Source organism: Bufo bufo, chromosome 2 (assembly GCF_905171765.1).
Source record: "Bufo bufo chromosome 2, aBufBuf1.1, whole genome shotgun sequence".
Taxonomy (NCBI): domain Eukaryota; kingdom Metazoa; phylum Chordata; class Amphibia; order Anura; family Bufonidae; genus Bufo; species Bufo bufo.
The window spans coordinates 14,862,123-14,934,211 of NC_053390.1; the positions used below are offsets into that span (position 1 = coordinate 14,862,123).

The 72,089-nt window shown below is 48.1% G+C and overlaps 1 protein-coding gene across 1 annotated transcript; it reads right to left on the reverse strand.

The window, feature by feature from the left end:
• Window positions 1-9,421: 9,421 nt before the first annotated feature.
• On the reverse strand, window positions 9,422-44,156 carry LOC120990624 (zinc finger protein 585A-like). Its single transcript, XM_040419543.1, has 4 exons — window positions 44,102-44,156; window positions 36,738-38,062; window positions 14,828-14,882; window positions 9,422-10,960 (listed from the first exon to the last, which is right to left on the reverse strand). The coding sequence occupies exons 2-4, from the start codon at window positions 38,028-38,030 to the stop codon at window positions 9,837-9,839; spliced, it is 2,472 nt and encodes an 823-aa protein (XP_040275477.1). The 5' UTR covers window positions 38,031-38,062; window positions 44,102-44,156; the 3' UTR covers window positions 9,422-9,836.
• Between the last annotated feature and the right edge of the window lie 27,933 nt (window positions 44,157-72,089).

Below are 72,089 nucleotides of genomic sequence, written 5' to 3' on the forward strand. Positions count from 1 at the left end.
GTTGCTTTACTTTAGGAAACAGTCCAACTTTATACAGACAGTTGCAGTAGGTGATAATGATGTAGTTCTTTATAGTACAAATGCACAGCAGGTTTACTTCACAGCACAGCAGGTTTCAATCTTGCAAGATACTTGGAGGGTATACAGTTAATGCTTTGCAGTACAATGCTGCTCTATCCCCTCAGCTATTCTAGCTGGCTGGATCCCAAGGCCCGGATGCCTAATTGCTGGCTTGAATCCTTGGTATATCAATTCCTTCCTCCAGTATTGGCACTTGCTTTAACTATTACAGTACCTTTGCTTATTAGCTGGATTCTCTGCTGGATTAGATAGGTGACTGCAGGTTTCTCCCAGGAGGTGCACTCCTACTACTGGGGTGTCTTCTGAGCTAACTGAGGCTCACTTTATCTACAGGCAGGCTAGAGTTCTTCACTAGCCTCCTGGTCATAGCTAGCAGCCAGGACTATCAAGCTGCATGTCAGGAGGAGGCCCTCAGCATATCCCTGGCTGGTGCCTTCTCACTTCTGTCTCCACAGACTCCTGACTACAGACCAACTCCTCCCTGTCTGGGCCTGAACATTTATACTAGGGGCTCTCTATCTCCCTCTAGTGTCTAGGATGCATAACTACACCCTAATAGGCCTGCTATGCATGACACAGGGGAAACATTGCATATAAAAGCACAAAAAAAATACATTAAAGTACATAGTTAAATATAATATTACTGTCCCTTGTGAGCAGAAGTAACACGTGAACCAATTGACCCTTGTGTAGTGCCCACGCCTACCTAGTGGGACACTACACCCGCATTGCAATTACATTTTTTAATTGTATGCAAAGGAGCCTCTAGGAGCAATGGAGCCGTTGCCCTTACTACTAGAGGCTCAGCTAGCTCTGCACTTTGATTGACAGGTCCAGGCAGGGAAAACATCAAGTGCAGAGGGCGCAGCAGTTGCAGAGAGAGCAGAGCCTATAAGTGTACTGGCAACACCCCAGTTGCTCCTAGAAGCTCATCTGCATATATTAAAACATCATCTTTCCTAGAAATGCGGGCACATATGAACATGGGACCAACACAGATGCCTTCAGCTGCAAAGCGCACATGTAACAGGTCAGCCAGTGTCATAGGTAAAAATCTGCTGACAGTCTTCACTCTATGGATGGTGGCTTCTTATCTCACCATCTCTCTAGATGGGCTTCCTTTTCTGTCTTTCTAGTTCCACGGCAATTGTAGTCCCTAATAAGGTTAGATCTTTTATCATTTCTGTCTATATATTTACCATTAGCTCTATTAGTATTAGCCCAGACTGGCTATTTATCTTCTTCCGTGTTTATCTGTCCTCTCCTTTAGCCACTCATCCATGAATCTGCTCAGACAAGCTAAATAAAATTTCTGCATCTCTGGGACCCCACGTTCTCCTTTTTTAGTTCTTTGCTACTTTTTTAAAGATATTCTGGGTACTTTGGGGCACTTCTATTTTAGACATTTTTTTAATAAGCACTTGCGCTGGATCCAACAGAGTTATGTAGAGGCACCGGCTTCTCCATAACTTCGGCGCATCCAGCACTAGTTCTAAAAACGTAAGACAGCTTCCGGACTGTCTTACATTTAGAGACTTTTTTCCTACAACTAAACCAGCCATAGAAAATGGTGAATGAGACGTGCCTCCCGCTTCGTCCTTTTTTTTAGATCCTGGCATCAGAGGGAAAGTCATTTGCGCCAGATGTATGACAAAAAAGTGCTATATATCTGGCCATAAATGATCCCCTTTATTTCTCCACATACAGTGCCTTGCAAAAGTATTCCCCCCCTTGACTTTTTTCGTGTTTTGGTGCCTCACAACCTGGAATAAACATGGATTGTTTGAGGATTTGCATAATTTAATTTACAGAACATGCCCACAACTTTAAAGATGTTTTTTTTTTTTTATTGTGAAGCAAACAAATAGGACAAAATAACAGAAAATGTCAATGTGCATAACTATTCACACCCTTAAAGTCAATACTTTGTAGAGCCACCTTTTGCGGCAATCACAGCTCCAAGTCACTTTGGATAAGTCTCTATGAGCTTGCCACATCTTACCACTGGGATTTTTGCCCATTCCTCCTTGCAAAACTGCTCCTCCAGCTCCTTCAGGTTGGATTTTTGCACTTGTGAACAGCAATCTTTAAGTCTGACCACAGATTTTTTTATTGGATTGAGATCTGGGCTTTGACTAGGCCATTCCAACACATTTAGATGTTTCCCCTTAAACCACTCAAGTGTTGCTTTAGCAGTATGTTTAGGGTCGTTGTCCTCCTGGAAGGTGAACCTCCATCCTAGCCTCAAATCACGCACAGAGTGGTACAGGTTTTGCTCAAGAATATCCCAGTATTTAGCACCATCCATCTTTCCCTCAACTCTGACCAGTTTCCCAGTCCCATCCCCCAGTATGATGCTGCCACCACCATGTCTCACTGTGGGGATGGTGTTCTTTGGGTGATGTGATGTGTTGGGTTTGCGCCAGACATAGCATTTTCTTTGATGGCCAAAAAGTATAATTTTAGTCTTATCAGACCAGAGCACCTTCCTCCATACATTTTGGGAGTCTCCCACAGGCTTTTTCTCAAACTTACAACATGCTTTTTTGTTTTTAGATGAAAGTAATGGCTTTCTTCTGGCCACTCTACCATAAAGACCAACTCTATGGAGTCTTATTGTCGTCCTATGTACAGATACTCCAGTCTCTGCTGTGGAACTCTGCAGCTCCTCCAGGGTTACCTTAGGTCTCTGTGCTGCCTCTCTGATTAATTCCCTCCTTGCCCGGTCCATGAGTTTTGGTGGGCGTCCGTCTCTTGGCAGGTTTGCTGTTGTGCCATGTTCTTTCCATTTGGTTATGATAGATTTGATGGTGCTCCTGGGGATCATCAAAGATTTGGATATTTTTTTATACCCTAACCCTGACTTGTACTTCTCAACAACATTGTGCCTTACTTGTTTGGAGAGTTCCTTGGTCTTCATGGCAGTGTTTGGTTAGTGATGCCTCTTGTTAGGTGTTGCAGCCTCTGGGGCTTTTCAAAAAAGGTGTCTATGGAGGCTCCAGTATGAATGAGGCTTTATTCATTTGGATTTCTTTCCCACACATCAATAAAGGCAAGCTCTGCATTGGATACAGGATTCTGGCCCAAGCTTACCATCTGTAGAAGATAACAGCGGCCGGACAGTGTAAATGGGAGTTCTCTCCATCTATCCTAATACTATTTCTGCACCTCTACATATACTGATCCCTAAATAATTCAGCCTTCTAGTTTCTATTATTACACCCATTTTTTCCAACTTCCATCTTCTTTCCCATTTAGCCTAAATACTGTATTTTTCTTTCAATAAGATGCACCTAGGTTTTAGAGGAGGAAATTATATATATATATATATATATATATATGTATTTTTTTTTATTTCATCAGACCTGACATGAGACAAAAAAAAAAGAAGTAAAACAACTTACCTCTCCTGCTACGGACATACCGCCACCGGAAAGTGCAGTGTGCGCTTCCTGCTGTGCTACGCCATGACCATTGCACAGCATCAGGTTGAATTCCTGATAACTTAGGACCAAATGGTCAGGGCATGAATGCCCTGAAGGGACTTGCTTCTCTTTCAGAAGAGTTAAAGAGAAATTCTGAGGTGGATAGTTCATGGGAAAATTGGTTCGAAAACTGGATTAAGAATTGGAAGCAGACCTTGTTACAAATTGGAATGGTTATAATCATGGTGTTATTGATCCTTGCAGTAATTGTTTGTTGTGTCATCCCCTGCATTAGGAGGCTTCTGCTCAAAGCTGTAGCTGAGGCTACCACGAAGATGATCATGAGAGAATTCCATAAGTATGGGAGACAAAGTCCACTCAGCTCTGTTGGTTCCCCCCCTACTTACGATGCCACCTGGAGATCATCGACCATAGGGACTGACATCTGACTCCCATGCTGTCCAGTGTCATGGGAGTCTATACACTAGGCTAGGTTATCATGAAAGCTGGCGAAGAGGATTTCATAGTATGGGGACTAGGCTTTCGTTATGGAAAGAATGAGGTCCAAGGGGGCACTGATAGAGATGTGGACTACATTCTTTGATTTAGCTAAGAAAGCTCCCACATACTTTAGCTCTCTTTAGTATTTGTTACTCTAAATCACTGACCTTTTGTCTGTTTCTCTGACGTGACATTCTGGTATTTGACTCTGTTTGCTATTTGACAGTGCTTGCAATTGGACACAGTTTGGTAAAAGACTCTGCTAGTTTGTGACCTCGCCTTTGCCTGGTGACCTTGTCTCTGATGTTATCTCCTGGTTTAACTCTGTTGTGTAGATGACTTTGGATTCTGATCAGGGTCCTGGTTTTGCCAGTCTGGTATTGACCTCTTCCTCTATTACCCCTTCAGGTTTAGGCTCCAAAACTTAGTCAAGTCAGGGACCATCAGCAAGTTGTAAGCCACCATTTAGAGCAGATTTTACAAGTAGGTAGGGGCATATATGGAAAAGACATATATGGAATAGCACAATCCAATCAAAATAAATTGACAAATGAATCCCCTTTATTGTAAAAAAAATAAAGGATAAAAATATTACAGTCTATGACAATACATAGTGGTTTGTTACAGAGAAGCTCAGTGACCTCTAAATTCCTCTTGGAACACAGCTTCAAGCTCAACAGGTTCAATATAAGTAAAACTGCAAAGCTGCTTAAAGGAATATTCCCATCTCAGACATTTATGGCACATTCAGCTATCTGTAGAAAATGGGGTCTCTGAGGCCATCCCGCTGGCCACTGTATCCAGACTTTGAGTGAGGCTTTGATAACCTCTACAAGTCTGTGGATATGCCATACATGTCTAAGAAAACACCTATAACTGAAAAACTTAAAATATAAGTCAAAGAAACTACCAGTACATATCTTCCTATACAGGAATTGTCAGATGTTTTCAAGGAGCCGTCGTGTGGCGTCAATGGACGTTTGAAATATAAAAATACAACCTGAGACAAAACTACCTGAGTCACCCTGAAAGATATTGGCCCAGATTTACTAATTGTAAAGATGGCGGAAGCTTAGATCGGCTTCTAGATCTGCACCAGATTCATCAACGGGGCTCTAGCTGGAGGATAAATCACTTTTCTCTCACTCTGTAGCATACTTTGAGACAGATTTTGACACCAGAATTGTGCCACACTTTTGGTGCAGAGTGGTGCATCATAGGCCCTACTCCCTTTCAAACAAAGCTCCAATTCCTTTCCACTAAGCCCCCGACCCAAAGTCGAGCACATTGAGAAAAAAAAGTGTAGAAACTATAGATGCACCAAATTGTGCCACTTTGTAGACAGGTTGTTTTTGCAGACACATTAGTAAATCTGGGCCATTGTTTAGATATATCGCGAGTATATTGCTGTACAACTGTGTTGCGTTTGTCACATTGATATGATTTATTATACTTTTATTATTCCCCACAACCGGGTTACAGTGAGTGGGCGACCTACCAGCCAGTACTTATCAGAGACATACAGATTACTAATAATTCATCATCATGTCTCCATTCATGATCTGCAGGTTATAATGAAGGAGGAGGATACATATAAAACACATATATGAGCATCACTTGGTCACTGAATTCTTGTTGGCATTATTCAGAGGTTAATTAAAGGGGTTCTCCGGGAAAGATAAAAATGAAAATACTGAAAAAACATGTTCTTTTAAATAAAACTCTTCAATGTCTTTAATTATTTAAAATGGCTCCTTTAGTCTAGGGAACAAATCAGTCAAGTAGCTAAAATGTCGGCTCTTGGATTTATGATCATAAAATCCGTCCTTCATGTGACACTGCAGGACGGCCGGTGTTAAAGCAGAGCACAGCGCCCTATGTAAAGTCTGCCGGTCTCAGCACTGTGAAGCTGTATATTGTGTGCAGATGACAGCGGAGATAACTGCTCTGCTGTGTCCCTGTGCTTCAGAAAGGAGTTTACCTCATCCCGTATTTGGAGACTGAAGGGTAGGAATAAGGACCAGACGTGCTGCTGTGGGGTAGGAGCGTCATTAGAAAACATTTCAGCCTGCGAGTATGAGGTGAGGTAAACTCCTTTCTGAAGCACAGGGACACAGCGGAGCAGTTATCTCAGCTGTCATCTGCACATAATATACAGCTTCACAGTGCTGAGACCAGCAGACTTTGCATAGGGCGCTGTGCTCTGCTTTCTCACACCGGCCGTCCTGCAGTGTCACGTGAAGGACGGATTTTATGATCATAAATATAAGAGCCACCATTTTAGCTACTTGACTGATTGTTCCCTAGACTAAAGGTGCCATTATAAATAAACACATTTAAGAGTTTATTTATAAGAACATGTCTTTTCATTTTTATCTTTCCCAGAGAACCCCTTTAACAGATGTGACATCACCAGCGATTCCCACCACCGATATATCACTCAGACTCAGCTCCAGTATCTAGATAGGTTTACCATTACACCGCAGGAATATACGCATGGGGTTATTTATTACAGATCATCCGGTCAGAAAAATCAGTGATATGGTCATCAAGCCACCAATATCACTGTCTCCGCACAGGAGGGTTAGTCTGTAGGAGCAATGAAGGTCACAGCGTGAGGAGAAAGTATAATATGAGCCAAAAAGAAAATTTCTGTCAGTGACAATGGTGACGCTGTCGTGGAGCAAATAGAATAGTTTATTTTATCTGCAAATACTGTTTGGATGAAGATGAAATATAAATATGTCCGGTGAGGAATATGGATCATTATTTACTGGCAGCCATGATTTTCATCTGATTCACCTTTGTCAGTGTACATGCAAAATAAGTTCTCACTTCAACCCTCTGCTTGTCAGATAGCGGAGGTAGTGAACTCCACAGGGGTTCTGGCTTCAAGGAGGCCACATGCGTACGAATTCACACCTCAACCAGTCAACAAGGACCCGCCTGGGTTCTGGCTACAATTAGAGTCCAAGCATGGTACCGTTATTGGGTTTCTGTGGGGAGATATGTATATCTCCTTTCCCTGGCACCCGACCTCCAACTTATGACCATGGGCATGTTCATCGTGGCCACCGGGACACAGGCGCAAACCGGATACATATTTGTGTCCCGGTGGCCACGATGAACATGCCCATGGTCATAGGTTGGAGGTCGGGTGCCAGGGAAGGGAGATTTACATATCTCCCCACAGAAACCCAATAACGGTACCATGTTTGGACTCTAATTGTAGCCAGAACCCAAGACCTCCTGGTCTGGAGTTATGGGCCCTAATGAGTTTTGTGGGTCCTTGGCTGCCAGCCCAGAAGAGGAGGAGGGGATTCTTCCCAGAGGCGGGGAGGGGAGGGACCGGCTACAGGTCAAAAGCCCATGCAAGCCAGCGGGCGGGGTCTTTCTCTGAAAGGGGTCACATTGTGCCATGTGTTTAGAGGGACCTGTAACCAGTTGACATCACTGCCCTCCATGTGACTACAGCAAAGGACTAATCATAACCCAAAGGAAAATTTATCTACCCGGTAACTGACTTGTACTCTGTGTAATCCTGTTTGTACCATAATACCTGTATTCGTAACCTCAGACCACTGTATATATTCTTTGTCTATAGTGTGTTATCTAGTATGCCCTTAAGGCGATTAAATATATAATTTAATCTTGTGCTGTCTTCTATCTCGATCACGAATCCCCATGTCCGTGTTTCGGCCTAGTTATAAGCTACCGTGGGTTGGTTTCTCACCCTATATAATCCCGTTAGCGGACCAGGCTTATATCTAACGAGAAGCTGGTGGCAGTATACCCTGGCTAAGAAAGCGCTGTTTCACTGGGGCAGTGAAAATGCTCTCTCAGCTTGTTGCCTCTCTGTGCCCGCGTGGACAGGAGGTGTCTGTGTAAACTGCACCAAGCTAACCTTACATGCTCCTCCGGGAGGGCGTAACGTCACGTCTTGATAACCAGTGACCATACCACGTCTCGTGAGCTCGACGTAGTTGACGTCAAGCAGGCACGAGGGGTGGTATCCCTCACATATTGGTGGCAGCAAAGTGGGATCAAGATACTAGTGTGTGTGAGACCCATACTCCCAGACACTAAAGACTACCAGCAGTAGTTTTGCCACTGGAGTCTTAAGATCAGCTCAACACTAGACAGTCTGAGTGCAAATACAATAAGGTGTGTGTGTGTGTGTGTGTGTGTGTAACATCCCAGAGTTATGTTATGAAACTCTTTTACCCCGCTACAACCTGTTATAGGCATTTACATTGTCATCTTGTGTAATTTCATGTAATTTCCTCACAAATGTGCATTCTAAGCCTTGTTAAATATGTATTGCTGTAATTTCTATGTTCACCAGCAGGTGGCAGCAATGTGTTAGCAGGGACTTAGCTACAGTTTAGTGTTTCTGAACTGGAATAGTTCATTCCAGTTCAGCTTCCCCCTCTGTGAGCAGAGTGCATTATTCCATATTCTGCCTCATGGGGAGGGAAGGAAGTTAGAGTTAGTGTGCCAGCCAGTCCGGCTAGGGATCCAAGCCAGGATCTTGTCTCGGCTGAGACAATTGATCATCACCCCCAGCAAGAGCCTTGCAGCCTCAGCTGATAGAAGCAAGCAGCCACCTCCAGTATTCCAGGAAGAAGCATACCCTGTGAAGTTAACTGTGAGTAACGTCCAGACCCCAGGAGAAGCAAAATTCCTCTTCAGCTAGTCAGTCCCCAAGACAGCAGATGATAGATAGTGCAGAAGATAAATTCCTGCCACATTACAGAGCTACTAAGCAGAGTGCAGAAGATAAATTCCTGCCACATTACAGAGCTACTAAGCAGACGTCCCTTTCCTGCAAAAGCTCCAGGCACATGATAGAACAGAAGATAGATTCCTGCCACACATTGCCAATACCTGCTGGGACTTCAGACTAATGCTGTATCTCACTTGGATGAAAACTGCATCTAGTAAAGACAAGTTTGAACTTTATTCAAAGTCTGGATCTCAATTACTGCTGCAAGTTCATCAATTACTCCTACTAGCACAACACTAATTTTATTGCAAGTGAGCCAGGATCCAGGAGTCCAGCCGTACCAAGGTAGGAGACACCGTTTACACTATTGCCATTACCACACAGAGACATTACACCACTCTGGCATTGGTACGTGAGTTACAACACCTTAAAGGGCCCTGCGACAGTACCCTGCACACGCTGCAATTGGCGTCACAAATAAAACTATAAGCTATTACCTACACCTGACCCAGCCATTGCATATGTTAGAGTCAGAGTGCATACCCCGGTCCAGCTTACCGCATGTGTGCATCAGGTTGCAGCCTGTGTCAGTGATCATCAGTTGCAATGGTAGCCAGTATCACATGTCCGCATACATTATAAAACTATTACATGGAGCGTTGTAACTTCTCCCCATGTCACTCTGGACTCTCCCGCAGTCTGGGTGGAGGTGTGAATACAGTGTTAAGAAGAAAGGTTCATGGGGACAATACATCCTCACTGCTCTCATTCCACCCAATAAAAAACCCTTTTATTTGCTGTTTAAGGTCCATAAATAACCTAATTAGAGATGAGTGAATTGATTCTAAAATTTGAAAGTGTGACTTGAATTTTCCCCAAAAAATCCTGATTCTAGCAGATTTGAAATTTGTGTGATTTGATTTGGAACAATGAAGGAGAAGATATACAATGAAAAGACTTTTCCAGGAAATTACAGCAATTTAGTATTGGGTAGAATTTATTTGGACCCAAATCTAATCATATGGGCGATGTGGGCAAATCAGACCCAAAATTGATTTTGAGAAATTTGCTTATCTGTAAACCCAATATGTTAAAAAAAAATGTTAAAATGGCTTCTCACTTTTGGGTATTCTCTCATGTTTAACAAGTTTTAATTCTGAACATGAATGAGGCCTCTCCCCTGTGTAAAGTGTTTGATGTTTAATTAGATATGATTTCCGTGTAAAACATTTCCCACATTGAGAACATGAATATGGTTTCTCTCCTGTGTGACTTCTCTTATGTTTTACAAAATTTGATTTATCTGTAAAACATTTTCCACATTCTGAACATGAATATGGTTTCTCTCCTGTGTGACTTCTTTCATGTGCAACAAGAATCAATTTCCCTGCAAAACATTTCCCACATTCTGAACATGAATATGGTTTCACTCCTGTGTGCCTTCTCTCGTGTATAGCAAGTTGAGAGTTATACGTAAAGCATTTCCCACATTCTGAACATGAATACGGTTTCTCTCCTGTGTGACATCTCTGATGTCTAATAAGATTTGTTCTTTGTTTAAAACACTTCCCACATTCTGAACATGAATATGGCTTCTCTCCTGTGTGAATTCTCTGATGTTCAACAAGGTTGTATTTTTGTGCAAAACATTTCCCACATTCTGAACATGAATATGGTCTCTCTCCTGTGTGAAATCTCTGATGCCGAATAAGATTTGTTCTTTGCTTAAAACAATTCCCACATTCTGAACATGAATATGGCTTCTCTCCTGTGTGACTTCTCTCATGTTCAACAAGATAAGATTTATGTGTAAAACATCTCCCACATTGTGAACATGAATATGGCTTCTCTCCTGTGTGACTTCTCTCATGTCTAACAAGATGTGATTTACCTGTAAAACATTTCTTACATTGTGAACAGGAGTATGGTTTCTCTCCTATATGAATTACTCTGTGTGTAGAAAGACCTGAGCTTTGTGCGAACTCTTTACCACAATTAAAACTTTCACACCCTTTCTGAGCTGTACTTGTGGTAACAATTTGTGATTGGTCAGGAAAAAGTTGCTCATGATTAGGAGGATTATATGATAGATCTGTACTGTGAAGTCCTGGATGTACTATGAGGGTAATGAAGTTTTCTCCTGAAGAGCGCTGCATGATATCTTCATCTTCTACTTTATAATTTAGTGATAACATGAAGTTTCCCTCAGAATTCTTACTAGGACTTTCTGTAAAGACAAAAATTGAAATTTGTGTTTTTTTTCTTCAAAACTACAGAGTAGACAAACTTATGACATTCCCATTAGGCTGGAAGTGGAACCGGCAGGATGGAGGAGAAAAGCCATTAATTATGAATCCAAGCTGCACCAAAAACTGCATGTGTGATTCCAGCTTATACATCTTTCTGGATTCATAACTTAGTCCAGGATTCTGGTCTGTGCATGTTTACGACTTAATATACAATAAATCATGACTTAATAAAACTCAAAAATTTGGAAAGCCTGACCAAGTCTGGTAACCTGCCCTATCAAGTTTTACTGATTTTGAGATTTAATACAAAGGAAGAAAGAACATGTCTGGCATTAATGTAGGGGTGTTGATATGCATGGTAGAAGAGTAGCCCACAGAAAGACAACCCCTTCTCGCTGTTTGGGCCTACTGCAACTTAGAGCAACAAAATATTACTAAAGAAAGACACAGACACTCCACAAAGGGGGGAAGGGCACAAGGCGTGAGGATATTGTAGCTGAGATACAGAAAAGGGAGCAGCAATCAAGTATCTTCTATTAGGTTTAAGCCTTATGAGACCAGGAAAACATCTCTAATGTTTAGCATTCAACCAAATATGGAACCAGGGAGAAGCCCTAAAATCAGCCCAGGGGGCCATAGGGAGCAGAGGAGTGAATATTTAACTGTTTCAGCTGTTATCATGTCTTATAGCCTCATTATTTTGTGTAGTTCTTCAGCCCAATGAACACGAGAAGGAAGAACATCTGAATTCCAGAATACAGAGATAACCATTCTCATAGCAACAACCACATATCTAAAAACTAATTTTGACCCAGGTAACTGTTGCTGATCTGGACTTTTGACCAATTGCCACAACAGTTATTTCCTTTTTTCTCATTTCTTTAACTTATTTGCTTTTTCTAGTAGGTGTTATTTTTTAAGATGTTTGATTGGATAGGGAATGTAGCCAGTCTGCTCCTCTCTGGTTGCTACTTTTCCCCCGTAGACTGAGACTATCACTCGGGACTGTTTTGTTACTAGTGATTGTCTCCTGCTTTTTTTTTCTTTTTTCTTTCTCTTTCTTCTTTCTCTCAGTAATTTCATTTCTTCCCTTTTTCTTTACTTAGATTTTTTCTTCTATTTCTTCTTCTTTCCCTTACCCTCCATTTCTTGGACTCCTCTCTACTCATGATGTCCCTCAAGATAGCGCCCTTCAACGCGAAATGGCCTCAACACACCCGAAAAAAAACGCAGGTACTTCATCACTTCCACTGCAAGAAGGTACACATTATTTGTTTCCAGGAAACACACTTTAAGGAAGGTGGTGCCCCTGACATTCGGCACCGGCACTACACGACCTGGTATTATGCGAACAACCCAGTGAATAAAACTAAAGGGGTTGCTATAGCAATCCATAATACCTACCTCACCAAGTGCTGGGCTGCACTGTCGATGCCGATGTCTGGTACCTTTCTTTGTCGATTGGCGGAGGCAAATTCACCTTCCTCAACGTTTATGCCCCTAATCAGAACCAGGTTTCTTTTCTTTTAGACCTTGTTGATAAAGCCTTGCCCATAGTTCGTGGTGCGGTTGTCCTTTGTAGTGATCTTAACCTCACCCTTGATCCCACACTTGACAACTCTACTAGTCGCGCTTCTCTCCTATTTGGCCATTAAAAAGGTCAGGAAAGCGTTCCTTCAGTTGCAGTTATGCGATTCATGGCGTATTCAGCACCCTACAGACAAAGATTACACTTTCTCCTCCCCTCCACACTCTTCCTATAGCCGAATGGATTACATCCTGCTTCACCAACATGCTCTTTCCTGCCTTGACTCCACACATGTTGCCAATGACTCCAAACCGGACCACTCCCTGGTTTACTGCTCTTTACATCTTCATTTTCTTTACTAAACAGGAATGGACATGGCGATTGCATGAGTCTCTCTTTCTTGACTCGCTACGGATCTTACACGAGCTGTAGAGAATTTTCTCACTGATCATTGTACAGACTCCACTTCTCGTTGATTACAATGGGAAGCTCTGAAGTGTGTCCAAAACACTTGTATGGACGCTGAGCGCCTTTTGGAGTTGTCCTATAAGCATATGCTTCAACTTTGCCGTAGAAAATTCTTCGAATATGGCAACAAGAGTGGGCGTTTGTTAGCCAGGGCTCTTAGAGGAAAAATAATTGCGTCTCATATCCCTGCCATCAAAAACTCCACTGGCCGTGTGGTCTATACCTCCACTGACATTGCCTCCTCCTTTCATTCTTTTTACTCTGACCTTTATAATCTACCTTGCCCTACTGTGGGCCAGTTAGGGCCTGGGCCTAGAGTTAGATCCTACAAGCTTAGATACCCCTTTAGCGGATTCTGAATTGCAGGTTGTTCTCAAGTCACTACCTGGAGGTAAGATCCTGGGCCCGACAGGTTCACGGCTAGGTTTTACAAAACTTTCTCTACGTCTCTTTCCCCCTTTTTGCTTCAGGTCTTTAACGCGGTGTCTCCTGAGCTCCACTTTCCAGTCCAAGCCACAGAGAACCGTAATGCTGTTATTACTAAACCGGGTAAAGACCCAGAAGCATGTGCAAGCTATCGACTTATTATTGTCCTAAATGTGGACCTCAAAATGTATGCTAAGCTATTAACTAACAGACTGACCACCTTTCTGCCCTCAGTTATTCATCCTGAACAACGAAGGGTTTGTGCCAGGACGGGAGGCTCGCTAAAAAACACTGAAGACACTTGATATCACCCATCATGCTAAAACAAAAAGTATCCCTCTCATGTTCTTGTCCTTAGATGCAGAAAAGGCCTTCGATCGCATTTCTTGGTCCTCACTCCGCACTATCCTGTTCCACATAGGCCTTGGTTCAGGGTTTTTATCAAAGATTCTCATTCTATATCAACAGCCTTCAGCACGGGTTATAATCAATGGTGACCTCTCTGCCTCCTTTTCTGTTTACAATGGCACACATCAGGGAAGCCCACTGTCCCCATCGCTTTGTGTTTTGGTCAAGGAACATCTTATATCTTCCATTCGTAATAATCCGGATATTGGAGGTCATAAATACAAATGTGAGGCTTTCATGGAGGATATTTTGCTCTATATAACCAATCCCCGCATTTCTCTGCTATCCTTGCTCCATGAAATCTCTTTCTTTGGAGAATGGACAAGTTTTAAGATCAACATGACCAAATCTGAAGCCTTAAATGTCTCCCTGCCTGGGTCCTTAGTCTTCTGGCTTAAAACCTCTTTTCCTTTTGCTTGGCCAACAAATGGGATAACTTATTTGGGTATCAGGATCGCTGCTGACCTGTCCAACATTTTTAGATGGGAAGGGAAATCTCGCTCCAAGGAGGCGGGAGGGGTTGGTCTCCCGGACTTGTGTCATGAGATCTTGTGTGTTGTCAGATGTCTCCTCAGTTCTTGCCCCCAGCCTCATGTATGAAATATAGAAGTAAGATGAGGAGCTTTCTTCTCCGCTGTTATTATTGGGGGATTCTTCACTAATTTATTTGATTTAACCATTTACAAAGGAAATCACCAAAATGTCAGGATTTACTGTAACGTCTACTGATGAGCCCAAAACGATGCTTAACCCTTTCCTGCACAGACACAAAAGCTGCATTCGCATAGTCCCCAGTGGGTGTGTGGATGTGACTGACCCTCATGTCCTGCAGGAACAGCCGGGATCAGAGAAGAATCTGATCAGAGATCTCCGTCAGCTGGATAAGGGGAACACTCCATGATGTGATGGGGACATCTCCAATCAGAGAGCAGCAGCCGGTGATCAGATTCTCCTCCTGCCCTGAAGGCACCAAGGACAGAACCTGAAGTCACTTTCTCCATTCATGATTCCATACCTGTGGTGACATCTCCTGGAATGTCCTCCTCCACCTCACTCTTACACGGGGGATCGCCCATCATCCACTCTTCTTCATCCTCCACTTTAATATCAGTCAGATCTTCCCCCTGATTTGTCATCTGTAACAATTCAGTACAATACAGCAGACAGGTGGGAAATCTAACAGATCCACAGAAGAGACCCCCACAATCTATGACCCCTCTATGACTGCAGGACCCCCCTATATAGATGTGTACAGGGCTCAGCTCCATCTACCTGAGGGTTCTCTGGGACCTTCTCCTCTGAACAGTCCTGGGAATACAGAGGACGGGGACATCTCTCTGGTGGATTTCTCCTCCTGGATCCATCTGTGGAGACACAAGGACACAGTGACTGAATACATGGCCTCCTGTAGATCTGTCTATAGATCAGACTCTTCTCTCAGCTCCTTCACTTCTAGGTTTAGTGATCGGAGGAGATAACACTGGAGGGTTTCCTGATATCTCCCTCTGACAGAAGCTCCGACGTCAGGCTCTATACAGTCACAAAGGGGCGGACATTGCCCAGAAGCTCCATGTATCATCTACAATGTATACGCTGCGGAACACGGATTTCACAGGACGCCTCTGATAGAGCAGTGTAGTCTACTATACCGGCCCGATGGAGGCCAGAAGGACACGCTCCCATCATGTGACTGGAGACCTATGGACATGTCACTGCACACACGTGTACACACTGCACATGACGGGTCTTACCTTGTGATATAAGAGGCTGGTGCTCCTCCATTACATGTCACTGCACACACGTGTATACACTGCACATGACGGCTCTTACCTTGTGATATAAGAGGCTGGTGCTCCTCCATTACATGTCACTGCACACACGTGTATACACTGCACATGACGGCTCTTACCTTGTGATATAAGAGGCTGGGGCTCCTCCATTACATGTCACTGCACACACGTGTACACACTGCACATGACGGCTCTTACCTTGTGATATAAGAGGCTGGTGCTCCTCCATTACATGTCACTGCACACACGTGTATACACTGCACATGACGGCTCTTACCTTGTGATATAAGAGGCTGGTGCTCCTCCATTACATCTCACTGCACACACGTGTATACACTGCACATGACGGCTCTTACCTTGTGATATAAGAGGCTGGTGCTCCTCCATTCCATGTCACTGCACACACGTGTATACACTGCACATGACGGCTCTTACCTTGTGATATAAGAGGCTGGTGCTCCTCCATTACATGTCACTGCACACACGTGTATACACTGCACATGACGGCTCTTACCTTGTGATATAAGAGGTAGGTGCTCCTCCATTACATGTCACTGCACACACATGTATACACTGCACATGACGGCTCTTACCCTGTGATATAAGAGGCTGGTGCTCCTCCATTACATGTCACTGCACACACGTGTATACACTGCACATGACGGCTCTTACCTTGTGATATAAGAGGCTGGTGATCCTCCATTACATGTCACTGCACACACGTGTATACACTGCACATGACAACTCTTACCTTGTGATATAAGAGGTTGGTGCTCCTCCATTACAAGTCACTGCACACACGTGTATACACTGCACATGACGGCTCTTACCTTGTGATATAAGAGGCTGGTGCTCCTCCATTACATGTCACTGCACACACGTGTATACACTGCACATGACGGGTCTTACCTTGTGATATAAGAGGCTGGTGCTCCTCTATTACATGTCACTGCACACCCGTGTATACACTGCACATGACGGCTCTTACCTTGTGATATAAGAGGCTGGTGCTCCTCCATTACATGTCACTGCACACACGTGTATACACTGCACATGACGGCTCTTACCTTGTGATATAAGAGGTAGGAGCTCCTCCATTACATGTCACTGCACACACGTGTATACACTGCACATGACGCCTCTTACCTTGTGATATAAGAGGCTGGTGCTCCTCCATTACATGTCACTGCACACACGTGTATACACTGCACATGACGGCTCTTACCCTGTGATATAAGAGGTAGGTGCTCCTCCATTACATGTCACTGCACACACGTGTATACACTGCACATGACGGCTCTTACCCTGTGATATAAGAGGCTGGTGCTCCTCCATTACATGTCACTGCACACACGTGTATACACTGCACATGACGGCTCTTACCTTGTGATATAAGAGGCTGGTGATCCTCCATTACATGTCACTGCACACACGTGTATACACTGCACATGACAACTCTTACCTTGTGATATAAGAGGTTGGTGCTCCTCCATTACAAGTCACTGCACACACGTGTATACACTGCACATGACGGCTCTTACCTTGTGATATAAGAGGCTGGTGCTCCTCCATTACATGTCACTGCACACACGTGTATACACTGCACATGACGGGTCTTACCTTGTGATATAAGAGGCTGGTGCTCCTCTATTACATGTCACTGCACACCCGTGTATACACTGCACATGACGGCTCTTACCTTGTGATATAAGAGGCTGGTGCTCCTCCATTACATGTCACTGCACACACGTGTATACACTGCACATGACGGCTCTTACCTTGTGATATAAGAGGTAGGAGCTCCTCCATTACATGTCACTGCACACACGTGTATACACTGCACATGACGCCTCTTACCTTGTGATATAAGAGGCTGGTGCTCCTCCATTACATGTCACTGCACACACGTGTATACACTGCACATGACGGCTCTTACCCTGTGATATAAGAGGTAGGTGCTCCTCCATTACATGTCACTGCACACACGTGTATACACTGCACATGACGGCTCTTACCCTGTGATATAAGAGGCTGGTGCTCCTCCATTACATGTCACTGCACACACGTGTATACACTGCACATGACGCCTCTTACCTTGTGATATAAGAGGCTGGTGCTCCTCCATTACATGTCACTGCACACACGTGTATACACTGCACATGACGGCTCTTACCTTGTGATATAAGAGGCTGGTGCTCCTCCATTACATGTCACTGCACACACGTGTATACACTGCACATGACGGCTCTTACCCTGTCATATAAGAGGTAGGTGCTCCTCCATTACATGTCACTGCACACACGTGTATACACTGCACATGACGGGTCTTACCTTGTGATATAAGAGGCTGGTGATCCTCCATTACATGTCACTGCACACACGTGTATACACTGCACATGACGGCTCTTACCTTGTGATATAAGAGGTAGGAGCTCCTCCATTACATGTCACTGCACACACGTGTATACACTGCACATGACGCCTCTTACCTTGTGATATAAGAGGCTGGTGCTCCTCCATTACATGTCACTGCACACACGTGTATACACTGCACATGACGGCTCTTACCTTGTGATATAAGAGGCTGGTGCTCCTCCATTACATGTCACTGCACACACGTGTATACACTGCACATGACGGCTCTTACCCTGTGATATAAGAGGTAGGAGCTCCTCCATTACATGTCACTGCACACACGTGTATACACTGCACATGACGCCTCTTACCTTGTGATATAAGATGCTGGTGCTCCTCCATTACATGTCACTGCACACACGTGTATACACTGCACATGACGGCTCTTACCCTGTGATATAAGAGGCTGGTGCTCCTCCATTACATGTCACTGCACACACGTGTATACACTGCACATGACGCCTCTTACCTTGTGATATAAGAGGCTGGTGCTCCTCCATTACATGTCACTGCACACACGTGTATACACTGCACATGACGGCTCTTACCTTGTGATATAAGAGGTAGGTGCTCCTCCATTACATGTCACTGCACACACGTGTACACACTGCACATGACGGGTCTTACCCTGTGATATAAGAGGCTGGTGCTCCTCCATTACATGTCACTGCACACAAGTGTACACACTACACATGACGGCTCTTACCTTGTGATATAAGAGGCTGGTGCTCCTCCATTACATGTCACTGCACACACTGCATATGACGGCTCTTACCTTGTGATATAAGAGGCTGGTGCTCCTCCATTACATGTCACTGCACACACGTGTATACACTGCACATGACGGGTCTTACCTTGTGATATAAGAGGCTGGTGCTCCTCCATTACATGTCACTGCACACACGTGTATACACTGCACATGGCGGCTCTTACCTTGTGATATAAGAGGCTGGTGCTCCTCCATTACATGTCACTGCACACACGTGTATACACTGCACATGACGGCTCTTACCTTGTGATATAAGAGGCTGGTGCTCCTCCATTACATGTCACTGCACACACGTGTATACACTGCACATGACGGCTCTTACCTTGTGATATAAGAGGCTGGTGCTCCTCCATTACATGTCACTGCACACACGTGTATACACTGCACATGACGGCTCTTACCCTGTGATATAAGAGGCTGGTGCTCCTCCATTACGTCACTGCACACACGTGTATACACTGCACATGACGGCTCTTACCCTGTGATATAAGAGGCTGGTGCTCCTCCATCATGGCCTCCTTGTACAGATCCTTGTGTCCTTCTATATACTCCCACTCCTCCATGGAGAAATAGACAGTGACGTCCTGACACCTTATAGGAACCTGACAACACAATGACACCGTCATCACCCAGACCCCTCCAGTGCTGTTACTGGAGAATTTCCCAGCATTCCCAGCAGTGTCACCTCTCCAGTCAGCAGCTCCATCATCTTGTGGGTGAGTTCTAGGATCTTCTGCTCATGTATCAGGGGGTGAGGGGGAGGCTCTGTGATGGGGGGAGGGGTCCTGCTCCGCCCTCCTGACTCCTGGAGATGGATGATGGGAGTCACACAGTCCCCCGATGTCTTCTTCACTATTGTGTACTCCTGTGGATGGAGAGAGACACTTAGGGAATAAACCCTTCAGGGGCCATGTGCTCTCCTCCGGCCCTCTCCTCCTGGTACAACGTGCCTACTTACCTTCTCATGGCTCCTATAACATGACTATTGGTCACTGGTCACATGACACATCACTCACCATACTGGGGGCTGATCTTCAGGTTCTCCGTCACTTGGAAGGTCTGGAGGCCGTTCTCCAGGACCCTGGACTCTTCCTATCACTTCCTATGATGGATTCTCCTTCCCGATGTCTGACTTGTTACAGAATACAATACAGAGGAGAGAAATCTAGAAAAGTTTACCTCTCCGCTCAGCAGGGAGATGATCTCCAAGGTGAGGTCTAATATTCTTCTGCTGATCTCCTTCCTGTCCATCCTTGGTGGTCGTTCAGGAGAAGAGGAGAGAACTGGAGGAGCTGGAGGCTTCTAGTACTGCAGGCGCCTTTATGAGAAGAGGAGAGGAAATCATCCAGGGGACAAGACCAGATGTCACCTCCAGAACCGCACTTCCTGAGCCTGGAGGGGCCCCGCTTCTCAGAGCCCCCACCACATGGATTCCAGGGGCCCCGACATGGAGATCTCTGGTGGCTCCACAGGAGATAAATGTCTGATAGATGCAGGTCCCACCTCTGGGCTGTGCTCAGCTGTGTCCAGAACTCCTAGAGAAGAGACTGGAGAGAGCTGAGCTCAGGCCGGGCCCCCGCTCCATTCATTCTTCTCCTGGAGGCAGGGGCCCCTCACCAGGACAGCCAGGGGCCAGCGAATGATGACAACCCCCACTCTCCCCACTACTCCTCCCCCATCATACTAAGCTGAGGAGCGGAGAAGGATTCCTTGTGTGTAATGGAGGAGAATCTCCAGAGGTGACATGTCTGAGCTCTCCACCACACTGTCTCCTCACAGCTCATCTTACCTGCAGGCTGGAGGAATGGCTGATACCAGAGAGAACAAGAGCCCTGACTACCGACCAGGACCTGCCCAGTATCTGCTGCCCTGCCAGAGCTGAAGGACCTGGGGTGACGTCACCGTCATGTGATCCGTGCAGGGGGCGGGGCTTAGCAGTGGAGAGGAGGTGGTGAAGTACCTGGGGTGACGTCACCGTCATGTGATCAGTGCAGGGGGCGGGGCTCAGCAGTGGAGGGGAGAAGAGGTGGTGTAGGACCTGGGGTGACGTCACCGTCATGTGATCAGTGCAGGGGGCGGGGCTCAGCAGTGGAGGGGAGAAGAGGTGGTGTAGGACCTGGGGTGACGTCACCATCATGTGATCAGTGCAGGGGCGGGGCTTAACAGGGAGCAAAAGAAATATAGGGCCAGATTTATCATTCCTCTGACAGCTCACTCCACTTTCACATATGGCTAAAGTCAGTTTTAGCCAAGTCAGATTTATGATTGGCCCTTTAAGACTGTAATAAATGTGGTTTGACGGTAGCAGTTTATCCGTCAGTAAGCAGCTTTACAAAAGTCGCATGTTCTATTAAAAAGTCTCATAAGATAAGCATGGTCCTCACTGGAGTGAAATTGCGACTTTTTTGCCACTTTTTAAATAGTCCCAATAGTAAATCTGTCTAGAGATTCATCTACATAAGAAAACACGCCCACTTTCAGAAAACTGGCGAGCATAGTGCAGAGCAGAAAAAAGTCGCAAATTTGTGCGCAGTTTTAGCGTTTGGGACTTTTTCACTCCATTATTCTGACCTGAGCTAATGATAAATCTGGCCCATGGAGTTTTCTCCTATGACAGGCATGGCCAACCTGCGGCTCTCCAGCTGTTGCAAAACTACAACTCCCAGCATGCCCAGACTGCTTACAGCTATCAGCCTACAGCAGGGCATGGTGGGAATTGTTATTTTACAACAGCTGGAGAGCCGCAGGTTGGCCATGCCTGTCCTATGATATCCTGGACATGCTGGAAGTTGTAGTTCTCTGATATCCTGTAATAACATGCTGGGAGTTGTAGTTCTATGATATCTTGTAATAACAATCTGGACATGCTGGGAGTTGTAGTTCTATGATATCCTGTAATAACAGTCTGGACATGCTGGGAGTTGTAGTCGCCGTCTCTCTGGACGCGCCGCGTCCTCTTCTCAGAATGGAGCGATTAGGCAGATCTCGGTCACGGCTTCCTTCACTGGGGGGAGGTAGACAGCGCTTCACCAGTGCCGTAGAAATGACTGGAGCTGTGGACGGACGCGCCCCCTCCGGTGCAGTCAGGTAAGGGTCTCGCCCCCTCCGGTGCAGTCAGGTCAGGGTCTCGCCCCCTCCGATGCAGTCAGGTAAGTGTCTCGCCCCCTCCGGTGCAGTCAGGTAAGTGTCTCGCCCCCTCCGGTGCAGTCAGGTAAGGGTCTCGCCCCCTCCAGTGCAGTCAGGTAAGGGTCTCGCCCCCTCCGGTGCAGTCAGGTAAGGGTCTCGCCCCCTCCGGTGCAGTCAGGTAAGGGTCTCGCCCCCTCCGGTGCAGTCAGGTCAGGGTCTCGCTCCCTCCGATGCAGTCAGGTAAGGGTCTCGCCCCCTCCTGTGCAGTCAGGTAAGGGTCTCGCCCCCTCCGGTGCAGTCAGGTAAGGGTCTCGCCCCCTCCGGTGCAGTCAGGTCAGGGTCTCGCCCCCTCCGGTGCAGTCAGGTCAGGGTCTCGCCCCCTCCGGTGCAATCAGGTAAGGGTCTCGCCCCCTCCGGTGTAGTCAGGTAAGGGTCTTGCCCCCTCCGGTGTAGTCAGGTAAGGGTCTCGCCCCCTCCGATGCAGTCAGGTAAGGGTCTTGCCCCCTCCGGTGTAGTCAGGTAAGGGTCTCGCCCCCTCCGATGCAGTCAGGTAAGGGTCTCGCCCCCTCCGGTGCAGTCAGGTAAGGGTCTCGCCCCCTCCGGTGCAGTCAGGTAAGGGTCTCGCCCCCTCCGGTGCAGTCAGGTAAGGGTCTCGCCCCCTCCGGTGCAGTCAGGTAAGGGTCTCGCCCCCCTCCGGTGCAGTCAGGTAAGGGTCTCGCCCCCTCCGGTGCAGTCAGGTAAGGGTCTCGCCCCCTCCGGTGCAGTCAGGTAAGGGTCTCGCCCCCTCTGGTGCAGTCAGGTATGGGTCTCGCTCCCCAGGAACATTCCCCTCACAGGCACTTGGCTCCCGTTCAGTCGGTTTTGTCTTTATTTTGGAGTAAAATGTGACTTTTCTGCCATTTTACTTGTAAGAGAAATCAATAGGAGGAGCCATGTTCAGCTGCTGATCAGTCCGCTCCAGAGGTCCAGGCGTTTGTGGCCGCACTGATCAGCGGGATTGTCTCAGCTTCTCCTCCTGACCGGCCGTGGTGGGGAACATATGGCAGAATGGGAGATTTGGCGCTAAATTCAGCACGTTCTGGGTGCCGCGTTCATACCTGGGCGCATGGACCGTCACCTTCATACAAAGAAACATAAAGATGGGTGATAAGTCAGGGCCTTAGTCTCCAGAGTAATAGCGGGTTATCCGATCAGCAGATCATCTCATCGGGTGACACTGTTCTTCCTGGAGGTAAGTAAATCACCAATGGTGCGATGTAAACTCTCTGCTTCCCGGACACAACGCGGCTGTATGAGGACGGCCCCTCCATGTAAAGGCATTGGTCGCCCCCCACTAACGAGCAGGCGATTATTGGGGAAGAACGCCATTAGATTGTCAGCTATTCAGTGATGTCAGCAGAGTTCTTATCTCCTTCTTCAGTACAACAATATACAGTCCTGATTAAAAGTTTAAGACCACTTGAAAAATGGCAACAAATCATATTGTACATGGTTGGATCTTAACAAGGTTCCAAGTAGAGCTTCAACATGCAACAAGAAGAAATGGGAGTGAGACAAAACATTTTTTGAGAATTCAATTAATTGAAAATAACGATTAAACTGAAACAGGCTGTTTTTCAGCTGATCAAAAATTTAGGACCACATGCCTTTAAAAGGCCAAATCTGTGCAAAGATGTGGATTCATTGTCATTTTCTGTCAGGTAGTCACACGTTGTGATGGAAAGGCCAAAAAACTCTCCCTTTTTGAACGTGGTCGGGTTGTTGAACTACATAAGCAGGGTCTCTCACATCGCGCCATCGCTGCTGAGGTGGGACGCAGTAAGACAGTCATTTGGAATTTCTTAAATGATCCTGAGGGTTATGGAACAAAAGAGTCAAGTGGAAGACCCAACAAAAATGTCATCAGCACTGAGCCGGAGGATCCAATTGGCTGTCCGTCAAGACACTGGACGATCCTTGACCCAAATTAAGGCCCCTACTGGTGCTGACTGCGGCCCCATAACCATCAGACGGCATCTGAGACTGAAGGGCTTCAAAAACAAAAAACGTCTTCAAAGACCTCGTCTCCTTGAACGCCACAGAACTGCTCGTTTGGACTTTGCAGGAGAGCACCAAACATAGGACATTCAAAGGTGGAAGAAAGTTTTATTCTCTGATGAGAAAAAATGTAACCTTGATGGTCCTGATGGTTTCCAACATTACTGGCATGACAAGCAGATCCCACCTGAGATGTTTTCTACGCGCCACAGTGGAGGGGGCGCCATAATGGTCTGGGGTGCTTTTTCCTTCAGTGGAACAATGGAGCTTCAGGAAGTGCAGGGGCGTCAAACGGCCGCTGGCTATGTCCAGATGTTGCAGAGAGCATTCCTCATGACTGAGGGCCCTCGTCTGTGTGGTAACGACTGGGTTTTTCAACAGGACAACGCTACAGTACACAATGCCCACAGGACAAGGGACTTCTTCCAGGAGAAGAACATCACTCTTTTGGCCCATCCTTCGTGTTCCCCTGATATAAATCCAATTGAGAATCTTTGGGGATGGATGGCAAGTTTACAAAAATGTACAACAGTTCCAGACAGTAGATGGCCTTCGTGCGGCCGTCTTCACCACTTGGAGAAATGTTCCCACTCTCCTCATGGAAACGCTTGCATCAAGCATGCAGAAACAAATTTTTAAAGTGATAAACAATAACGGCGGAGCTACTCATTACTGAGTTCATGTTTGGAGGTTGGATTTCTGTTTTGGGGGGGGGGGGGGGGGGGGGGTTTGGAGGTGTGGTCCTAAACTTTTGATCAGCTGAAAAACAGCCTGTTTCAGTTTATTCATTGTTCTCATTAAATTGAATGCTCCAAAAATGTGTTGTCTCACTCCCATTTCTTCTTGTTGCATGTTGAAGCTCTACTTAAGATCCGGCCATGCTAAATAGGATTTTTTGCCATTTTTCAAGTGGTCTTAAACTTTTGATCAGGACTGTATATTCAGACTCAAACTATGAGGCTGCTGGGGTCAGCTACTCAGGGAGACACTGGTTCGTTCATCTGGGAAGAAACCAGTAGTCTCAGACCCTGTCACTAATCCTAGGGCTTTTCAGGGTTTCTAGGGCCTAGGTTTCTGGTGTATGAATATTCCCACCTTCAGGGTCTATTCATACTGACAGGAGTCAGGGTTAGCTTTAGGGTTTCCTTAGGTGGTCACCATTTCCCTTTCTCTAGCCTTGAGGCCTAGTTCCTGGTCATTTTCCTTCTGTTGTCATCCTGGTGTTCTTCCCCTCCCCTACACTGTGACAATATGTTGTTATAACTAGTTTGAGCCGGATTTACTGTGTCTTAAGAATGTCTATATAAACTCAAGTCTGACAATACATACAGTGCCTTGCAAAAGTATTTAGACTTTTTTTGTATTTTTTTACATTACAGCCTTAAGTTCAATGTTTTGTTAATCTGAATTTGATGTGATGGATCAGAACACAATAGTCTAAGTTGGTGAAGTTAAATGAGAAAAATATATAAATAAAACTATTGTTTACAGATAGAAAACAGAAAATTTACATGTCCGTATGTATTCACCTCCTTTGTTAGGAAGCCCATAAAAAGCTCTTGTGCAATCAATTACCTTCAGAAGTCACATAATTAGTGAAATGATGTCCACCTGTGTGCAATCAAAGTGTCACATGATCTGTCATTACATATACATAAGTTCTGTCCGTTACCCCTGATGAAGCCAGATTAGCTGGCGAAACATGTTGGGGGACAGTCTCATGTTTTAGGTTCTGAGATCTTTGTCAGTGTCAGCCTTCAGTAAGATTGCTATAGAAAGTCTTCAACACATTTAGTGTCTGCATATGGAATCTTCCATGGCGAAATAGATAGTATGATACTACATGTGTCTGTGAATACGATTAAACTGAATACGATTAAACTGAAACAGGCTGTTTTTCAGCTGATCAAAATTTTAGGACCACATGCCTTTAAAAGGCCAAATCTGTGCAAAGATGTGGATTCATTGTCATTTTCTGTCAGGTAGTCACACGTTGTGATGGAAAGGCCAAAAAACTCTCCCTTTTTGAACGTGGTCGGGTTGTTGAACTGCATAAGCAGGGTCTCTCACATCGCGCCATCGCTGCTGAGGTGGGACGCAGTAAGACAGTCATTTGGAATTTCTTAAATGATCCTGAGGGTTATGGAACAAAAGAGTCAAGTGGAAGACCCAAAAAAATGTCCTCAGCACTGAGCCGGAGAATCCAATTGGCCGTCAGTCAAGACACTGGACGATCCTCGACCCAAATTAAGGCCCTTACTTGTGCTGACTGCGGCCCCATAACCATCAGACGGCATCTGAGACTGAAGAGCTTCAAAAACAAAAAACCTCTTCAAAGACCTCGTCTCCTTGAACGCCACAGAACTGCTCGTTTAGACTTTGCAAGAGAGCACCAAACATGGGACATTCAAAGGTGGAAGAAAGTTTTATTCTCTGATGAGAAAAAATGTAACCTTGATGGTCCTGTCCACCTGTGTGCAATCAAAGTGTCACATGATCTGTCATTACATATACATAAGTTCTGTCCGTTACCCCTGATGAAGCCAGATTAGCTGGCGAAACATGTTGGGGGACAGTCTCATGTTTTAGGTTCTGAGATCTTTGTCAGTGTCAGCCTTCAGTAAGATTGCTATAGAAAGTCTTCAACACATTTAGTGTCTGCATATGGAATCTTCCATGGCGAAATAGATAGTATGATACTACATGTGTCTGTGAATACAGCAATGTAGTGTGTGAATGAATGGGATGTGCACCTCAGGCTCACGTGCTAGTTAGGAGATTACTGCTGAAATACTGACAGGACATCACAAAGTTTAAACTTAGTAGTGCTCACATTTATTTCACTCAGGAATCTTAGTAGACTTAATAAAAGTTACGTTTTATTATCTGGGATAAGAGAGGTCATTAGCCTTAACAGGCTTGAATTGTTTGTTTATAGTAAACCCTTCCCAGATAGGGTCATGTTATTGTTTGGTCATTACATATACACACCTTTTTTGAAAGGCCCCAGAGGCTGCAACTCCTAAGTAAGAGGCATCACTAACCAAACACTGCCATGAAGACCAAGGAACTCTCCAAACAAGTAAGGGACAATGTTGCTGAGAAGTACAAGTCAGGGTTAGGTTATTAAAAAATATCCAAATCTTTGATGATCCCCAGGAGCACCATCAAATCTATCATAACCAAATGGAAGGAACATGGCACAATAGCAAACCTGCCAAGAGACGGCCGCCACCAAAACTCACCGACCGGGCAAGGAGGGCATTAATCAGAGAGGCAGCACAGAGACCTAAGGTAACCCTGGAGGAGCTGCAGAGTTCCACAGCAGAGACTGGAGTATCTGTACATAGGACGACAATAAGCCGTACGCTGCATAGAGTTATACTTTATGGCAGAGTAGCCAGAAGAAAGCAATTACTTTCAGCTAAAAACAAAAAGGCCCGTTGTGAGTTTGTGAAAAGGCATGTGGGAGATTCCCAAAATCTATGGAGGAAGGGGCTCTGGTCTGATGAGACTAAAATTTAACTTTTTGGCCATCAAGGAAAACGCTATGTCTGGAGCAAACCCAACACATCACATCACCCAAAGAACACCATTCCCACAGTGAGACATGGTGGTGGCAGCATCATACTGGAGGATGGGACTGGGAAACTGGTCAGAGCTGAGGGAAAGATGGATGGTGCTAAATACAGGGATATTCTTGAGCAAAACCTGCCCCACTCTGTGCGTGATCTGAGGCTAAGACGGAGGTTCACCTTCCAGCAGGACAATGACCCCAAACACACGGCTAAAGCATCACTTGAGTGGTTTAAGGGGAAACATGTAAATGTGTTGGAATGGCCGAGTCACAGCCCAGATCTCAATCTAATAGAAGATCTGTGGTCAGACTTAAAGATTGCTGTTCACAAGCGCAAACCATCCAACCTGAAGAAGCTGGAGCAGTTCTGCAAGGAGGAATGGGCAAAAATCCCAGTGGTCAGATGTGGCAAGCTCATAGAGCCTTATACAAAGCGACTTGGAGCTGTGATTGCTGCAAAAGGTGGCTCTACAAAGTATTGACTTTAGGGGGGGGGGGTGAATAGTTATGCACATTGACTTTTTTTGTTATTTTGTCCTATTTGTTGTTTGCTTCACAATAGAAAAAAAACAAACATCTTCATAGTTGTCGGCATGTTCTGTACATTACATGATGCAAATCCTCAAACAATCCATGTTAATTCCAGGCTGTGAGGCACCAAAATACCAAAAAAAGTCAAGGGGGGTGAATACTTTTCCAAGGCACTGTAGCAGACAATGTACTGGACTTTCAGACAATGTGTTTGTCTCCTCTTATATAAGAACAAAGGGAAAATGCCTCCTTTAACCATAAATTCAGATGACATCATGATCCTTCCCTGGTAAAGAGAATTCTCCTGACAGATATCACTCCCCTCCAGAGGCACTGCATATTATGAGAACGGGCGGGAGTAAAACTCCTATCATCTCCTGCACGCCCTGTACGCAGGGGATCGTCCTGTCACCAAGGAGACCTAGGACGCGTGTCTCCTGGCCATAAAAACTCAGTAAAGCTGAAATACTACCAGGGATGTTCAGTCACAGAATAAAACCATATGACGCATCTGAGGCCTTCGAACGCACGAGAAGAAGACAATATACAGGAGCGACTGATAGTCATCGACATCAAGTAGATAAAGCAGCTGCATCTCAGGGGCTCATTCACTCCCCGCGGGGACACCGATTTGAGGTGCTGGATCCATTTTCACTATGTCTATAGGATTATACGATCCCAGACCCCCCCTCTAAAGTTAGATGGAACCGGGGTAATCTCTACAAATGTAACTGATCTCACTACCCCCCCCCCCCCCATGTACTCTTAACATAGGTGGAAACCGGAGTGTCCCTTTTATTAGTGATGTCACCTACGTGTTCCTGGATACTCTTTGTTTAGTCTTACCCGCATAATCAAGAACATTTCTGAAGGTAAACCGCCAGATCTGCACCTGATAAAATCCGATATAGTGAAAGTTTTCCCTGTCACGGTACTAGTGAATGTTTTTTCCTCCGTAATATTCTCGGAGGCAGCGCACAAGCCACATCTAAATGTCCCCTTTTCCGGTTAAGCCACATATCCACCTTTGGCATTGGGGTGAAGCAGTTCTGGACCAAATAGTCTCTGAGATTTAACCCCCACTCTATGTGATTTGGGGTTCACTGCTTAGTACCTCACACTGGTCTGTTCATAAGATCCTCCACAATCTTTTGATGATTTCACGGACCTTGCTATGTAAAACATCAAAGGGGCCTATACCACGACCACCTTCTCGGTTTCTGGTTTTGTTTTTGGTCGTAATCGACGCATGTACGTGCTTCCAGGATGGCCCCTGGTCCTAAAGCGAGACCTCATGTCCTCCAATTCTATGGACAGGGGAGAACAACCAGAATACCCATTTAACCGTTCATGACTTGCTAATTGTCATTTCATGCAGAGTAACAGCTGTGTTCTGTTCAGATACAAGAGAAATCCATGGAGGACGCAGCTCACTGCCGACATAGAGCTGTGGAGGGGACATTACAGAGGTACAGAGGAGGGCCTGTGTGAAGGGGACACCACAGAGGTACTGAGGAGCGTCTGTGTGGAGGGGACACCGCTGAGGTACAGAGGAGGCTCTGTGTGAAGGGGACACCGCTGAGGTACAGAGGAGGGTCTGTGTAGAGGGAACACCACTGAGGTACAGAGGAGCGTCTGTGTGGAGGGGACACTACTGAGGTACAGATGAGCTTCTGGGTGGAGGGGTGTCACGGTCTCTAACGTGACAGGTGTCAGAAGATCTAAGAGACTGGCTGCACGTGATATGATCTGATATCCTGTTTGGTTTCACTTGTTTCTGTGTGGTTGCTGGTTATTCCCACACCTTGTCTCATGTGTAGCTTAGTGGTCAGATACTCCTCTATTTAGTCTGGTCTCACCCATCATGCTATGCAGTTGATAGCTTCAGTTTGGTATTGGAACTGCTGGTGTGTAGTCCTCTTCTGAGTTCCTGCTTGTCCATTTACTTCAGAAGTTGAGTGTTACTTCCCTTTTAAATGTTGTTGTTTCCGTTCTGTCTTTTGTTACTAGGCTTCAGGGAGACACTGGTTCTTTTATAAGAGGCCATCTCAAGCCCAGACACTACTCCAGGGCAATTCAGGGTTTCCAGGGTCTTAGGTTCCAGTGTATGAACATTCCTACCCTCAGGGTCCATTCATATGGATAGGAGTCAGGGCTAGGATTAGGGTTTCCATGGGTGGTGTCCGTTTCCCTTTCCCTAGCTTTGAGGCCTAGTTCCTTTTCCCTTTCCTCCTATGGTCAGTGTGGTGTTCCCTCCCACATCACTATGTGACAAGGGCACACCGCTGTGATACAGAGGAGGGTCTGTGTGGAGGTGACATCGCTGTGGTACAGAGAAGGGAGTGGATACCGCTGAGGTACAGAGGAGGGTCTGTGTGGAGGGCACACCGCTGAGGTACAGAGGAGGGTCTGTCTGGAGGTGACATCGCTGAGGTACAGAGGAGGGAGTGGATACCGCTGAGGTACAGAGGAGCGTTTGTACAACTTACCAGACACTGGGGCTGATCTCTCACCACTGCTCTGAAAACAGTTAAATGCTTTACTTGAGGAAGGAATGGTATTGAGGATTTTTAGTAAGAAGGAAGTTGAATGTCTCTGTGTGGAGAGTCCCATAGAAAGTATTTTTCACTCTTTCCTAAAGCTTCATAAAGGGACCTACACCCATGCGATTAGTAGTGGCGGAGATCGGTTCCCTTAATGATTGATTATGCGCAGGGTTGGATTCGATGTTGCACCCCTAGTGGCTTATTGTCCTGGTTTTATGAAGGAATCAAAACCCTTGCTGTGTGTGGCTGATCGGAATAAGGAATGCGTGTGGATTACATGTGACACTGAGTTCTTACATACATGGAGCTGGAGGCTATTACACACATGTCACATAAATGCTTTCATTATAGTCGGGATTTAAGTTATTCTGTTTTTGCTCTGGAATATTTCTTCCCTCACAATTCTTTTTTGATTAATCAGTAATTTATTTGCAGGTCTCTGGGGCGGCTATGGGCTAAAGCCTTCCCCTCCGTTTGTGTGATTCAGATTGGGAGGGACAGGTTCTGTTTGGGTCTGATAATCCTTCATGGTCCATAGGGTTTGGTGCGGCCGCTACATTGACGATGTGATTGTCATTTGGTCGGGCGGTGTGGAATATATAACAATAATTGTTTCAATCTTTCCTTAGACATTTTTTTATTTTTATTACAAACCCTAAATACATGCAAATCATTTTTCTCAACAGTTTTAACCCATCCCTTTCTTGCCCCCCCCCCATCTGTGGTTGCACATGGCTAGTTCCTATTCTATTCCAACCCTTCCATCAATTGCAATTTATCAAACACCCTAAATACGTTTATCGTCACATGGCCTAGGAGCAGTTCAGCCCCATAGAAGTGACAATCACTATACAATGTATGGCGCTGTGCTTGGTGAGCACAGAGAAGGCCACTGAGCCCACAGGAGATCTGGTGCCTTCTCAAAACAGCTGATCGGCAGGGTCCCAGGTGTCAGACCCCCACCAATCAGATACTGCACCTCTACATATACTGATTCATAAATAGCTCTACCTTGTAGTTTCTATTCTTACACCCATTTTTTCCATCCTCCATCTTTCCCAGTGCACGCTTCCTGCTGTGCTACACTGTGACCTGCTATTGCACAGCATAAGGCTGTAATGCGCGCCTACGTGCACTAGGTTCTGGTGCTGTACACTGTCAAGACACAGCACAGAGGGTAGTGAGGGCAAAACCAGAGAGCCCAGAGTCTTTACAGTTCAATGCTGTGCCATGAAGACGAATATTCCTTAGCAAGACAGATTTTACAGGGCGCTGATAAAGGACACTTCAGAACAAATTTTCCCTAGAAATGTGCAAATTCACTAAATAAAGTATATGTCCCTACTATTTGAATTCAAATTATATTGCAGTTCCACTTTAATGCTTTGTTTGGTTTCATCAATAGAAACACTCCATCCTCTCCACTTTTGCTCTAATTCTTCCGAGATGAACGTTGACGTACTCCTACCCAGACTAATCGAAACCTTTAAATCTAGCTTTATCGATTACGACCGATGGAATCATTTCTCTGACCACTGCTTTTTTAAATCTCTCTCAGGCATTCCAGTCTGATTATCCTCCAATACATATGGTGGCTCTTTCCAGCTCCTTGCTCGACTGCAGTGGACTTTTATAGTCTGCAACCATTTTGTCATCTTTCAATGGTTTTCCTGACTTGTTCTTTTGTGAGGTGCCAGTCTTTGCAAGCGTGTCATTAGAGCTAGGAATTACTCTAGGTTGACCCTACCCACACCTTTCACTCTCTCTATTATATTTTTTATTGCACTCTGCCAGTCTCTCCCTCCCTTTTTTTAGTTCTCTTATTATCTGATTCTCCACCTCCCCTGTCAGAGTTCACATGTAGTTACCTTGAATGTCGAGTGTGAAGTGACCTCTTCACAATGATCCCTTTAAAAGCCCAGTATTTTATCTCCTAGTATGGTTCTGCGGGAAACATCCACCACCAGACAGCACAGTGTTTGTCCACATGCACATAAAACTCAGCTGATAATGTAAGAGATGGCAAAAATCATGACACTTCCTGAAGGCGGCTATTTAAACAGGCAGGTGCTGGCCACAGTTGCCTGTGATTGGCATTCCTGTCTCATTAGCTAGATCAGTGTTTGTTACTCTTGATCACAGACCTTTTGTCTATTTCTCTGACGTGACCTCCTGGTATTTGACTCTGCTTGCTATTTGACAGTGCTTGCCATTGGACACGGTTTGGTACTAGACTTTGCTAGTTTGTGACCTCACCTTTGCCTGGTGACCTTGTCTCTGATGTTATCTCCTGGTTTAACTCTGTTGTGTATATGACTTAGCTTTTGGATTATGATCAGGGTCCTGGTTTTGACCTTTTTCTGTTTAACTACACTATTACCCCTTCAGGTTTAGTCCCCAACACTTAGTCAAGTCAGAGACCATCAGCAAGATGTGAGCCGTCATATAAGCAAATTGTGCAAGTAGGTAAGGACATACATGGAAGATACATATATGGAATAACACAATAAAAACAATTGACAAATGAAACCCATTTATTGTAAAAAACTGGTTGAGGCAAAAATATTCCAGTCTATGACAATACATAGTGGTTTGTTATAGAGAAGCTCAGGGAACTCTGAGTGTCTGTAATCTAAATTCCTCCTGGAACAGGGCTTCAAGTTCAACACCTTCAATATAAATAAAACTGCAAAGCTGCTTAAATCAAAACCAATATCTATTCCCAAACATTTACCTGCTATTACAGAGAACAGCTACTATAGCTTATTATAAAACATCAAACAAAAATTCGTAGCCTTTATAGTTCCCATTAGAAATAATTTTATTAATATTTTTAAAATACCCATATACACATTCATATAGTGGGGATAAATATAATATCCTACAACCGGATATCTAACGGAGTACAAATTCTAGGCTAATTCATAAAAGGCCTATGTTATAACTAACTTCCATTTGCAATGCACGGATATAAGCTGAAAAACAAAGAAACCTACTGATAGCTATGCTATCTTACCCTCATTGATCATAGATACATAGTAACATAATATTCTCAGACAGATAGGCAAATTCAAATCCCGTGATTAATATCTAAATAAAATAACTTAGTTCATTGCATTAAATATAACTTAGTTCATTGGGAGATGCCCGTTAAATACTCTCTCCTCCTTACCTATGTCACCTCCTGACGAAGCTTACGCAAAACGCGCATAGAGGGACTTGGACACCTTTTCGGCGTGCATCTTACAGTGCATACTAGGCAAGTGATTTATAGTGCTATTGTAACGGGGTTCCGAAGGTGCACTCGGTCCCCTATTAGCCGCAGACTTGCTGCTTAGCTTCGGGAGCGAGGATCTGTGTCTGACCTCGTTCCCAGGGCGGCTTTACTAGCTGGGTGGCTCCCTGCTCCTAAGTCTGCCTTGAGCGCCGAGCTGATCACTCGGTGCTCGACTGGTTGGTCTGTCGGTCAGGTGACGCTGGCCACGTCACATGACCCTTACTCCCCACTATTAATACAGGCAGTCTGCTGGCCACAGGTTGCCTGTTAATTTAGGTTCCACCTGTGGTTTTGTCTTTCCTGGCGTACTTACCTCCTGCTGAATTCCTGACGATCCTCTGCCTGCTCCTTGTGTACTTTGCTGCTCTCCTGGTATTCTGACCCCGGCCTCCTCCTGATGATCCTCTGCTTACTCCTTTGGTACTACACGACTCTCCTGGTATTTATGACCCCGGCTTCTCCTGACAATTCTCTGCTTGCTCCCTTTGTACTTTGCAGCTTTCCTGGTATTGACTCGGTCCGTTCACGTTCTGTTGTTTGTCTGTCTGTCATCCCTGCACTTAGTCCAAGCTAGGGATTGCCGTCCAGTTGTCCCCTGTCATTAGGACTCGCGAGGCAAGTAGGCAGGGCCAGGGGTAAGGGTGGAGCGCAGTGGTCACTTCCCTCCCCCGTGTGTGTGTGTGTACGCGACCGTTACAGCTATGGTGCAATAACCGAAGTTATTAGATATTAATCAAGGTATTTGAACTTGCCTATCTGTCTGAGAATATTATGATATTATGTTACTATGTATCTATGATCAATGAGGGTATGATAGCATAGCTATCAGTAGGTTACTGTGTTTTTCAGCTTTTATCCATGCATTGCAAATGGAAGTTAGTTATAACATAGGTCTTTTATGAATTAGCCTAGAATTTGCACTCCGTTAGATATTATATTCATACCCACTATATGAATGTGTACAGGTGAAACTCGAAAAATTTGAATATTGTGCAAAGTTCATTTATTTCAGTAATGCTACTTAAAAAGTGAAACTAACATATGAGATAGACTCATTACATGCAAAGCGAGATATTTGAAGCCTTTATTTGTTATAATTTGGATGATTATGGCTTCTAGCTTATGAAACCCCAAAGTCACAATTTTGAGGTCCCCTTTGCTCAGGGGGTATGGATTAATTAGCTGACTAGAGTGTGACACTTTGAGCCTAGAAAATTGATCCTTTTCACAAAATTCTAATTTTAAGCTGCATTAATGCAATTCCTTTTAATCTGCATTACTGAAATAAATAGACTTTTACACAATATTCAAATTTTTCGAGTTTCACCTGTATTTGAGTATTTTAAAAGTATTAATAAAATTATTTTTAATGGGAACTATAAAGGCTATGAATTTTTGTTTGATGTTTTGTGAAAAGCTGCTTAAAAGGGATATTCTCATCTCAGACATTTATGGCATATCCATTGTTCTCTGGCACATCCAGCTATCTGTAGAAAATGGGGTCTCTGAGGCCATCCTGCTGGCCACTGTATCCAGACTTTGAGGGAGGCTTTGATATAACCTCTCCAAGTCTGTGGATATGCCATACATGTCTAAGAAAACACCAACGATAACTGTAAGACTTAAAATATAAGTCATAAAGAAACTTCCGGTACATATCTTCCTATACAGGAATTATCAGATGTTTCTAAGGAGCCGTCATGTGGCGTCAATGAACGTTTGAAATATAAAAATACAACCTGAGACAAAAACTACCTGAGTCACCCTGAGAGATATTGGCCCAGATTTACTAATCGTAAAGATGGTGGAAGTTTAGATCGGCCTCTAGACCTGCACCAGATTCATGACCGGGGCTCTGGCTGGAGGATAAATCACTTTTCTCTGACTCTGTAGCATACTTTGAGACAGATTTTGACACCAGAATAGTTCTACACTTTTGGTGCACAGTGGTGCATCGTAGGCCCTAATCCTTTTCACACAAAGCTCCAATTCCTTTCCACTAAGCCCCCGACCCAAAGTCGAACACATTGAGAAAAAAAGTGTAGAAACTCTAGATGCACCAAATTGTGCCACTTTGTAGACAGGTTGTTTTTGCAAACCCATTAGTAAATCTGGGCCATTGTTTGGATATATCATGCGCATATTGCTGTACAACTGTGTTGCGTTTGTCACATTTATATTATTTATTATACTTTTATTATTCCCCACAACAGGGTTACAGTGAGCGGGCGACCTAGCAGCTAGTACTTATCAGAGACATACAGATTACTAATAATTCATCATCATGTCTCCATTGATGATCTGCAGGTAATAAAGAAGGAGGAGGATACATATGAAACACATATATGAGCATCACTTGGTCACTGAATTCATGTTGGCATTATTTAGGGGTTAATTAAAAGATGTGACATCACAAACGATTCTCACTACCGATATATAACTCAGCTCCAGTACCTAGATAGGTTTACCATTAAACCACAGGAATGTACATATGGGGTCAATTATCACAGATCACCTGGTCAGATAAACCAGTGATATAGCCATCATGCCAGCAGGAGGGTTAGTCTGTAGGAAAATACTGATTCTATCAGATTTGAAATGTGTGCGATTTGATTTGGGTCAATCAAGGAGAAGATATACAATGAAAAAAAGATTTTTCCAGGCAATTATAGCAATTTAGTATTGGGTAGAATTTATTTGGACCCGTATCTAATCATATGGGCATGTTAAAATGGTTTCTCACCTTTGTGAATTCTATCATGTTTAATAAGTTTTAATTCTGAACAAGAGTATGGCTTTTCCCTGTGTAAAATTTCTGATGTTTAACAAGATATGATTTCCGTGTAAAACTTTTCCCACATTCAGAACATGAATATGGTTTCTCTCCTGTGTGAATTCTCAAATGTTTTACAAGATTTGATTTATCTGTAAAACATTTTCCACATTCTGAACATGAAAACGGTTTCTCTCCTGTGTGACTTCTTTCATGTGCAACAAGAATAGATTTCCCTGTAAAACATTTCCCACATTCTGAACATGAATATGGTTTCTCTCCTTTGTGGCTTTTTTCATGTGCAACAAGCATTGATTTCCCTGTAAAACATTTCCCACATTCTGAACATAAATACGGCTGCTCTCCTGTGTGAAATCTCTGATGCTTACGAAAATGTGTTTGCTGTGTAAAACATTTCCCACATTCTGAACATGAATATGGCTTCTCTCCTGTGTGAATTCTGTTATGTGTAACAAGATCAGATTTTTGTCTAAAACATTTCCCACATTCTGAACATGAATATGGTTTCTCTCCTGTGTGCATTCTCTCATGCATAACAAGTTGTGATTTATATATAAAATATTTCCCACATTCTAAACATGAATATGGCTTCTCTCCTGTGTGGTTTTTCTCATGTATAGCAAGTTGAGTGTTATACGTAAAGCATTTCCCACATTCTAAACATGAATATGGTTTCTCTCCCGTGTGAGATCTCTGATGCCGAATAAGATTTGTTCTTTGTTTAAAGCACTTCCCACATTCTGAACATGAATATGGCTTCTCCCCTGTGTGAATTCTCTGATGTTCAACAAGGTTATATTTTTGTGCAAAAGATTTCCCACATTCTAAACATGAATACGGCTTCTCTCCTGTGTGAAATCTCTGATGTTTAAACAGACTTGCTTTTTGAGTAAAATATTTTCCACATTCTGAACATGAATATGGCTTCTCACCTGTATGACTTCTCTCATGTGCAACAAGATATGATTTATGTGTAAAACATCTACCACATTCTAAACATGAATATGGCTTCTCTCCTATGTGACTTATCTCATGTCTAACAAGATCCGATTTATCTGTAAAAGATTTCTTGCAATGTGAACAGGAGTATGGTTTTTCTCCTGTATGAATTACTTTGTGTGCAGAAAGACCTAAGCTTTGTATGAACTCTTTACCATAGTGAAACCTTTCACCCCCTTTCTGACCTCTACTTGTAACAATCTGTGATTGGTCAGGAGAAGGTTCCTCATGATTAGTATGATTATAGGATAAATCTGTACTGTGAAGTCCTGGATGTACTATAAGAGTAATTATGTTTTCTTCTGAAGAGCACTGCAGGACATCTTCATCTTCCACTTTATAATTTATTGATAACATGAAGTTTTCCTCAGAATTCTTACTGGGATTTTCTGTGAAGATAAAAATTGAAATTTGTGTTTTTTTCCCCCCAAACTACAGAGTAGACAAACCTATAATATTCCTATTAGGCTGTAGGTGGAACCAGCAGGAAGGGGGAGCATAAGCCATTTCTTTTGAATCCACTACATGTATTGGCCAAAAAACTGCATGTGTGGTTCCACCCTTATAAATCTTTCTGGCTTCCTGACTTAGTCCAGGATTCTGGTCTGTGCCTGGTCAAGACTTTATCTACAATAAATCATGACTTTGATAAGCCCGGCCAAGTCTGGCAACCTGCCTTCTGTCTGCCAACACATTTTGTTTAAATCAAGTCTCTTACTGAAATCAAGAGTAAATACAAAAGAAGAAATAACATGCCCGGCATTAATGTAGGGATGCTGATATTCATGTTGTCCCCTCCAAAAGTAAGTCATAGTCAACTCACCCCGAGAAGCCAGAGAGCGCACCCAGTTTCAGAGCTGGCTGTACATATACTAAGGAAAAATTTATGAAGAGAGAATATTTTGAAGTGCATTTCTCCACAGATGGGCTAAGGAAGTTAGGGAGGGAAAGAGAGAGAGAAGACCCATTGATAATTTTCCTTTCCTCTCCCCCAGGCAGGTATTTGTGATAAAGTTGCGGGAGTTATTGAATTGAGTGATCTGCACTATACAGGATATCCTTTATCTACGTCCACATTGATTTTGGTACTTTATTGTGTCCACTTTCACGTTTTCATACAGTTTTTGATTGTATTACTGTAACCTTCTGGGACCAGCATTTTTCTGCGTGTGCATGTGCCCAAGGAATAACCTTCAGTAATAGGACAGACACAAGGGGAGGTTATGCACAGCATATAAAATATACAGGCACTGAGAATCCAGAGTAAAACCCCAAAACACTTACATTTTTATAATGTTTTATATAATGAGCACTGGTGTAATTTCCTGTTGGAGCTCCAGAATTTTTATGTGTTTAAAGAAACTTTGTTGTGTGAGTATGACAGACACGTTTTCTGAGTGTGTGAACTGGGCCATTCAATTTGCTTCAGGGACCCTTTGGACCTGGGAGATAAATATTTAAGTTCAGATAGCCTAAGGCTAATAGATTCCCGTTTATGGTCTGATTTAAAACATAACGTTTATTTCATTTTATTAAGATTGGTATAAATCGGGAAGAAAGAAAAAGATTTAAAAATTAAAGTGCTGGTGAACTCTGCGGCTGGGGATATAGGTTGCTTGACCTACATATATACACTGCCTACCCGAATGTAACTGTGATCCGTGTCGTGGGATTGTTTCAACAGATTATTCTCAGATCTCCGCTTTCCGGCTATTTATCCTACAAGCTGGGATCTTAAATCTGTGTCCCTATATGTCGCGTTGGGGGGGGGGGGGGGGGGGGGGCAGTATTGTCTATTATGATTTTTCCTATCCCTAAGTTCGCTTTGTTTGTACTCTAATATTGCACCCTGCCGCTTGTGTGTCTCGCACAAAGGTGTCTGCAGTGCACCAAGTGCAGTCACTGAGTATCAACCACACTTAACCTAAAAACTAGATTGCAGCTCCCCCAACATGTTTCGCCACAGATGTGGCATCTTCAGGGGAAATGGAGCTACTGTCAACACGAGCGCCATCTGAATCAGTGTTTTTAACTACCGTGGGTGGGTCTTTCCTCATCGGATGTCCAATCAATAGCCGGCGCTCATGTGATGATAATACAATCTGACCAATCACCTCAGTCAGCACTGATTCGTCAAACTTGCGTTTCACCAGTATCTTTAAAGTCCATGCGCTTGCGCAAGAACTTTTAGTTTTATTTAAGATCGTAAGTTAATTCTGCGCATGTGCTGTGGATCGAATATCTCGAGTTGCGCTTGCCTACCGGTTCGTCTCCGAGAGCCTAAGTGGATGCGCACGCGCTATATCTTAGAAGACTAATTGGTAGAGGAGATGTCACAGCGCATGAGTTACAACTCAGTCTCCGGTCCAGCCTTTAGAGCAGGGGGGCATGCGCAGGGACCTAGAAATTGGTAGTTTTGAAAAAATTTTCACCCACATTTATCCTATATGTTTTCTCCATCATTCAAAGGCACCTCTCTGATTGCGCATGTCTCGAATCCCGGATGTTATACAAAAGGTAGGTATCTGCAAATCTACAGAGTGAATATATACACATCTTATTATCTCCACCAGTGTGATTTTTCATTCTGCTATAGTATTCTTTGATTTCACAATGATCAATCTCCATATAAATGGTCGATCCATTTTCTGATAAAAAAAAAAATTTGTGTATACTATAGCTCATGAGTTTAAAGACTCCTGTCATACAGGGTGTATCAATATATTCACTGGTGTGATTTCAATCCTACTGTTAATATTCAGTAGTCTTGCAGTGTTCAATCTGCAGATGGATATTTCATCTATCATTTATTGTTTATTTCTATGACTACAGGTGACTGTGGTTAAATATTGGTCTTTTTCTTCCTTCTGCATTGTTGTTTTTTTCTATATTATTTTAATATTATAATGCAGTGTTCTAGGTTTTCTCCTGTGATTTGTATATCACATTTATTTCTAGATAAATGCCGTGAAGGAAAAACCTTCATTCAGTCCATATGGATTCATAGTGACCGATCTGTAGATCCAGTGAGCCTCACTTTGTAAAAGTTTCTTGTCCAGGTTACTCCCTCTTGGTCCGATGGATATTTTTTCAATGCCCCAAAACCGTAAAACGGAGCTCTTATTTCCATGGATATATTTAATATGCCTAGCTATAGGGGTATCTTTGTCAGTTTTGATTGTACTAAGTTGGCTTGAAATACGGCGTCTCAGTTCTTGTATGGTTTTCCCTACATATAGTTTGGGACATGGACAGGAGGCTATATATATCACTCCCTGCGTTTTGAAAGTAATAAGTTGTCTAATTTCATATTCTTTTTTATCCCCAGGATTAGTGAACTTCTTTATACGGGGATATACTTACAAAAGGAGCAATGTCCACAGGGTGATGAGCCTCGATACCTCTCCCTTGTCTTTCCAGTATTATTTCCTTCCTCCACTAGATGACTATGAACCAATTGGTCCTTTAAATTTGGGCCTCTCCTGTACGTTACAGATGGATTTCGGGTAAGTACCATACTTAGGTCTCTGTCAGATTGTATTATATCCCAGTATTTTCCATCATATGTCCCTATGCATCTACTAACTTCACTGTTTCTTGGTGCTGTTACCTTTAGTAGATCTTCTCTGTCCACCCTTTTAGCTCTATTGTATGCATTTTTTAGGGATCTATTTGGAAATCCTCTCTTCCTAAATCTTTGGAACAGTTTTTCACTTTCTTCACCAAACGAGGCCTCGTCAGAGCAGTTACGGCGTGCCCTCAAATACTGGCCTGTCGGAATTCCCCTTTTCAGGGGAGAAGGATGCCAGCTATTCCAATGTAAATAGCTGTTTGTTGCAGTGGGTTTTCTATAAACCTCTGTGACCAAATGTCCACCTTCTGTTTTCTTAATTTTTAGGTCCAGGAACACAATCTCCTTATCCTGAATTTCGTAAGTATATTTCATTCCTATATTATTGTTGTTCAGTGTCTGAGTAAATTCATGAAATAGTGAGTGACCCCCATCCCAAAGGGTGAGAATGTCGTCGATATATCTGCCCCAAAATATAATGTGGCAGACATACGACGACATTCCCTCCGTAAAAACATGATTATTTTCCCACCACCCTAAAAATAAATTTGCATACGTTGGGGCACATGACGTCCCCATCGCGGTCCCGTTAATTTGTTTATAAAAATGTCCCTGAAATACAAAAAAATTGTGTTCTAAAACAAACTTAAGTGATGACAAAACAAACTCATTGTGCCTCCTAAAGTTTTGACTCCTTGTGTTTAGATAATGTTCAACCGCGTGTATTCCTAATGGGTGCTGGATGTTGCTGTAGAGCGATTCTACATCTAGACTTGTGAAGATAGTGTCTGGTGTCAACGTGATGTCATTTATTTTGAGGAGGAGATCTTTTGTGTCCCTGATGTATGAGGGCAGATTGGTCACAAATGGTCTTAATATTTGGTCCACATACTCGCTGATGGCCTGTGTTAAATTATCATTACCCGAGACTATGGGTCTCCCTGGGATGGGTTTCTTGTTCTTATGTACCTTTGGTAAGGCATAAAAGGTGGAGATTGTGGGGCTTTTGTTATAAAGGTACTGGTATTCATCTTTTGTTATTATATTATCTTGAAGATTTTTAAGTTTGTTCAGATATTCTTTTGTGGGGTCATTAGATAGGGCCTTATATGTTTTTTAATCCCTCAAAAATCTCAACACCATATCAACATAGTCTCCTTTATCTTGGATAACTATGTTGCCCTCTTTATCACTTGGTTTTATTATGATGTTCTCATTTTTTTTTAGTGTCTCCAGGGCTTCCAGTTCCTGGATACTTAGATTAGATTCTATATGATCCTTCCTCATTTTCAGTGATTTTATGTCCTGTGTAACTAACTGGACAAAAGTCTCTATCTCCTGAACTTGTGTGAATGATGGAGTAATTCTCGATTTAGGTTTTAAAGTCGAGAAGGGGGGATCAGGACTAATCTGGTAACCTTCGCTCTCTTTTAACAGTTCTTCTAATACCTCTACACATCTTCTTTCATTCTCGAATGTTCTACGTGCATCATGTTCTTCTTGTTTATGTATTTTGTGTAGGGCCAATTTTCGTGCGAAGAGGGGGGCATAATGGGGAAAGGTTCCCTCCATAGACCATTATAGGAGACCCCCAGAAGACATGTTCCCGGAGAGCTGTATAGTGGGCACTAGATTATAGACATCAGCCTGTCACCGCTCAGAGAGGGGGCATAAGGGGGGAAAGGTTCCCTCCATAGACCCTTATAGGAGACCCCCAGAAGACATGTTCCCGGAGAGCTGTATAGAGGGCACTAGATTATAGACATCAGCCGGTCACCGCTCATAGAGGGGGCATAAGGGGGGAAAGGTTCCTCCATAGACCCTTATAGGACACCCCCAGAAGACATGTTCCCGGAGAGCTGTATAGTGGGCACTAGATTATAGACATCAGCCGGTCACCGCTCAGAGAGGGGGCATAAGGGGGAAAAGGTTCCCTCCATAGACCCTTATAGGAGACCCCCAGAAGACATGTTTCCGGAGAGCTGTATAGTGGGCACTAGATTATAGACATCAGCCGGTCACTGCTCAGAGAGGGGGCATTAGGGGGGAAAGGTTCCCTCCATAGACCCTTATAGGAGACCCCCAGAAGACATGTTCCCGGAGAGCTGTACAGTGGGCACTTGATTATAGACATCTAACTGCTAGACTCACACTTTCTCCGTTCATGATTCTGAGGTGAATTTTATTCTATATTTTGTATGTCTAGGACTGTAACTAGTTAACTTTTATTAAGTCGTCACAAACTACATCTTCTTATCACAAGCGCCTCCATTTTCCTTTCACACTGGAGAGAGAGAACGGGGGGGGGGGGGGGGGGGGGGCAGAGAGCTGTGCTGTGGGCAGTGTTTGTCTTCTCCTCTTTGTACAGATGCTTCAAGGAAGATGTATGACTGTGGAAGAATGCTTAAGCCAATCACTTAGCTGGATGATACATACACACATATTATTCACCGCCTATAGAAAAGCACCTCCTTGAAGTGTCACATATGACGTATGTAGTATTGAAGTTAGGAAGACCGCCATTACAACATGGCGCGGACTCATAGATGTTTATATTAATCCACATTCCAAAGTTTATCAGCTAGAGCAGACTGCGCAGAAGCCAAGTGTTGTCTTATCTCCTTTTCCTTCTTAAGCCAATGAAATCATGGCATGTGCCTCAGGAAGGACCGCCTCTCTGAAGGTGTATAACGGCTTTACTTATTGTAATAAATGTAGATATTACCTTGACCAGCTATGTGTCAGGGTCTAGTCTCTCAGCCACATGTGGATGATTAACTCCTTGGGGGTACGTTGATTTGGAGAACCAGGGGAGAACTTGCAGGTCTGCTTAAGACCAGCTTTAACAATTCCATACCTGTGGTGACATCTCCTGGAATGTCCTCCTCCACCTCACTCTTACACGGGGGATCGCCCATCATCCTCTCTTCTTCATCCTCCACTTTAATATCAGTCAGATCTTCCCCCTGATCTGTCATCTGTAACAATTCAGTACAATACAGCAGACAGGTGGGAAATCTAACAGATCCACAGAAGAGACCCCCACAATCTATGACCCCTCTATGACTGCAGGACCCCCCTATATAGATGTGTAAAGGGCTCAGCTCCATCTACCTGAGGGTTCTCTGGGACCTTCTCCTCTGGACAGTCCTGGGAATACAGAGGACTTGGACATCTCTCTGGGGGATTTCTCCTCCTGGATCCATCTGTTGAGACACAAGCACACAGTGACTGAATACATGGCCTCCTGTAGATCTGTCTATAGATCAGACACTTCTCTCAGCTCCTTCACTTCTAGGTTTAGTGATCGGAGGAGATAATATCTACCTCTGACAGAAGCTCCGACGTCAGTCTCTATACAGTCATACAGGGGCGGACATTGCCCATAATCTCCATGTATAATCTACAATGTATGCAGAACACGGATTTCACAGGACGCCTCTGAAAGAGCAGTGTAGTCTACTATACCGGCCCGATGGAGGCCAGAAGGACAAGCTCTCATCATGTGACTGGAGACCTATGGATATGACTGACATATAAAGAACACGTAGCCTCTAATGTAATGTGAGAAGAAACTGGATCTCCTCCATTACATGTCACTGCACACACGTGTATACACTGCACATGACACTTGGAAATAATATACGGGAGGTTGCATCAACTGTTTCATTCTCTGCAGTTTTGCCTGTGCATAACCTTCAGCATGACAGGAAGATGCGCATTAAGGAATTCAATGTATGGCTTGGTGAATGGTGTCGGAACCAAGGGTTTGGCTTTGTGTCTCATGTTAGCTCTTGTTGGAATGGAAAAGAACTGTACAAGAAAGATGGTTTGCATCTTTCTCTCAAAGGAACGAATGTCCTCAGTGAACAGTTCCAAGTATTTGCTAAGAAGCATTTAAACTAGGAAAGGGGGGCAAAAGAGTGATAATCCAGCAGTCCGACTGCCCCCCGGAACAATGCCAGAAGAGGCCAGTAGCACAAAGGTTAAGAAATGACAAGCTCAGAGTCTTGTCTACAAATGCTCGCAGTTTAGGGAATAAGATCAATGAACTTGAGGCTATAATGGCATCTGAGAATATAGATGTAGTGGCTGTTACTGAGACGTGGTTCAAGGGGAGTAATGACTGGGATATATCAATACCAGGGTTCTCTCTATACAGGAAAGACAGAGAAGGCAAGAAGGGGGAGGGGTGGCCCTGTATGTGAAAGATAGCATAAAATCTAATTTGATACAAGTTAACGAGACCAATTTAGAGTCAGTTTGGGTTACCGTGCAGCTTGATAATCATAAGGTAACTCGTGTAGGTGTGATATATAGACCACCTAGCCAAGTCAAAGAATTAGATGATCTACTAGTTGAGGAAATAGCTAAAATGACATTGAAGGGGGAAGTTATCATTATGGGAGACTTTAATCTTCTTGATGTAAACTGGAAAACCAAAATAGCTAGTTCTGCCAGGAGTACAGATATTCTAAATTCCCTACTGGGATTATCTCTACAGCAAGTAGTTGAGGAGCCAACCCGGAAGGAGGCCATTTTAGATTTAGTATTAACAAATGGGAATTTGGTATCTGATATTACTGTAGGGGAAAGCTTGGGATCTAGTGATCACCAGTCAGTGTGGTTTACTATAAGTACAGTGACTGAGTCACAGCACACAAAAACAAAAGTTTTAGATTTTAGAAAAACTGACTTTTCTAAAATTAGATTGGGGGTATAAGAGTCCCTATCAGATTGGAACAGTTTAATTGGAGTCCAGGAGAAATGGGACTACTTAAAAGTGGCACTATTGAAGGCAACAGAAGATTGCATTAGGCTTGTCAGTAAAAGCAAAAAAAGGAAGAGACCACTGTGGTAGAAGTGGCCAAAATCATTAAAAACAAAAAGATAGCATTTAGGAATTATAAAAAAAAAAAAAAAAAAAAACGAGGATGACAGGCAAATTTATAAGATTAGGCAGAGAGAGGCCAAACAAGTTATAAGAGCTTCTAAAGCACAGGCAGAAGAGAAATTAGCTCAGTCAGTGAAAAAAGGCGATAAGACATTCTTCAGATACATAAATGAAAAAAGGAAACTAAAACAAGGAATTACCAAATTAAAAACAAAAGAAGGAAGGTATATGGAAGAAGATAAAGAACTAGCTGACTGCCTCAATGAATACTTCTGTTCAGTTTTTACAAAGGAAAATGAAGGAAAAGGACCTCAGTTAGGAAAGAAGACTAATGAATCTTTTGATGCATGTGTCTTTACAGAGGAAGAGGTTCTAAGTCAGCTGTCTAAAATTAATACAAATAAGTCACAAGGGCCTGATGGGATACACCCAAAGCTATTAAAAGAGCTCGGCGGTGAACTAGCAAAACCATTAACAGATTTATTTAACCAATCACTGGTAACAGGAGTCGTCCCAGGAGATTGGAAATTAGCAAATGTGCCCATTCACAAGAAAGTTAGTAGGGAGGAATCGGGCAACTATAGGCCAGTAAGCCTGACATCAATAGTGGGGAAATGAATGGAAACCATACTTAAGGAGAGGATTGTGGAACATCTAAAATCCCATGGATTGAAAGATGAAAAACAGCATGGGTTTACTTCAGGGAGATCATGTCAAACTAATCTTATTGATTTTTTTGATTGGGTGACTAAAATAATAGATGGCGGAGGTGCAGTAGACATCGCTTATCTAGACTTTAGTAAGGCTTTTGATACTGTCCCACATAGAAGGCTTATCAATAAACTGCAGTCATTGAGCATGGACTCCCATATTGTTGAGTGCATTAGGCAGTGGCTGAGTGACAGACAACAGAGGGTTGTGGTCAATGGAGAACATTCAAAACAAGGTCATGTTACCAGTGGGGTTCCACATGGATCTGTACTGGGACCAATTTTGTTTAATATCTTTGTCAGCGAAATTGCAGAAGGCCTCGATGGTAAGGTGTGTCTTTTTGCTGATGACACAAAGATTTGTAACAGGGTTGATGTTCCTGGAGGGATACACCAAATGGAAAAGGATTTAGGAAAACTAGAGGAATGGTCAAAAATCTGGCAACTAAAATTTAATGTTGATAAGTGCAAGATAATGCACCTGGGGCGTAAAAACCCAAGAGCAGAATATAAAATCAGTGACACAGTCCTAACCTCAGTATCTGAGGAAAGGGATTTAGGGGTCATTATTTCAGAAGACTTAAAGGTAGGCAGACAATGTCATAGAGCAGCAGGAAATGCTAGCAGAATGCTTGGGTGTATAGGGAGAGGCATTACTAGTAGACAGAGGGAGGCGCTCATGTCGCTCTACAGAGCACTAGTGAGACCTCATCTGGAGTATTGTGCTCAGTACTGGAGACCATATCTCTAGAAGGATATTGATACTTTGGAGAGAGTTCAGAGAAGAGCTACTAAACTGGTACATGGATTGCAGGATAAAACTTACCAGGAAAGATTAAAGGACCTTAACATGTATAGCTTGGAAGAAAGACGAGACAGAGGGGATATGATAGAAACTTTTAAATACATAAAGGGAATCAACAAGGTAAAAGAGGAGAGAAGATTTAAAAGAAGAATTACTTTACTGAGAGAGTAGTGGATGCATGGAATAGCCTTCCTGCAGAAGTGGTAGCTGCAAATACAGTGAAGGAGTTTAAGCATGCATGGGATAGGCATAAGGCCTTCCTTCATATAAGATAGGGCCAGGGGCTATTCATAGTATTCAGTATATTGGGCAGACTAGATGGGCCAAATGGTTCTTATCTGCCGACACATTCTATGTTTCTATGTCTTACCTTGTGATATAAGAGGCTGGTGCTCCTCCATTACATGTCACTGCACACACGTGTATACACTGCACATGACGGCTCTTACCCTGTGATATAAGAGGCTGGTGCTCCTCCATTACATGTCACTGCACACACGTGTATACACTGCACATGACGGCTCTTACCTTGTGATATAAGAGGCTGGTGCTCCTCCATTACATGTCACTGCACACACGTGTATACACTGCACATGACGGCTCTTACCTTGTGATATAAGAGGCTGGTGCTCCTCCATTACATGTCACTGCACACACGTGTATACACTGCACATGACGGCTCTTACCCTGTGATATAAGAGGCTGGTGCTCCTCCATTACATGTCACTGCACACACGTGTATACACTGCACATGACGGCTCTTACCTTGTGATATAAGAGGCTGGTGCTCCTCCATTACATGTCACTGCACACACGTGTATACACTGCACATGACGGCTCTTACCTTGTGATATAAGAGGCTGGTGCTCCTCCATTACATGTCACTGCACACACGTGTATACACTGCACATGACGGCTCTTACCCTGTGATATAAGAGGCTGGTGCTCCTCCATTACATGTCACTGCACACACGTGTATACACTGCACATGACGGCTCTTACCCTGTGATATAAGAGGATGGTGCTCCTCCATTACATGTCACTGCACACACGTGTATACACTGCACATGACGGCTCTTACCCTGTGATATAAGAGGATGGTGCTCCTCCATTACATGTCACTGCACACATGTGTATACACTGCACATGACGGCTCTTACCTTGTGATATAAGAGGCTGGTGCTCCTCCATTACATGTCACTGCACACACGTGTATACACTGCACATGACGGCTCTTACCTTGTGATATAAGAGGCTGGTGCTCCTCCATTACATGTCACTGCACACACGTGTATACACTGCACATGACGGCTCTTACCTTGTGATATAAGAGGCTGGAGCTCCTCCATTACATGTCACTGCACACACGTGTATACACTGCACATGATGGCTCTTACCCTGTGATATAAGAGGCTGGTGCTCCTCCATCATGGCCTCCTTGTACAGGTCCTTGTGTCCTTCTATATACTCCCACTCCTCCATGGAGAAATAGACAGTGACGTCCTGACACCTTATAGGAACCTGACAACACAATGACACCGTCATCACCCAGACCCCTCCAGTGCTGTTACTGGAGAATTTCCCAGCATTCCCAGCAGTGTCACCTCTCCAGTCAGCAGCTCCATCATCTTGTGGGTGAGTTCTAGGATCTTCTGCTCATGTATCAGGGGGTGAGGGGGAGGCTCTGTGATGGGGGGAGGGGTCCTGCTCCGCCCTCCTGACTCCTGGAGATGGATGATGGGAGTCACACAGTCCCCCGATGTCTTCTTCACTATTGTGTACTCCTGTGGATGGAGAGAGACACTTAGGGAATAAACCCTTCAGGGGCCATGTCCTCTCCTCCGGCCCTCTCCTCCTGGTACAACGTGCCTACTTACCTCCTCATGGCTCCTACAACATGACTATTGGTCACTGGTCACATGACACATCGCTCACCATACTGGGGGCTGATCTTCAGGTTCTCCATCACTTGGAAGGTCTGGAGGCCGTTCTCCAGGACCCTGGACTCTTCCTATCACTTCCTATGATGGATTCTCCTTCCCGATGTCTGACTTGTTACAGAATACAATACAGAAGAGAGAAATCTAGAAAAGTTTACCTCTCCGCTCAGCAGGGAGATGATCTCCAAGGTGAGGTCTAATATTCTTCTGCTGATCTCCTTCCTGTCCATCCTTGGTGGTCATTCAGGAGAAGAGGAGAGAACTGGAGGAGCTGGAGGCTTCTAGTACTGCAGGCGCCTTTATGAGAAGAGGAGAGGAAATCATCCAGGGGACAAGACCAGATGTCACCTCCAGAACCGCACTTCCTGAGCCTGGAGGGGCCCTGCTTCTCAGAGCCCCCACCTAATGGATTCCAGGGGCCCCAACATGGAGGAGATCTCTGGTGGCTCCACAGGAGATAAATGTCTGATAGATGCAGGTCCCACCTCTGGGCTGTGCTCAGCTGTGTCCAGAACTCCTAGAGAAGAGACTGGAGAGAGCTGAGCCCAGGCCGGGCCCTGCTCCATTCATTCTCCTGGAGGCAGGGGCCCCTCACCAGGACAGTCAGGGGCCAGCGAATGATGACAACCCCCACTATCCCCACTACTCCCCCCATCATACTAAGCTGAGGAGCAGAGAAGGATTCCTTGTGTGTAATGGAGGAGAATCTCCAGAGGTGACATGTCTGAGCTCTCCACCACACTGTCTCCTCACAGCTCATCTTACCTGCAGGCTGGACGAATGGCTGATACCAGAGAGACTACCGACCAGGACCTGCCCAGTATCTGCTGCACTGCCAGAGCTGAAGGACCTGGGTGATGTCACCGTCATGTGATCAGTGCAGGGGGCGGGGCTCAGCAGTGGAGAGGAGGTGGTGAAGGACCTGGGGTGACGTCACCGTCATGTGATCAGTGCAGGGGGCGGGGCTCAGCAATGGAAAGGATAAGAGGTGGTGAAGGACCTGAGGTGATGTCACTGTCATGTGATCTGTGCAGGGGGCGGGGCTCAGCAGTGAGAAGGAGAAGATGTGGTGAAGGACCTGTGATGATGTCACTGTCATGTGATCAGTGCAGGGGGCGGGGCTCAGCAGAGAGGAGGTGGTGAAGGACCTGTGATTATGTCACTGTCATGTGATCAGTGCAGGGGGCGGGGCTCAGTAGTGTAGAGTTAGTGAAGGACCTGTGACAACTTTACTGTAATGTGACATAAGGGGCGGAGCTTTGTAGGGACAAAAATAAATTAGAGTAGCAGTTTTCTCCTCTGATATGTTATAACAACCTGGACATGTTAGGAGTTGTAGTTCTCCCCTCATGATTATATGTGATGTGTATGGAGGTGTCAGGGGAGAGTTGTCAGCTCTCTGGACATGTTAGGAGTTGTAGTTCTCCCCTCATGATTATATGTGATGTGTATGGAGGTGTCAGGGGAGAGTTGTCAGCTCTCTGGACATGTTAGGAGTTGTAGTTCTCCCCTCATGATTATATGTGATGTGTATGGAGGTGTCAGGGGAGAGTTGTCAGCTCTCTGGACATGTTAGGAGTTGTAGTTCTCCCCTTTGTCAGTATATGTGATGTGTATGGAGGTGTCAGGGGAGAGTTGTCGGGTCTATAACCCTGGACATGTCGTGTCCTCTTACAATGGAGCAGTGGAGAATCCGGGTCCATCAGTTCCATAGAAAGCAGTGGACGGCCTCGCCCCGCTCTGGTGCAGTCACATAAGGGTCTCGCCCGCTGCTTCTCTGCTCTTTGGGGGTCATTTCTGAAGATTTCTACTGGTTCTGGAAATAGCGGAGCTCTTGACTGAGCCGTCTCCGGAGCTCCCATGTCTGAGCGGGCTTACAGCCTGAACACCCCTATAACAGAGCAGGTCCCCCATCCCCCATCCTCCTGCAGCCAGACCTGTATTTTTCCTTTCACATGGCCGAATGAGGCGACTTCCACATTTATGTTTTGCCTTCTGGTTCCGAGATCCGGCAGAAGATCTCAAAACCGGAGAAAAACACCATTTCGATTTAATGCACCCGGCCGGACGCTTCCGTTTCGTTTGGTTGCGGTTGGATCCGTCACCATTGACTTGCATTGCTTTTAATGCCGGATCCAGTTTGTCCTGTTTCACAGCGTGCCGCGGTTTTGAGTCCTTTCAAAAAACGTAACAAATCGGAACAGAAAGCATCCTGATCTGGTTTCTTCTGTTTTGTCCCCATTGACAATGTTTTGAGATGTGAAAATAGCCTGAGGCCGTTTCTTTTCAGGGTAAAGTTGCTTTTTTTGATGACGCCATTTACCTTACTCTGTCTTGTATTGAAAAACAGGAAACATTTTTTAGGGTGAAATTGAAAAAAAAACTGTTCTTCCAATGATTTTTGTATTCGCAGCGTTTTGTATTTGCGGCATCCTGATTCTGTGGTCAGTGCGATTACAGCGATACCGGAGATATACGGTTTTTATTATGTTTTACTTCTTTAAAAAATATTCTTTTGAGAATTTTTTTCTTTCTGCTGCCAAAAAATGTTGCCACCACGTCGTCCAATGTGAGGTCAGAGGAAGCGCCCCCCCCCCCCCCCCAATCCGTCTAACTGTAGTCACTATCACCACAGCTTCTGAGGGGTTAAATGGCCAGGATCGGGGGTCTCTCTGATCCCACTGACTGCAGTCGGGTGTCGGTCCTATTACACAGCCGGCACCCACCTCACATGGAGTCGCACCAACCTCTTGCGTCGCTTGGATGTGAAGGGACTGTATTTTTCGCCCTATAATACGCAATTTTCTCCACCAAAAGTCTGTGGGGGGCGGGGTGGAATGTGAGTGTGTCTTATGGTGTGAAGTGCTGGAGGATCGGGAAGATGCGAATGAAGCGCTTCCTGGGCCTCGGACGCTCGCTGTGCAGTGACTGCGCGCAGCGTGGGGACGTTGGCGTTCTGTGACCTCACGCTGTGTGGGTGTGCAAGCATGGGGGTCTGATCTGAGGTCTGGGCGCGTCATTCAAATTGGGAGTCTGATCTGAGGTCTGAATGGGGGGGTCTTATTCATATTGGGGCTTTTATCTAAAGTCTGGGGGGGTCATTCATATTGGGGTCTGATCTGAAGTCTGATTTGGGGTCATTCACATTAATGGTCTGATCTGATGTCTAATACAAACTATTTTTTTCTTATTCTCTTATTCTTTTTCTAAAACCTCAGTGCGTTTTAAACCTGTCACTGCCGACATAGGACCATAGAGGGGACACCGCTGAGGTACAGAGGAGGGAGGGGAACAGGGACACCATTGAGGTACAGAGGAGGCTCTGTGTGGAGGGGACACAGCTGAGGTACAGAGGAGGATCTGTGTGGAGGGGCACCGCTGAGGTACAGAGGAGGGTCTGTGTGGAGGGGACACCACTGAGGTACAGAGGAGGGACTGTGTGGAGGGGACACCGCTGAGATACAGAGGAGGGTCTGTGTGGAGGGGACACTGCTGAGGTACAGAGGAGGGTCTGTGTGGAGGGGACACCGCTGAGGTACAGAGGAGGGTCTATGTGGAGAGGACACCGCTGAGGTACAGAAGAGGCTCTGTGTGGAGGGGGCACCACTGAGGTACAGAGGAGGGTCTGTGTGGAGGGGACACCGCTGAGGTACAGAGGAGGGTCTGTGTGGAGGCGACACCGCTGAGGTACAGAGGAGGGTCTGTGTGGAGGCGACACCGCTGAGGTACTGAGGAGGGTCTGTGTGGAGGGGACACCGCTGAGGTACAAAGGAGGGTCTGTGTGGAGGGGACACCGCTGAGGTACAGAGGAGCGTCTATGTGGAGAGGACACCGCTGAGGTACAGAGGAGGGTCTGTGTGGAGGCGACACCGCTGAGGTACTGAGGAGGGTCTGTGTGGAGGGGACACCGCTGAGGTACAAAGGAGGGTCTGTGTGGAGGGGACACCGCTGAGGTACAGAGGAGGGTCTGTGTGGAGGGGACACCGCTGAGGTACAGAGGAGGGTCTGTGTGGAGGGGACACCGCTGAGGTACAGAGGAGGGTCTGTGTGGAGGGGACACCGCTGAGGTACAGAGGAGGGACTGTGTGGAGGGGACACCGCTGAGATACAGAGGAGGGTCTGTGTGGAGGGGACACTGCTAAGGTACAGAGGAGGGTCTGTGTGGAGGGGACACCGCTGAGGTACAGAGGAGGGTCTATGTGGAGAGGACACCGCTGAGGTACAGAAGAGGCTCTGTGTGGAGGGGGCATCACTGAGGTACAGAGGAGGGTCTGTGTGGACGGGGACACCGCTGAGGTACAGAGGAGGGTCTGTGTGGAGGCGACACCGCTGAGGTACTGAGGAGGGTCTGTGTGGAGGGGACACCGCTGAGGTACAAAGGAGGGTCTGTATGGAGGGGACACCGCTGAGGTACAGAGGAGCGTCTATGTGGAGAGGACACCGCTGAGGTACAGAGGAGGGTCTGTGTGGAGGCGACACCGCTGAGGTACTGAGGAGGGTCTGTGTGGAGGGGACACCGCTGAGGTACAAAGGAGGGTCTGTGTGGAGGGGACACCGCTGAGGTACAGAGGAGGGTCTGTGTGGAGGGGACACCGCTGAGGTACAGAGGAGGGTCTGTGTGGAGGGGACACCGCTGAGGTACAGAGGAGGGTCTGTGTGGAGGGGACACCGCTGAGGTACAGAGGAGGGTCTGTGTGGAGGGGACACCGCTGAGGTACAGAGGAGGGTCTGTGTGGAGGGGACACTGCTGAGGTACAGAGGAGGGTCTGTGTGGAGGGGACACCGCTGAGGTACAGAGGAGGGTCTGTGTGGAGGCGACACCGCTGAGGTACTGAGGAGGGTCTGTGTGGAGGGGACACCGCTGAGGTACAAAGGACGGTCTGTGTGGAGGGGACACCGCTGAGGTACAGAGGAGGGTCTGTGTGGAGGGGACACCGCTGAGGTACAGAGGAGGGTCTGTGGGGAGGGGACACCGCTGAGGTACAGAGGAGGGTCTGTGTGGAGGGGACACCGCTGAGGTACAGAGGAGGGTCTGTGTGGAGGGGACACCGCTGAGGTACAGAGGAGGGTCTGTGTGGAGGGGACACTGCTGAGGTACAGAGGAGGTTCTGTGTGGAGGGGACACCGCTGAGGTACAGGGGAGGGGACACCGCTGAGGTACAGAGGAGGGTCTGTGTGGAGGGGACACCGCTGAGGTACAGAGGAGGGTCTGTGTGGAGAGGACACTGCTGAGGTACAGAGGAGGTTCTGTGTGGAGGGGACACCGCTGAGGTACAGGGGAGGGGACACTGCTGAGGTACATAGGAGGGTCTGTGTGGAAGGGGCACCGCTGAGGTACAAAGGAGGGTCTGTGTGGAGGGGACACCGCTGAGATACAGAGGAGGGTCTGTGTGGAGGGGACACCGCTGAGGTACAGAGGAGGGTCTGTGTGGAGGGGACACCGCTGAGGTACAGAGGAGGCTCTGTGTGGAGGGGACACCGCTGAGGTACAGAGGAGGCTCTGTGTGGAGGGGACACTCCTGAGGTACAGAGGAGGGTCTGTGTGGAGGGGACACTGCTGAGGTACAGAGGAGGGTCTGTGTGGAGGGGACACCGCTGAGGTACAAAGGAGGGTCTGTGTGGAGGCGACACCGCTGAGGTACTGAGGAGGGTCTGTGTGGAGGGGACACCGCTGAGGTACAGAGGAGGCTCGTGTGGAGGGGACACCGCTGAGGTACAGAGGAGGCTCTGTGTGGAGGGGACACTGCTGAGGTACAGAGGAGGGTCTGTGTGGAGGGGACACCGCTGAGGTACAGAGGAGGGTCTGTGTGGAGGCGACACCGCTGAGGTACTGAGGAGGGTCTGTGTGGAGGGGACACCGCTGAGGTACAGAGGAGGGTCTGAGTGGAGGGGACACCGCTGAGGTACAGAGGAGGGTCTGTGTGGAGGGGACACCGCTGAGGTACAGAGGAGGGTCTGTGGGGAGGGGACACCGCTGAGGTACAGAGGAGGGTCTGTGTGGAGGGGACACCGCTGAGGTACAGAGGAGGGTCTGTGTGGAGGGGACACCGCTGAGGTACAGAGGAGGGTCTGTGTGGAGGGGACACTGCTGAGGTACAGAGGAGGTTCTGTGTGGAGGGGACACCGCTGAGGTACAGGGGAGGGGACACCGTTGAGGTACAGAGGAGGGTCTGTGTGGAGGGGACACCGCTGAGGTACAGAGGAGGGTCTGTGTGGAGAGGACACTGCTGAGGTACAGAGGAGGTTCTGTGTGGAGGGGACACCGCTGAGGTACAGAGGAGGGTCTGTGTGGAGGGGACACCGCTGAGGTACAGGGGAGGGGACACTGCTAAGGTACATAGGAGGGTCTGTGTGGAAGGGGCACTGCTGAGGTACAAAGGAGGGTCTGTGTGGAGGGGACACCGCTGAGATACAGAGGAGGGTCTGTGTGGAGGGGACACCGCTGAGGTACAGAGGAGGGTCTGTGTGGAGGGGACACCGCTGAGGTACAGAGGAGGCTCTGTGTGGAGGGGACACCGCTGAGGTACAGAGGAGGCTCTGTGTGGAGGGGACACTCCTGAGGTACAGAGGAGGGTCTGTGTGGAGGGGACACCGCTGAAGTACAGAGGAGGGTCTGTGTGGAGGGGACACCGCTGAGATACAGAGGAGGGTCTGTGTGGAGGGGACACCGCTGAGGTACAGAGGAGGGTCTGTGTGGAGGGGACACCGCTGAGGTACAGAGGAGGCTCTGTGTGGAGGGGACACCGCTGAGGTACAGAGGAGGCTCTGTGTGGAGGGGACACTCCTGAGGTACAGAGGAGGGTCTGTGTGGAGGGGACACCGCTGAGGTACAGAGGAGGGTCTGTGTGGAGGGGACACCGCTGAGGTACAGAGGAGGGTCTGTGTGGAGGGGACACTGCTGAGGTACAGAGGAGGGTCTGTGTGGAGGGGACACCGCTGAGGTACAGAGGAGGGTCTGTGTGGAGGGGACACGGCTGAGGTACAGAGGAGGGTCTGTGTGGAGGGGACACCGCTGAGGTACAGAGGAGGGTCTGTGTGGAGGGGACACCGCTGAGGTGCAGAGGAGGGTCTGTGTGGAGGGGACACGGCTGAGGTGCAGAGGAGGGTCTGTGTGGAGGGGAGACCGCTGAGGTACAGAGGAGGGTCTGTGTGGAGGGGACACTCCTGAGGTACAGAGGAGGGTCTGTGTGGAGGGGACACTGCTGAGGTACAGAGGATGGTCTGTGTGAAGGGGACACCGCTGAGATACAGAGGAGGGTCTGTGTGGAGGGGACACCGCTGAGGTACTGAGGAGGGTCTGTGTGGAGGGGACACCGCTGAGGTACAGAGGAGGGTCTGTGTGGAGGGGACACCGCTGAGGTACAGAGGAGGGTCTGTGTGGAGGGGACACCGCTGAGGTACAGAGGAGGGTCTGTGTGGAGGGGACACAGCTGAGGTACAGAGGAGGGTCTGTGTGGAGGGGACACCGCTGAGGTACAGAGGAGGGTCTGTGTGGAGGGGACACCGCTGAGGTACAGAGGAGGGTCTGTGTGGAGGGGACACCGCTGAGGTACAGAGGAGGGTCTGTGTGGAGGGGACACCGCTGAGGTACAGAGGAGGGTCTGTGTGGAGGGGACACTGCTGAAGTACAGAGGAGGGTCTGTGTGGAGGGGACACCGCTGAGGTACAGAGGAGGGTCTGTGTGGAGGCGACACCGCTGAGGTACTGAGGAGGGTCTGTGTGGAGGGGACACCGCTGAGGTACAGAGGAGGGTCTGTGTGGAGGGGACACCGCTGAGGTACAGAGGAGGGTCTGTGTGGAGGGGACACCGCTGAGGTACAGAGGAGGGTCTGTGGGGAGGGGACACCGCTGAGGTACAGAGGAGGGTCTGTGTGGAGGGGACACCGCTGAGGTACAGAGGAGGGTCTGTGTGGAGGGGACACCGCTGAGGTACAGAGGAGGGTCTGTGTGGAGGGGACACTGCTGAGGTACAGAGGAGGTTCTGTGTGGAGGGGACACCGCTGAGGTACAGAGGAGGGGACACCGCTGAGGTACAGAGGAGGGTCTGTGTGGAGGGGACACCGCTGAGGTACAGAGGAGGGTCTGTGTGGAGAGGACACTGCTGAGGTACAGAGGAGGTTCTGTGTGGAGGGGACACCGCTGAGGTACAGAGGAGAGTCTGTGTGGAGGGGACACCGCTGAGGTACAGGGGAGGGGACACTGCTGAGGTACATAGGAGGGTCTGTGTGGAAGGGGCACCGCTGAGGTACAAAGGAGGGTCTGTGTGGAGGGGACACCGCTGAGATACAGAGGAGGGTCTGTGTGGAGGTGACACCGCTGAGGTACAGAGGAGGGTCTGTGTGGAGGGGACACCGCTGAGGTACAGAGGAGGCTCTGTGTGGAGGGGACACCGCTGAGGTACAGAGGAGGCTCTGTGTGGAGGGGACACTCCTGAGGTACAGAGGAGGGTCTGTGTGGAGGGGACACCGCTGAGGTACAGAGGAGGGTCTGTGTGGAGGGGACACCGCTGAGATACAGAGGAGGGTCTGTGTGGAGGGGACACCGCTGAGGTACAGAGGAGGGTCTGTGTGGAGGGGACACCGCTGAGGTACAGAGGAGGCTCTGTGTGGAGGGGACACCGCTGAGGTACAGAGGAGGCTCTGTGTGGAGGGGACACTCCTGAGGTACAGAGGAGGGTCTGTGTGGAGGGGACACCGCTGAGATACAGAGGAGGGTCTGTGTGGAGGGGACACCGCTGAGGTACAGAGGAGGGTCTGTGTGGAGGGGACACTGCTGAGGTACAGAGGAGGGTCTGTGTGGAGGGGACACCGCTGAGGTACAGATGAGGCTCTGTGTGGAGGGGACACCGCTGAGGTACAGACGAGGCTCTGTGTGGAGGGGACACCGCTGAGGTACAGAGGAGGGTCTGTGTGGAGGGGACACCACTGAGGTACAGAGGAGGGTCTGTGTGGAGGGGACACCGCTGAGGTACAGAGGAGGGTCTGTGTGGAGGGGACACCGCTGAGGTACAGAGGAGGGTCTGTGTGGAGGGGACACCGCTGAGGTACAGAGGAGGGTCTGTGTGGAGGGGACACCGCTGAGGTACAGAGGAGGGTCTGTGTGGAGGGGACACTCCTGAGGTACAGAGGAGGGTCTGTGTGGAGGGGACACTGCTGAGGTACAGAGGATGGTCTGTGTGAAGGGGACACCGCTGAGATACAGAGGAGGGTCTGTGTGGAGGGGACACCGCTGAGGTACTGAGGAGGGTCTGTGTGGAGGGGACACCGCTGAGGTACAGAGGAGGGTCTGTGTGGAGGGGACACCGCTGAGGTACAGAGGAGGGTCTGTGTGGAGGGGACACCGCTGAGGTACAGAGGAGGGTCTGTGTGGAGGGGACACCACAGAGATACAGAGGAATGTCTGTGTGGAGAGGACACTGCTGAGGTACAGAGGAGGTTCTGTGTGGAGGGGACACCGCTGAGGTACAGGGGAGGGGACACCGCTGAGGTACAGAGGAGGGTCTGTGTGGAGGGGACACCGCTGAGGTACAGAGGAGGGTCTGTGTGGAGGGGACACAGCTGAGGTACAGAGGAGGGTCTGTGTGGAGGGGACACCGCTGAGGTACAGAGGAGGGTCTGTGTGGAGGGGACACCGCTGAGGTACAGAGGAGGGTCTGTGTGGAGGGGACACCGCTGAGGTACAGAGGAGGGTCTGTGTGGAGGGGACACCGCTGAGGTACAGAGGAGGGTCTGTGTGGAGGGGACACTGCTGAAGTACAGAGGAGGGTCTGTGTGGAGGGGACACCGCTGAGGTACAGAGGAGGGTCTGTGTGGAGGCGACACCGCTGAGGTACTGAGGAGGGTCTGTGTGGAGGGGACACCGCTGAGGTACAAAGGAGGGTCTGTGTGGAGGGGACACCGCTGAGGTACAGAGGAGGGTCTGTGTGGAGGGGACACCGCTGAGGTACAGAGGAGGGTCTGTGGGGAGGGGACACCGCTGAGGTACAGAGGAGGGTCTGTGTGGAGGGGACACCGCTGAGGTACAGAGGAGGGTCTGTGTGGAGGGGACACCGCTGAGGTACAGAGGAGGGTCTGTGTGGAGGGGACACTGCTGAGGTACAGAGGAGGGTCTGTGTGGAGGGGACACCGCTGAGGTACAGAGGAGGGGACACCGCTGAGGTACAGAGGAGGGTCTGTGTGGAGGGGACACCGCTGAGGTACAGAGGAGGGTCTGTGTGGAGAGGACACTGCTGAGGTACAGAGGAGGTTCTGTGTGGAGGGGACACCGCTGAGGTACAGAGGAGAGTCTGTGTGGAGGGGACACCGCTGAGGTACAGGGGAGGGGACACTGCTGAGGTACATAGGAGGGTCTGTGTGGAAGGGGCACCGCTGAGGTACAAAGGAGGGTCTGTGTGGAGGGGACACCGCTGAGATACAGAGGAGGGTCTGTGTGGAGGGGACACCGCTGAGGTACAGAGGAGGGTCTGTGTGGAGGGGACACCGCTGAGGTACAGAGGAGGCTCTGTGTGGAGGGGACACCGCTGAGGTACAGAGGAGGCTCTGTGTGGAGGGGACACTGCTGAGGTACAGAGGAGGGTCTGTGTGGAGGGGACACCGCTGAGGTACAGAGGAGGGTCTGTGTGGAGGGGACACCGCTGAGATACAGAGGAGGGTCTGTGTGGAGGGGACACCGCTGAGGTACAGAGGAGGGTCTGTGTGGAGGGGACACCGCTGAGGTACAGAGGAGGCTCTGTGTGGAGGGGACACCGCTGAGGTACAGAGGAGGCTCTGTGTGGAGGGGACACTCCTGAGGTACAGAGGAGGGTCTGTGTGGAGGGGACACCGCTGAGATACAGAGGAGGGTCTGTGTGGAGGGGACACCGCTGAGGTACAGAGGAGGCTCTGTGTGGAGGGGACACTGCTGAGGTACAGAGGAGGGTCTGTGTGGAGGGGACACCGCTGAGGTACAGATGAGGCTCTGTGTGGAGGGGACACCGCTGAGGTACAGACGAGGCTCTGTGTGGAGGGGACACCGCTGAGGTACAGAGGAGGGTCTGTGTGGAGGGGACACCACTGAGGTACAGAGGAGGGTCTGTGTGGAGGGGACACCGCTGAGGTACAGAGGAGGGTCTGTGTGGAGGGGACACCGCTGAGGTACAGAGGAGGGTCTGTGTGGAGGGGACACCGCTGAGGTACAGAGGAGGGTCTGTGTGGAGGGGACACCGCTGAGGTACAGAGGAGGGTCTGTGTGGAGGGGACACTCCTGAGGTACAGAGGAGGGTCTGTGTGGAGGGGACACTGCTGAGGTACAGAGGATGGTCTGTGTGAAGGGGACACCGCTGAGATACAGAGGAGGGTCTGTGTGGAGGGGACACCGCTGAGGTACAGAGGAGGGTCTGTGTGGAGGGGACACCGCTGAGGTACAGAGGAGGGTCTGTGTGGAGGGGACACCGCTGAGGTACAGAGGAGGGTCTGTGTGGAGGGGACACCGCTGAGGTACAGAGGAGGGTCTGTGTGGAGGGGACACAGCTGAGGTACAGAGGATGGTCTGTGTGGAGGGGACACCGCTGAGGTACAGAGGAGGGTCTGTGTGGAGGGGACACCGCTGAGGTACAGAGGAGGGTCTGTGTGGAGGGGACACCACAGAGATACAGAGGAATGTCTGTGTGGAGAGGACACTGCTGAGGTACAGAGGAGGTTCTGTGTGGAGGGGACACCGCTGAGGTACAGGGGAGGGACACCGCTGAGGTACAGAGGAGGGTCTGTGTGGAAGGGCCACCGCTGAGGTACAGAGGAGGGTCTGTGTGGAGATGACACCGCTGAGGTACAGAGGAGGCTCTGTGTGGAGGGGACACTGCTGAGGTACAGAGGAGGGTCTGTGTGGAGGGGACACCGCTGAGGTACAGAGGAGGGTCTGTGTGGAGGGGACACCGCTGAGGTACAGAGGAGGGTCCTGTGTGGAGGGGACACCGCTGAGGTACAGAGGAGGCTCTGTGTGGAGGGGACACTCCTGAGGTACAGAGGAGGGTCTGTGTGGAGGGGACACCGCTGAGGTACAGAAAAGGGTCTGTGTGGAGGGGACACCGCTGAGGTACAGAGGAGGGTCTGTGTGGAGGGGACACCGCTGAGGTACAGAGGAGGGTCTGTGTGGAGGGGACACTCCTGTGGTACAGAGGAGGGTCTGTGTGGAGGGGACACCGCTGAGGTACAGAAAAGGGTCTGTGTGGAGGGGACACCACAAAGGTACAGAGGAGGGTCTGTGTGGGGTGGACACCACAGAGATTCAGAGGAGGGTCTGTGTGGAGGGGACAGTGCTGAGGTACAGAGGAGGGTCTGTGTGGAAGGGGCACTGCTGAGGTACAGGGGAGGGGACACCACAAAGGTACAGAGGAGGGTCTGTGTGGAGGGGACACCGCTGAGGTACAGAGGAGGGTCTGTGTGGAGGGGACACCGCTGAGGTACAGAGGAGGGTCTGTGTGGAGGGGACACCACAGAGATACAGAGGAATGTCTGTGTGGAGAGGACACTGCTGAGGTACAGAGGAGGTTCTGTGTGGAGGGGGACACCGCTGAGGTACAGGGGAGGGGACACCGCTGAGGTACAGAGGAGGGTCTGTGTGGAAGGGGCACCGCTGAGGTACAAAGGAGGGTCTGTGTGGAGATGACACCGCTGAGGTACAGAGGAGGCTCTGTGTGGAGGGGACACTGCTGAGGTACAGAGGAGGCTCTGTGTGGAGGGGACACCGCTGAGGTACAGAGGAGGGTCTGTGTGGAGGGGACACCGCTGAGGTACAGAGGAGGGTCTGTGTGGAGGGGACACCGCTGAGGTACTGAGGAGGGTCTGTGTGGAGGGGACACCGCTGAGGTACAGAGGAGGGTCTGTGTGGAGGGGACACCGCTGAGGTACAGAGGAGGGTCTGTGTGGAGGGGACACCACAGAGATACAGAGGAATGTCTGTGTGGAGAGGACACTGCTGAGGTACAGAGGAGGTTCTGTGTGGAGGGGACACCGCTGAGGTACAGGGGAGGGGACACCGCTGAGGTACAGAGGAGGGTCTGTGTGGAAGGGGCACCGCTGAGGTACAAAGGAGGGTCTGTGTGGAGATGACACCGCTGAGGTACAGAGGAGGCTCTGTGTGGAGGGGACACTGCTGAGGTACAGAGGAGGCTCTGTGTGGAGGGGACACCGCTGAGGTACAGAGGAGGGTCTGTGTGGAGGGGACACCGCTGAGGTACAGAGGAGGGTCTGTGTGGAGGGGACACCGCTGAGGTACAGAGGAGGCTCTGTGTGGAGGGGACACTCCTGAGGTACAGAGGAGGGTCTGTGTGGAGGGGACACCGCTGAGGTACAGAAAAGGCTCTGTGTGGAGGGGACACCGCTGAGGTACAGAGGAGGGTCTGTGTGGAGGGGACACCGCTGAGGTACAGAGGAGGGTCTGTGTGGAGGGGACACTCCTGTGGTACAGAGGAGGGTCTGTGTGGAGGGGACACCGCTGAGGTACAGAAAAGGGTCTGTGTGGAGGGGACAGCACAAAGGTACAGAGGAGGGTCTGTGTGGGGTGGACACCACAGAGATTCAGAGGAGGGTCTGTGTGGAGGGGACAGTGCTGAGGTACAGAGGAGGGTCTGTGTGGAAGGGGCACTGCTGTGGTACAGGGGAGGGGACACCACAAAGGTACAGAGGAGGGTCTGTGTGGGGTGGACACCACAGAGATTCAGAGGAGGGTCTGTGTGGAGGGGACAGTGCTGAGGTACAAATGAGGGTCTGTGTGGAGGGGACACCGCTGAGGTACAGAGGAGGGTCTGTGTGGAGGGGACACTGCTGAGGTACAGAGGAGGGTCTGTATGGAGGGGACACCGCTGAGATACAGAGGAATGTCTGTGTGGAGAGGACACTGCTGAGGTACAGAGGAGGTTCTGTGTGGAGGGGACACCGCTGAGGTACAGGGGAGGGGACACCGCTGAGCTACAGAGGAGGGTCTGTGTGGAGGGGACACCACAAAGGTACAGAGGAGGGTCTGTGTGGGGTGGACACCACAGAGATTCAGAGGAGGGTCTGTGTGGAGGGGACAGTGCTGAGGTACAAATGAGGGTCTGTGTGGAGGGGACACTCCTGAGGTACAGAGGAGGGTCTGTGTGGAGGGGACACCGCTGAGGTACAGAAAAGGGTCTGTGTGGAGGGGACACCGCTGAGGTACAGAGGAGGCTCTGTGTGGAGGGGACACTCCTGAGGTACAGAGGAGGGTCTGTGTGGAGGGGACACCGCTGAGGTACAGAAAAGGGTCTGTGTGGAGGGGACACCACAAAGGTACAGAGGAGGGTCTGTGTGGGGTGGACACCACAGAGATTCAGAGGAGGGTCTGTGTGGAGGGGACAGTGCTGAGGTACAGAGGAGGGTCTGTGTGGAAGGGGCACTGCTGAGGTACAGGGGAGGGGACACCACAAAGGTACAGAGGAGGGTCTGTGTGGGGTGGACACCACAGAGATTCAGAGGAGGGTCTGTGTGGAGGGGACAGTGCTGAGGTACAAATGAGGGTCTGTGTGGAGGGGAACACCGCTGAGGTACAGAGGAGGGTCTGTGTGGAGGGGACACTGCTGAGGTACAGAGGAGGGTCTGTATGGAGGGGACACCGCTGAGATACAGAGGAATGTCTGTGTGGAGAGGACACTGCTGAGGTACAGAGGAGGTTCTGTGTGGAGGGGACACCGCTGAGGTACAGGGGAGGGGACACCGCTGAGCTACAGAGGAGGGGTCTGTGTGGAGGGGACACCGCTGAGGTACAGAGGAGGGTCCTGTGTGGGAGGGGACACCACAAAGATACAGAGGAATGTCCTGTGTGGAGAGGACACTGCTGAGGTACAGAGGAGGTTCTGTGTGGGAGGGGACACCGCTGAGGTACAGGGGGAGGGGACACCGCTGAGGTACAGAGGAGGGTCTGTGTGGAAGAGGCACCGCTGAGGTACAAAGGAGGGTCTGTGTGGAGATGACACTGCTGAGGTACAGAGGAGGCTCTGTGTGGAGGGGACACCGCTGAGGTACAGAGGAGGCTCTGTGTGGAGGGGACACCGCTGAGGTATAGAGGAGGCTCTGTGTGGAGGGGACACTCCTGAGGTACAGAGGAGGGTCTGTGTGGAGGGGACACCGCTGAGGTACAGAGAAGGGTCTGTGTGGAGGGGACACCGCTGAGGTACAGAGGAGGCTCTGTGTGGAGGGGACACTCCTGAGGTACAGAGGAGGGTCTGTGTGGAGGGGACACCGCTGAGGTACAGAAAAGGGTCTGTGTGGAGGGGACACCACAAAGGTACAGAGGAGGGTCTGTGTGGGGTGGACACCACAGAGATTCAGAGGAGGGTCTGTGTGGAGGGGACAGTGCTGAGGTACAGAGGAGGGTCTGTGTGGAAGGGGCACTGCTGAGGTACAAAGGAGGGTCTGTGTGGAGGGGACACCGCTGAGGTACAGAGGAGGGTCTGTGTGGAGGGGACACTGCTGAGGTACAGAGGAGGGTCTGTATGGAGGGGACACTGCTGAGGTACAGAGGAGGTTCTGTGTGGAGGGGACACCGCTGAGATACAGGGGAGGGGACACCGCTGAGGTACAGAGGAGGGTCTGTGTGGAGGGGACACCGCTGAGGTACAGAGGAGGGTCTGTGTGGAGGGGACACCACAGAGATACAGAGGAATGTCTGTGTGGAGAGGACACTGCTGAGGTACAGAGGAGGTTCTGTGTGGAGGGGACACCGCTGAGGTACAGGGGAGGGGACACCGCTGAGGTACAGAGGAGGGTCTGTGTGGAAGGGGCACCGCTGAGGTACAAAGGAGGGTCTGTGTGGAGATGACACTGCTGAGGTACAGAGGAGGCTCTGTGTGGAGGGGACACCGCTGAGGTACAGAGGAGGCTCTGTGTGGAGGGGACACCGCTGAGGTACAGAGGAGGGTCTGTGTGGAGGGGACACCACAGAGATACAGAGGAATGTCTGTGTGGAGAGGACACTGCTGAGGTACAGAGGAGGTTCTGTGTGGAGGGGACACTGCTGAGGTACAGGGGAGGGGGACACCGCTGAGGTACAGAGGAGGGTCTGTGTGGAAGGGGCACCGCTGAGGTACAAAGGAGGGTCTGTGTGGAGATGACACTGCTGAGGTACAGAGGAGGCTCTGTGTGGAGGGGACACCGCTGAGGTACAGAGGAGGCTCTGTGTGGAGGGGACACCGCTGAGGTACAGAGGAGGCTCTGTGTGGAGGGGACACTCCTGAGGTACAGAGGAGGCTCTGTGTGGAGGGGACACCGCTGAGGTACAGAGGAGGTTCTGTGTGGAGGGGACACCGCTGAGGTACAGAGGAGGCTCTGTGTGGAGGGGACACTCCTGAGGTACAGAGGAGGGTCTGTGTGGAGGGGACACCGCTGAGGTACAGAGGAGGGTCTGTGTGGAGGGGACACCACAAAGGTACAGAGGAGGGTCTGTGTGGGGTGGACACCACAGAGATTCAGAGGAGGGTCTGTGTGGAGGGGACAGTGCTGAGGTACAGGGGAGGGGACACCGCTGAGGTACAGAGGAGGGTCTGTGTGGAGGGGACACCGCTGAGGTACAGAGGAGGGTCTGTGTGGAGGGGACACCACAGAGATACAGAGGAGGGTCTGTGTGGAGAGGACACTGCTGAGGTACAGAGGAGGGTCTGTGTGGAGGGGACACCGCTGAGGTACAGGGGAGGGGACACCGCTGAGGTACAGAGGAGGGTCTGTGTGGAAGGGTCACCGCTGAGGTACAAAGGAGGGTCTTTGTGGAGATGACACCGCTGAGGTACAGAGGAGGCTCTGTGTGGAGGGGACACCGCTGAGGTACGGAGGAGGCTCTGTGTGGAGGGGACACTCCTGAGGTACAGAGGAGGGTCTGTGTGGAGGGGACACCGCTGAGGTACAGAGGAGGGTCTGTGTGGAGGGGACACCACAAAGGTACAGAGGAGGGTCTGTGTGGGGTGGACACCACAGAGATTCAGAGGAGGGTCTGTGTGGAGGGGACAGTGCTGAGGTACAGAGGAGGGTCTGTGTGGAAGGGGCACTGCTGAGGTACAGAGGAGGGTCTGTGTGGAGGGGACACCGCTGAGGTACAGAGGAGGGTCTGTGTGGAGGGGACACCGCTGAGATACAGAGGAGGGTCTGTGTGGAGGGGACACAGCTGAGGTATAGAGGAGGGTCTGTGTGGAGGGGACACCACTGAGGTACAGAAAATGGTCTGTGTGGAGGGGACACCGCTGAGGTACAGAGGAGGGTCTGTGTGGAGGGGACACTTCTGAGGTACAGAGGAGAGTCTGTGTGGAGGGGACACTGCTGAGGTGCTGAGGAGGCTCTGTGTGGAGGGGACACTGCTGAGGTGCTGAGGAGGCTCTGTGTGGAAGGACACCGCTGAGGTACTGAGGAGGCTCTGTGTGGAGGGGACACCACTGAGGTACAGAGGAGGGTCTGTGTGGAGGGGACACCGCTGAGGTACAGAGGAGGGTCTGTGTGGAGGGGACACTGCTGGGTGTTGAAACCCGCCAATCAGATACTGATGACCTATCCTGGGGATAGGTTATCCTTAAAAAGAATCTCTGAAAACCCTTTTAACCCCTTCATGACATATGATGTAATACTACGTCATAGTGGCAGGTGACTTTCTGCAATTTGACGTACTATTACGTCATGGTGATCGGGCGGGCACCGGAGTGGTGCGTGCCCGATCACTGCAGGGGCTCGGCAGTCAATGATAGCTGGGCCCCTGCTTTATCCCCCGACATTGCCACAAAAGCCGATGCCTGCGGATTAACCCTTTCTATGCCGTGGTCAGCACTGACTGCGGCATAGAAGGTGTTTAGGTCACTGAGGAATCCCATTGGGTCCCTGGTCTGCGGTGACGGGGACCCGATGGTGAGAAGGCAGTGCCTGATGCCTTGCTGAGGACCTGCCTTCTATACGGAAGCCGAGGAGATCCAGCCCAGGCAGACATGTGTAATACACTAACAGACAATGCATTACAATACAGATGTATTGTAATGTATTGCAGAGGGGACCAGACCCCCAAAGGTTAAAGTCCCAGAGTGGGACAAAAATGAAGTAAAAAAAAAGTCAAAAAAGTGTTTTTAAATAATAAAATAAAGTGTCAAGTAAAAAAAAAAACTTCCCTTTTCCCTGATTTTAAAGGAAAAAATAGAGAAAAAAAAGGAAAAAAAAAACATATTAGTATCGCCGTGTCCATAATGACGGTCTACAAACATATCACATAATATACCAGTCAGATAAACACCGTAAAAATAAATAAATAAAAACGATGGCAAAAATGTTTTGTTACCTTACATCCCAAAAAGTGCAACACCAAGCGATCAAAAAGCTGCCTGAGAAAGGCCCAGTCCTCACCAGGAAATTTAAACTCAGTACCCGATGGCTAAACCCTTGGTGGAATCGTGGGGTTCCGTTCCCAAGGTGGACATGGCTATAGCCAAGTTGTCCAGGCGCACTCTGGTTCCTGCAGACGATGGGTCTAGTCTGCAGGACCCTCTAGACCGGAGGTCCGAGTGCACCCTCAGAAGGGGTTACGTGGCGGCGGCTGCCTCCGCATCAACTTCAATTGCGGCCACTGAAGTAGCCTCCTTTCTACGTTCTAAGCTCAACCAGATCCGACGGACGTGGATCAGAGCGTTTCAAGAGACGACATCTTGGCAGCCTTCAAATCTGCCAATCTGGCGATGGATTTCCTGGTCGATTCCACCCAGATGCAGCTGAAGCTGGCTGCCAAAACTATGGCCCTAGTTTCAGCTGCCCGCAGACCACTTTGGCTGAAGCCATGGATCACTGACAACGCGTCCAAATTCAACCTTTGTGGGCTCCCCTTTGAGCCGGATAGGCTGTTCGGGTCCGAATTGGACAGGATCATGGAGGGACTCCTCTGACAAGAAAGGGAAGAGTCTCCCCCAGCAGCCCTTTCGGGGACGCCCCAGACAAGGAGAAGAAAGGTGGAGGCCGTCCAGGGCAGCAGACTAGGTGCAGAGATTGGGGGGGGGGCGTCTCGTAAATATTCGAGACGCTCCCCGCAAACCCACCAGGGAGCAAAACCCTCCTGACTATGGGCCTCCTCGAGGCTCTTGGATAAGCCCTGCTGCCCCCTGCAGTATCTCCTCTAGACTTTCCCGTACCCCTCCCCCAGATTCCCGTGGGGGGCCGTCTCTCCCATTTCAAAGACCCTTGGGCCCATTTGATTGCAGACCCCTGGGTTTCAGGACATATTTCTGCCGGGTACCGGGTAGGATCTTATCTCCCTCCCCCCAGAGAGATTCATCGCCACGCGAAATTTCGGGTCTGCCAACAAAGGATCCCTAGAAACTTATATTCAGGACTATATCTCCAAGGGAGCCCTAGAGGAGGTGCCGGCAGGGGAGAGAGGCCTAGGGATTTATTCTCCAGTGTTCCTGGTTCCCAAGAAGACGGGAGATCTCCGGATGATCATCGACTTGAGATTCCTCAATCGATTTATAAGGAAAACCAGGTTTCGTATGGAAACCATAAGGTCAGTCAGCCATATCCTCAACCCTGGGGACGTCATGGCTACTCTGGACCTCAAGGATGCGTATCTTCACATCCCGATCCATTCCGCTTCACGGAAATTCCTCAGGATCGCGGTCCAGATTTTAGGGGTTCGCAGGCACTTTCAGTTCACCGCGCTTCCCTTCGGAATCTCTTCTGCCCCCCTTAGCTTCACCAAGGTGGTGGTGTCGGTGGTGGCAGCTTTGAGACTTCAAGGACTGACTATTATTCCTTATCTGGACGATTGGCTCTTTATAGCCTCTTCAGTTCTGGTTCTTACCCACCATCTTCAGATCGCAATCTCCTTTCTCCTCCGCCTAGGCTGGATTATCAACTGGCAGAAGTCGAATGTGAGCCCATCGACTTCAATCCATTATTTAGGATTCGTGGTCGACTCTGTGGAGATGTCCCTCCGGTTGACTCTAGAAAGGAGAGTGCGGATTCAGGACCTAGCAAGAGTCCTTTTTGTCCCTCGTCGAGTCTCTATCCGGACTCTCATGAAGATGCTGGGGCTCATGTCAGCGGCTGCGGACGCAGTCCCTTGGGCACTATGGCACCTCCGTCCTCTTCAGTCGGAGGTCTTACACTTATGGAACGGCAGCCCTGCGGGGCTAGATTCCCTGTGCTCCCTGTCCGGTCAAACCCGGAATTCCCTCAAATGGTGGTTTCAGCTACCAGCAGGGAAGTCTATGACCCAACCAGCTTGGGTCATATTGACTACAGACGCGTCCCTTGTAGGCTGGGGTGCTCACCTGGACGGATCCACAGTACAGGGATCTTGGTCTCCTCTGGAGCGGCGTCTTTCTTCCAATCTTCGCGAGATGCGAGCTATCCAGCTAGCCCTCCTTCACTTCGCCCCTCAGATCCAGGGCAAAGCAGTGAAAGTCCAGTCAGACAATATGACTGCGGTTCTCTATATAAACAAGCAGGGAGGCACAAGATCATTGCCCCTTCTGTCAGAGATCGGGGTAATTCTTCGGTGGGCAGAGACGAACCTTTCCCATCTATCTGCCACTCATATTCGAGGTTCCCTCAATATGATAGCGGACCGCTTAAGTCGAGGATTACCGACAATGGAGTGGTCTCTGCATCCGGAGATCTTCAGGCAGTTAGTTCACAGATGGGGTATGCCAGAGGTGGATCTCATGGCAACCAGGTTCAACGCCAAGGTGCTGAGGTTCTGTTCCCTGTACAGGAAGACAACCCCCTGGCGATAGATGCTCTGTCGATACCGTGAGGTTCAGGCTGGCTTACATCTTCCCTCCGTTTTCCATGATACCGAGGGTATTGATGAAAATCCGTCAGGATCAGGCCTCGGTAATAGCCATCATACCGTTCTGGCCCAGGAGATCCTGGTTTACCCAGCTCATTCATTCAGATGAGTCGGGGACAATACTGGAGACTCCCCCCGCAGCAGGCCCTGGTGTCGTGGGACACGCACCTCTGCCCAGATCTGCACAGGTTCAACCTGACAGCCTGGAGGTTGATCAGTCCCTTCCCAACATAGAAGGGCTTTCCGAGTCGGTCCTGAGAACTTTGTCGCATTCCAGAGCAGAGTCTACAAAGAAGGCCTACTCCAGGATCATGAGAATCTTCGTGGCATGGTGTGATTCCAAACAAGTGGCGTCCGCAGATCCGCCCCTTCCTGCGATACTACAATTCCTTCAAGATGGATTAGATAGGGGCCTATCTCCAGCTACCTTGAAGGTACAGATTTGTGCCATCTCGGCCTGTCTGAACAGGCCACATTCTCGGGACCCACTCATCAAACGCTTCCTGAAGGGAGCTGAAAGACTAAAGCCTACTATACTGAAACCTATCCCCCAGTGGGATCTTTCAGTAGTGCTCAGGGGGCTAGCATCTCCCCCCTTCGAGCCTTTGGAGGAGGTGGAATTAAAATTTTTGACTTTAAAGATGGTTTTTCTTCTGGCTGTAGCTTCAGCCAAAAGAATCTCTGAATTGCAGGCTTTCTCTGCAATTCACCAGTATATTATCTTCTTACAGGACAGAGTACTCCTGAAGTTTTTACCCTACTTCAGGCCTAAGGTGCCTACCTTCCAAAATATCAACCAGGTAATCTCTTTACCAGTTTTGTTTTCAGCCTCCTCCTCTGATACTCCAGCAAGAGACCCGCTGGATATATCAAGATGCCTCCAGGTCTATGTGGATAGATCCAGAGAGTTCAGGATAGATGAGAATCTCCTTATCCTGTTTGCCGGTAAGTCTAAAGGCCGTAAAGCGTCTAAAGCCACCATTAGTCGCTGGATCAAGGAGGCCATTAGGGAAGCTTTCGTCTCCCAATCCCTAGATCCTCCGGAGTTTGTGAGAGCCCATTCTACTAGGGCTGTCTCCACCTCTGTTGCAGAGAGAAGACTTCTCCCCTTAGAGTTGATCTGTAAGGCGGCCTCCTGGAGCTCTGAGTCAACCTTCATCTCCCATTATAGGATAGATGCTAGGATGGCAGAGTTTTCGGCTTTTGGGCAGACAGTTCTTAGTTCTGCCAGGCATGAGGACCCTCCCTAGGGATTCTTCTTGCTATCTCCCCATCTGTGCTGCTGGTAGGACGTAAGGGAATCGTTAATTTCTAACGATAATTTGTTTTCCCTTAGTCCTAACAGCAGCACACAAATATCCCACCCTAAATACATTATGCTTGTTAAAAACACGGTGGGCTGGGGGGTGATCTCCTCCCTTTCAGGGAGCTGAAGATCGTTTATTGGTTCTTGGGCTTATTAAAAATTCCGCCGGTCCTACCAGTCCATAGGGGCAGTTAACCCCATCTGTGCTGCTGTTAGGACTAAGGGAAAACAAATTATCGTTAGAAATTAACGATTATTACACATAAAGGAGGGCATCATACACAGCTTTGAAAAATTATGATTGATGGCCTGCTGGTGACCCTCAAAACCATTTGGAGCAAGGGCCTGCTGATCTGACCATCTAAAACATTATGGGCGAGGGCCTGCTGCC

Bases quoted from the DNA above. Each gene is read 5' to 3' on its own strand.
- LOC120990624 (XM_040419543.1), bottom strand. From the start codon at position 38,030: ATGTTATCAATAAATTATAAAGTGGAAGATGAAGATGTCCTGCAGTGC. The intron at 14,883-36,737 runs GGGAAAAGTTTT...TGGATGATGGGC, and splicing joins CATATTCATGTTCTGAATGT to GATCCCCCGTGTAAGAGTGA. The intron at 10,961-14,827 runs GTATGGAATCAT...TTGTCTTTACAG, and splicing joins TCCAGGAGATGTCACCACAG to AAAGTCCTAGTAAGAATTCT.